At 40.7% G+C, this 67898-nt stretch overlaps 2 protein-coding genes, 1 long non-coding RNA gene and 3 other non-coding genes across 9 annotated transcripts; 5 read left to right on the top strand and 1 right to left on the bottom strand.

Annotated features, from left to right (window-relative positions):
* Positions 1-9964: 9964 nt before the first annotated feature.
* Positions 9965-25378, bottom strand: LOC103281379 (uncharacterized). Of its 2 annotated transcripts, XM_062964017.1 has the most exons (9): positions 25309-25378; positions 23361-23629; positions 20709-20867; positions 19011-19220; positions 17357-17569; positions 15461-15664; positions 12691-12897; positions 10719-10931; positions 9965-10232 (listed from the first exon to the last, which is right to left on the bottom strand). In XM_062964017.1, the coding sequence occupies exons 2-9, from the start codon at positions 23619-23621 to the stop codon at positions 10149-10151; spliced, it is 1551 nt and encodes a 516-aa protein (XP_062820087.1). In that variant the 5' UTR covers positions 23622-23629; positions 25309-25378; the 3' UTR covers positions 9965-10148. The 2 variants fall into 2 exon arrangements, with proteins under 2 accessions (XP_062820087.1, XP_062820088.1); XM_062964018.1 differs by lacking the exons at positions 9965-10232; positions 10719-10931 and adding an exon at positions 10969-11124.
* A 5835-nt stretch (positions 25379-31213) lies between these two features.
* On the top strand, positions 31214-44994 carry pabir2 (PABIR family member 2). 3 transcript variants are annotated; one of them, XM_008122832.2, is made up of 10 exons: positions 31214-31496; positions 33077-33155; positions 34362-34418; positions 36102-36145; positions 36225-36279; positions 36468-36569; positions 36785-36873; positions 37952-38016; positions 39741-39854; positions 43164-43303. In XM_008122832.2, exons 1-9 carry the CDS (start codon positions 31249-31251, stop codon positions 39839-39841), a joined length of 840 nt encoding a protein of 279 aa, XP_008121039.1. In that variant the 5' UTR covers positions 31214-31248; the 3' UTR covers positions 39842-39854; positions 43164-43303. The 3 variants fall into 3 exon arrangements, with proteins under 3 accessions (XP_008121039.1, XP_008121038.1, XP_003228987.2); XM_008122831.3 differs by having other exon boundaries at positions 31216-31496; positions 37955-38016; positions 39741-39837; positions 43164-44994; XM_003228939.4 differs by having other exon boundaries at positions 31234-31496; positions 39741-39837; positions 43164-44994.
* On the top strand, positions 33729-33863 carry LOC134294139 (small nucleolar RNA U109). The gene has a single exon (XR_010001110.1). It is a non-coding gene; the product is annotated as a small nucleolar RNA U109 (small nucleolar RNA).
* Positions 44995-49819: 4825 nt separating the features above from the next.
* On the top strand, positions 49820-66388 carry LOC103281380 (uncharacterized). Its single transcript, XR_010001079.1, has 4 exons — positions 49820-50400; positions 55087-55462; positions 57098-57154; positions 58133-66388. It is a non-coding gene; the product is annotated as an uncharacterized LOC103281380 (long non-coding RNA).
* Positions 60029-60109, top strand: mir15b (microRNA mir-15b). Its single transcript, NR_129874.1, has one exon. It is a non-coding gene; the product is annotated as a microRNA mir-15b (primary transcript).
* mir16b (microRNA mir-16b) lies at positions 61161-61255 on the top strand. Its single transcript, NR_129880.1, has one exon. It is a non-coding gene; the product is annotated as a microRNA mir-16b (primary transcript).
* Positions 66389-67898: the final 1510 nt, after the last annotated feature.

Here is a 67898-nt window from a genome sequence, read left to right as displayed (position 1 = left end):
AAACACCATTATGGATATCACCATTAGAGGCCTCCCAAAGAAGAAGAATTGGGTGGGAAAATTGGGTTAAATATAAAGATCTATTAATAATAAAAAAATGGGAATTGGGCACTAAAAACACAACAGGAAATGAATAAATCAGATAAAAATATTTCCTGGTTTCAATATTATAGCATAAGGAGAGGTAGATCATGATCAGGCTCGGGAGGGAGAGTCTTGCTATAAAGCAAGATTTGGGCCCATCTTGGCGTTAAAGTCTCCTCCCAAAATGACAGAAGCATTTGAATTCTGCATTATGAGATCACCAACATTTCCAAATTGGATCATTGGGCTCTGATTTGTGGTTTCCTCTTCAGTGGGGGCATATATACATTAACTAACAGTAGCGTGTGATGTTGGAATTGGGTCAACATTGCTGTTGCACTCTTTTTGGATGGAGGTAGGGGCCTCCATCCAAATTTACAAATTCAGAAAACTGTTTTACCAGTGGATCATGTCAGAAATATTAAAAATTAACTAGGTATTTTTAATTGCAATAATGTGAGTCAAGCACTGAAATGAATGCAGTGTCTCAGCAAAAGCTGTAGTTCAATATAAGCAGGTGTGTCTGTAGTTTGCAACCCCGACTTGATTGATGAGCTAGGTCCCACCTCGGCTCACCTGTCAGACCACTCTGCAAACTGCGAAAGTGGCACCGACCAAGAACGACAACTTCACTGATTTATAACTGCTGAAGCCAGCGGCACTGAAGCTTTATTTACATTATTTACAGTGCTAACTGACCAAAGCTATCTGGACACATATTGCATCCACACGATCAAACATGGAGCATGTCCCTCTCTCTCAAAGTCCGTTCTCTCTGTATAGTAGCGCCTCCTCTGCATTCCACAACTTGTGATGTATCTTCCTGTCACTTAGCACAAACGGGAGTCTTTGTCACGACCCAGGCTACAGGGCACCAATAACCATACGCAGAGGCCAGATTCTATCTAATATCTTTATTAAGGAAATATATAAAGTTAGTAAAAGCAAATGTAAAAGATAGTCCAGAAGCAGACCTTTCAGGAAAGGTCAAAATTAGTCCAAAGAAATAATGTCCAATATGAAATATTAAGGTCCAAAGTTGTAATCCAATAACCGAAACACTCACTTTGCCAAGCAAAGTGAGGGGAGACGACAAGGTCCTTTAGTCTATAAACTTGAGCAAGGCTAAGAAATAACTTGATACTTGAAGCAAGGCTTAAAACGTGGAACAAGGTAACTAGGAACAAGAACAAGGTCCGTGGAATAACTTGGTAAAATCCGTGGAACAAGGCAAGGATTGGTCCTGGGAAACAAGGCAAAGTCCGTAGATAAACAAAGGCTGGGAAGCAAGGCGAAGGCTGGATAGCAAGGCAAGGCTTGAGCAGGAGCGAGGCTTGAATCGGAGCGCGCTGTCCAGACACAAGTCGCTCCGTAGGCTGACGAATTGACTCCGCGAAGTTACTACGCGGGTAAAACATCTATATAGAGTCTAACTTTCCCACCGAAGCAGTTCTCTGGGAATCAGAAACGAAAGCTAAACTCTGAGACCAGATGTTAAACTCCTTAAAGATTCTCACGAGAAGCAGTCTTAATTGGCTACATTCTTAGCTGCAATCCTCGCACTCCTGCGCGAAGCTGAATCCAAACTTCTCTGTTGTTTACAAAACTCCCGGCGCAAGAACACGGGAGAAGTAGGCTCTGGGCTTGTTTGACATACTTCTGGGAGACAACTTTCTTGCAGGTGCAAGGTTCCCAGATCTGCCTGGGAAAGATCTGGCTGAGAGGAATCCAGTTCAGACTGGGAAGGTAAAAAACCCAAGTTCTCATCTTCATCAGGAATTACAATGTCCTGAGCAGGACTACAAGGCCCATGGATCATCACACTATCCCCCTCCTCAAGGCCCCTCCCAAACTGGGGCCCTCTCCCCGAGGCGCGAGGTCGCGGCTTGGCGGGATAGGTCTGATGAAAGCGACGGGTTAGATCAGGAGCGTGAACTGTGGAGGCGTCTTCCCAAGAGCGCTCCTCGGGGCCAAAACCTACCCAGTCAATGAGATATTGCAGGCGGCGGCGGTGAAAGCGAGAATCCAAAATGTCCTCAACCTCGAACTCCTCCTCCCCATTCATCAAAACAGGAGGGGGGGCCGGTTGGTCTGTATCAGGACGCACACCTTCCGCCGGAAGGAGCAGGGAACGGTGAAACACTGGGTGGATGCGCATTGAACGCGGAAGTTGGAGTTTGAAAGTCACGGGGTTTAATTGCGCCATCACTGGATAGGGGCCAATGAAACGGGCATCTAACTTCCGGCAAGGGCGGTGGGAGGGCAGAAAGCGAGTGGACAGGAAAACCCGATCTCCTACCTTGATTTCGGGGCCCGGCTGGCGATGTTTGTCAGCGTGGCGTTTATAGTCCTCCTTGGCTTGGTCCAGTTGCTGGAGCAAAAGTTGTTGTACCGCTGTGAGTTCCTGCAGCCAATCCTCTGCTGCGGGAACTTCTGAAGTTTCAATGACAGGGGGAAAGAAACGTGGGTGGAAGCCGTAGTTTGCAAAGAACGGCGTTTCTTTTGTAGAAGCTTGAACTCCATTGTTATAAGCAAACTCTGACAGTGGTAACAGAGAAGCCCAATTGTCCTGTTGGTAGTTTACATAACAGCGAAGATACTGCTCCAAAGTGGCATTGGTGCGCTCCGTTTGCCCATCTGTTTGGGGATGATGAGCTGAAGATAAACGAGAGTCTATGCCCAATAGTTTTTGTAGTGCCTTCCAAAAACGAGAGGTGAATTGAGAACCACGGTCTGTGACTAAACTCTTGGGCAATCCATGTAGTCTGAAAACATGTTGGAGGAATAGATCTGCAGTCTCTTTGGCCGTGGGAAGACCTTCACAGGGTATGAAATGGGCTAACTTGGTGAAAAGGTCCACCACCACTAGGATCGTGGTGAATCCACAGGAAGGTGGTAGGTCAGTGATGAAATCCGCAGAAATTATTTCCCATGGGCGAGATGGGGTAGGAAGGGGATGTAGAAGCCCTGAGGGTTTCTCCCTTCTTATCTTGGAGCGCTGGCATACTGGGCAGGTGTTGACATATTTTTCCACATCTTTGCGGATCTTGGGCCACCAAAAGTCCCTTAGGATCAGATGCATGGTTTTAAATAGTCCGAAATGCCCTGCTGGTTTGCAGTCATGACACAGACGAAGCGCTTTTTCCCTGCCCGGTCCGGGTGGGATATAAACATGATTTCTATAGCAAAGCAGTCCGTCTTTAAGCGAAAAGGGAAAATGCAGACCTTGACGAAGTTGGTCCTGCGCCCAGGCATCTGCTTGCTGACTAGCCCTGATTTCTTGAGCACAGATGGGTCCTGGAGTAGAAGAAGTTGAACCAATGGGAGTGGATTTGGTGTTCCCCACTGTGAGCGTGGCAAAGTTCTCGGGTTGTAGTAGTTGGGATTCAAAGGTCTCCTTGCGTCCTGCAGCGTATTCCGGTTTACGTGACAGGGCGTCCGCTTGCTTGGTTTGGGCTGGGGTCACATAATGGATCTGGAAGTTGAAACGTTCAAAGAATAAAGCCCAACGTTGCTGCCTCTGATTTAGTTTGCGGGCAGTTCTTAGATGTTCTAGATTACGATGATCAGTGTGGACTTCAATGGGAAATTTGGCCCCTTCTAGCCAATGTCTCCAAGTTTCAAAGGCTGCCTTTATGGCCAGTAGTTCTTTTTCCCAAATGGTGTAATTCCTCTCCGGTGTGGTTAGTTGACGAGAGTAAAAGGCACAGGGATGGAGGTGGTCTCCCACCGGTTGTAAGAGTACAGCCCCAATTGCCACATCAGAGGCGTCCGCTTGCACCACAAAAGGGGTTCCAGGATTTGGGTGCTGTAGAATTGGCTGGGAGGTGAATAGTTTCTTTAGTTGCTGGAACCCTTTCTCTGCTTGATCAGTCCAGCGGAAAGGCTGCTTTCCACGGATGCAGCTAGTGATGGGGTCGGACCAGCGGGCAAAATCTGGAATGAACTTGCGGTAATAGTTCGCGAACCCCAAGAAACGCTGCACCTCTTTCTTGTTAGTTGGCGCCCGCCATTCCAATACTGCTGAAACCTTGGCTGGATCCATGGAAAGCCCTAGAGGCGAGATGCGGTAACCAAGGAAATCTACCTCTTGTAGATCAAAGGCGCATTTTTCCAGCTTGGCATAAAGTCCATGATCCCGCAATCGTTGTAACACCATTTTGACGTGGTTCTCATGTTCTGATTGTGATCTAGAAAACACCAAAAAATCGTCCAGGTAGATTATCAAGAACCTGTCTAGATAGTCCTGAAAAATGTCATTGACAAAATGTTGGAACGTTGCGGGAGCTCCGCATAAACCGAAATTCATAACTCGGGACTCGAATAATCCGAACTTGGTCTGGAAGGCGGTCTTCCACTCGTCCCCTTCCCTGATGCGAACTAAGTTGTAAGCCCCCCGAAGATCCAGCTTGGTGTAAACCTTGGCTCCTCGAAGCCGGTCCAGTAGATCTGAGATTAAGGGCAGGGGATAGCTGTTCCGCTTGGTGATATTGTTCAATGCTCTGTAGTCCACCACCAAGCGTAGTTCCCCTGACTTCTTCTTCACAAACATCACTGGGGAGGCGGCTGGGGATTGAGAGGGTCTGATGAATCCCTTGCGAAGGTTTGTCTCTAGGAATTCCCTGAGAGCTTCTTGCTCTGGTTCAGTCAGGGAGTAGAGATGCCCTCGCGGGATCGGGGCCCCCTCCACCAAGTCAATGGCACAGTCATAAGGTCTATGTGGGGGTAATTTTTCGGCTTCTTTCTCATTGAATACATCCCAATACTCGGAGTACTTCTTTGGCAAGGTGATGATGGGCTCGGTGTCTGTGGCATGGCAGACCTTGGCTACGAGGCAATGGTTTTGGCAGTACGGTGAAGCAAACTGCAGTTCTCTGTTGGACCAGGAAATGTTAGGGTCGTGGAGAGTCAGCCATGGAATTCCCAAAATCACAGGGAAATGGGGGACCTCGGTAACAAAGAAGGAAATCTCTTCCATATGTTCCCTTATCCACATCCTGGTGGGTTCCGACCACTGACTTACGGGCCCCGTCTTGAGGGGGCGGCCGTCTATGGCTTGCACCACACGGGCATTCTTGAAATCATGATATTGTAATCCCAGAGAGTCAGCATACTCTCTATCAATGAAATTGTTGGTAGCTCCAGAGTCTATCATGGCGTGGATCATGACGGGTCCCCTTTTTGCTGACCATAATGTGACCACGAGAAGGAACAGGACCCCGGTTGGCGGCTCTTGAATGGATTTTTTGACCGGGTTGGCGAGCCTCTCTACACCCGGTCGTTGGCTTCCCCCGCCGGCTGTGTGCCAGTCGGCTCAGACACCTTCGTCTCCGTGGAGGACGCCGCCGCAAGACGGGCGGCAGGCTTCCCTTTGGCTGGGCACTCTCTGGTGAAGTGGCCCCCGTTCCCGCAGTACCAACAGAGGTTTAAGCGTTGACGACGGGCCTTCTCGGCGGCATCTAGTCTGGGACGCACATTGCCCAACTGCATCGGCACCTCCTCGCCTCCTCTGGGGTATGGGGTTGGCGGTGGGGGTCTCCACACTGGACGTGGCTGAACGCTGGCGGGAGCGGGGGGTTTTGCCCCGGCTCTACTGCCCTGGCCTCGAACCCACTGTTTCCTGTTGGCAATCATGACTTCAGCCCGTAAACATTGATCAATGAGTGCCTCGAGGGTCTGGGGAGGATCCACCTTGGAGATTTCTTCCAGCATTTCAATGTTGAGACCCTCCCGGAATTGTCCTCTGAGGGCTACATCGTTCCAGCCGGTGTTGTGGGCCAGTACTCGGAACTCGGCTATATACTGAGACATAGGTCTGTCTCCTTGGAAAAGGCGACGGAGTTTGTGACCGGCTGCCTCCAAATTGTCCTCGATTCCCCAAGTCTCCTTGAGGTGGTCCAAGAAGTGTTGCGCTGATCTTAGGTGTGGAGAGGCTTGGTCGAACAGTGCCGTCGCCCAGTTGGCCGCTGGCCCGTCTAGAAGACTGTAAACCCACGCCACTTTGATGTCTTCTTGGGGAAACTCGGCATCACGGGCCTCTAGATAAGCTTGACATTGGCGACGGAAAACATGAACCTTAGAAGCTTCTCCAGTAAACTTGGTAGGCAACGCCATGGCCGGGAGGCGGATTCCGCGCTCCCGCAAGCCCTTTATTTCTCCATCCTGGGCGTTGAGTCTGTCGCGGATGCGATCCACTTCGTCCTTGCTGATGGTGTAGCTCAGTGGCTGCCCACCGGGCACGGTTCCGGTAGACATTCTGGCCGAGGTTAATTGGTGCTTAGGGTGGCGGAGTCAAACTGTCACGACCCAGGCTACAGGGCACCAATAACCATACGCAGAGGCCAGATTCTATCTAATATCTTTATTAAGGAAATATATAAAGTTAGTAAAAGCAAATGTAAAAGATAGTCCAGAAGCAGACCTTTCAGGAAAGGTCAAAATTAGTCCAAAGAAATAATGTCCAATATGAAATATTAAGGTCCAAAGTTGTAATCCAATAACCGAAACACTCACTTTGCCAAGCAAAGTGAGGGGAGACGACAAGGTCCTTTAGTCTATAAACTTGAGCAAGGCTAAGAAATAACTTGATACTTGAAGCAAGGCTTAAAACGTGGAACAAGGTAACTAGGAACAAGAACAAGGTCCGTGGAATAACTTGGTAAAATCCGTGGAACAAGGCAAGGATTGGTCCTGGGAAACAAGGCAAAGTCCGTAGATAAACAAAGGCTGGGAAGCAAGGCGAAGGCTGGATAGCAAGGCAAGGCTTGAGCAGGAGCGAGGCTTGAATCGGAGCGCGCTGTCCAGACACAAGTCGCTCCGTAGGCTGACGAATTGACTCCGCGAAGTTACTACGCGGGTAAAACATCTATATAGAGTCTAACTTTCCCACCGAAGCAGTTCTCTGGGAATCAGAAACGAAAGCTAAACTCTGAGACCAGATGTTAAACTCCTTAAAGATTCTCACGAGAAGCAGTCTTAATTGGCTACATTCTTAGCTGCAATCCTCGCACTCCTGCGCGAAGCTGAATCCAAACTTCTCTGTTGTTTACAAAACTCCCGGCGCAAGAACACGGGAGAAGTAGGCTCTGGGCTTGTTTGACATACTTCTGGGAGACAACTTTCTTGCAGGTGCAAGGTTCCCAGATCTGCCTGGGAAAGATCTGGCTGAGAGGAATCCAGTTCAGACTGGGAAGGTAAAAAACCCAAGTTCTCATCTTCATCAGGAATTACAATGTCCTGAGCAGGACTACAAGGCCCATGGATCATCACAGTCTTTGTGTTTGCCCTTCCAGCAATCAATCAGGGCTCGCTACAAATTAACCTCTTGACTGCTGGAATGCTTGCTGGAACAAAACACACACAATTCAACAGCAACAATAGATAAACATTTCACTCTATATCGCAAAAACACTAACATAGTCAGCCTCGGAAAAGGCCCAGTGAGAGAAGGCCTCTGTCTGGCTCAGTGTGAGAAGTCCTGGTGTGAGAAGCTTTGGTGAGAGAAGCCCCAGGTTAAAGGCCTCATGTGTAAAGCTGCTGTGTGTTAAGCTCCTGTGTACGTTCTGTGTGAGAGGAGGCTCTGTGAGAGTGAAGCTGTTTACCTGCATGAGAAAGAAGCCCAGTGTGGAAGCAAAGAAGGAAGTACAAGGATTATCCAGAAAGTAGATTACGTTTTGGAATTAAAAATGAACAAAGTATAAGAGAGAACATTTACCATATGCAGTTGAAAGCCACACCCAAATACCACTTCTCAACACAGTCGCCATTTAAATCTAGGCACTTATCATAGAGAGGAATGAGCTTGGAAACTACTTCCCCACCAAACTCTGCCGCTTGCGTCCTCAACCAGCTGGTCACCCCTTCCACAGCTGCGCGTCGTCGCCAAAACGCTGTGTTGAGGACGGAGCTGTATTTCCTTTAAGCCGCTATGTATCTGGACAGGCCAGATGCACCTGAAGGGTATTATTCCATCCTCCCCACCAAACAAGTGTCAAACTTCCAATACAATCCCCATCATAGTCTTACTTGTAATCCGTTAGAAATGAATGGTGATAATGGTCACCACTGGGAATGGGTGGTTCGAAGTGTCCTAAAGGCACTGGATCTCATTTGATCTTGGAGGCTGAGCAGGTTAAGACTTGGATGAGAGACCGACAACGAACCCTGGGTCTGTTTCCGAGGAAGGAAAGCCACCTCTGAGGATGCCTGACCTGAGAAAACCCTATGCCAGTGATGGCCAACCTACGACACGTGTGTCAGCACTGACACGCCTAGCCATTGTTGCTGACACGCTGCCGCATGCAGATTGATTGGATGACTGTCTTTTGTGGCCAAATTTGGTGTGATTTGGTCCAGTGGTTTTGTTGTTTACTCCATGGGAATTATGCACACTCCATATATATATACTAGATGTGCCCGGCCACGCGTTGCTGTGGCGAAGTATGGTGGTATGGGAAATAAAGTATTGAGGAATTGGTGGTAGTTAAGGTAAAGTCCATTATAAATGGGTTATATAGCTGTGTGGAAGGGCCTTGAGTCTACAATGCCATATAATCCAGTTAAAATCAGATAATCTGTATTTTATAGGCAGTGTGGAAGAGGCCTAAGTGAGGCCTAACTCTGCCTGTCCCCTGGGCTCAGTGGGTTGCTAGGAGACCAAGTGGGTGGAGCTTAGTCTTCTAACTGGCAGCAATTGGATAAAAACAATTATTCCTCTCCCTCTAATTAGGACTTTATTTTTCTTTTCTTTTTGTTGTATGAACGTAGAGGCATGGATGAGGGGTTGTACTGGCAAGTTTAGGGTTTCTGGGATGTGTAGTTTTGTTGTTTTGTCCTAGGCCGAAATTTCATTACCCTTTTATATATATAGATAATCATTCTATTATTATTCTATTATTATTGTAGTATATTATTATATTATTACTATTATGTTATTATTATATTATTTATTATTCATGACTACATTGAAACTAGAATAGAGAGAAATCAGCATGGAAACTGCAAGAGGTACCACAGATTGTTGTACATGGAAATGATGGTAGTAAATAGTTTTTGATTTATTAAATACAGTTATATATTACAATTATACATTTTTGTTATTTAAACTATATATATTGTGAAATTATGGGGTTTTTTCTCGAAGTGACACACCACCCAAGTCATGCTAGGTTTTTTGGTGAATTTTGACACACCAAGCGCAAAAGGTTGCCCCTCATTGCCCTATGCAATCCGCATTTTGACAAGCAGTTTGCACACACACAAAATAATGTCAACTTAAAAAGGTGAACTTTGAAGGAACTATCCAGGGTGCTGGGCCTATTTGAGTGTTGGGTAATAGTATTGCAAACATCCACCCAGCCACCTTTCCTATTGTGATGTTAGATCCAGCTTCAACTTCTCAACGTTGTAAGGCTGCATTTAAGAGGGAGGCAAAGGATTGGTTCAAGCCAAGCAGGAAAAACTGGATGCCGGGAAAAAAACCCACATAGCAACATAGTGTTTGTTATTGTGTGCTGCATCAAGTCGTTTCCGACTTATGCAGACCTAAGGAGAATGGGGTTTCCTTGCAAGGCTTGCACAGGAGGGAGCTGCCGTTGCCTCCCTTTGAGGCTGAGAGAGTGTGACTTGCCCAAGGTCACCCAAATGGGGATCCGAACTACACACGGCTCTTGGAGACTAAACAGCGGATGTTTTACGGCATCCAGAAACAACCTTAATCTCAAAGGCGGATATGTCCCTCCTTACGTTTTATTAACTTACATTTCGCAACTCTTTGGGTGCATTTACGCAGTGGATTTAATCCAGTTTGACACCATTTTAATTGCCACAGCTCAATGCTACGGAATCATGGGAGGCGTCAAGTACTAAATCCAGATTTTACTCCACCAAGGAAGAGCCATTCAAGACAGCGATGGTGCTTTGCTTTCCGCATATGTATCGTAACGTTTATTAGAAAACCCAGGTGCATTAAAACATATATATATATATAGCAATATGTTGGTCTCCTTGAAGGATAATCGGCTCCCAGTCACCTCCCATTTGTTTCGTTTTGAAAAAGCTGCCTCTTAGGATTCACTGCTGTTGGCATCCTGAGCTGGGAGCTTTTCCATTTCTTCTTTTTCCAGTTCGGCTGCTGCATCTAACTGGGCCTAGTTTGGGAAGCAAAGAAGAGGGAACAGTGTAGACCAGGCATGGGCAAACCTGGGCCCTCCGGGTGTTTTGGACTTCAATTCCCACCATTCCCAACAGCCTCAGGCCCTTCCTTTTCTCCCTCAGATGCTTAAGCTAGGACGTGGTGGAACAATGACTTCAAACTATAAGAAATCAGATTCCACCTGAACATGAGGAAGAACTTCCTAACCGGGAGAGCTGTTCAACAATGGAATTCTCTCTCTGCCCCGAAATGTGGTGGAGGCTTTGAAACAGGCTGGATGGCCATCTGTCGGGGTGCTTTGAATGCAATTTTCCTAATTCTTGGCAAAATGCGGTTGGACTGGATGGCCTACAAGGTCTCATCCAACTCTAGGATTCTATGATTAAATGGACAAGCTGGCCAGGGCTTCTGAGAGTTGGAGTCCCAGACGCCTGGAGAACTTAAAAGGTTGGGCAGCAACGCTTTCGGCCAAGACTCCTACCGTCATATCTTGCTCCACTGAGCTCAAGTTGTGCTCCAGCCTTTGGGCTTCTTCAAGCTCTCGGGCGTCTGCTGCTCCCGCCTCGTCCAGCAGCTCCTCGGCCTCTTGATGCTCCGGAAGGGACTTCTTCCTGCAGGACACAATGACCGCCTCGGCCTCCCAGCAGACGCAGGCGTGTTTGGTGACCACCTCCGATCGCACCTTGGTGAGTGCCTGCAACGTCCGACAACGGGATTCCCAAACACCAGGAAAGGAAAGAATCCGAAGAACTCTCCCCATGTTCAGTGTGTTGTCGAAGGCTTTCATGGCCGGGATCACAGGGTTGTTGTATGTTTTCTAGGCTGAATGGCTATGTTCCGGAAGAATTCTCTCCTGACGTTTCGCCCACATCTATGGCACTAAGAAACTAAGCAAGGAAGGTGTAATGAAGTACGAATTTTTGGTTTACAGATGTTATGTTTAATTGTGTGTTTGTGTTTTAAAAGGGTAAGTATTACAGTTACTGCATCTCAGCACTCGGAGGCTGGTTGCCATGGAGAAGTAGGCGGAGCCAACTGCCGTTTAGTTGAAGAAGTGCAGAGTTTTAAAAAGAGAGTCAGTCTGTGCTCTGATGAGGCACAGGGAAGATTGATCCTAGGTTGAGGGGATCAAGGAGACTCAATTGTTCATTTTGAGTCGGTTTAAAGTAAGTTTGGAGACTTATTTAATATAGTCTGTGTCCTTTGTTCAGAGTCGCTAACTGCCTCTGGTTGATTCATGTCTGGAACTCCTTTGCTTTCAGAGTGTTGTTCCATGAAAATGAACAAAATCTGGCTACCAGTATTAAAAAAAACTCAAAAATCAGAACAGTAAATAAGAAGCAACACTCTGAAAGCAGAGGAGTTCCAGACATGAATCCACCAGGGGCAGCTAACGACTCTGAACAAAGGATGCCCCCAGGCAGGATGAAGCCAGGAGATGAAGCTATTCAATGCTAATCAAGGTGATTAACTGCAACATTCACACTGGCCTCCAACTGACAAGAGTTCTTCTCTCACTCTGGACTTTCCACTGATATATATAAACCTTCCTTGCTTAGTTTCCTCATACCTCACAACCTCTGAGGATGCCTGCCATAGATGTGGGCGAAATGTCAGGAGAGAAAACTTCTGGAACATGGCCATACAGCCCGGAAAACATACAACAACCCTGTGATCCCAGCCATGAAATATTATTATTATTATTATTATTATTATTATTATTATTATTATTATTATAGTAGAGTCTCACTTATCCAAGACTCACTTATCCAAGATTTATTATTCAAGATTATCCAATGCATTTTTGTAGTCAATGTTTTCAATATATCATGATATTTTGGTGCTAAATTCGTAAATACAGTAATTACTACATAACATAACCGCGTATTGAACTATTTTTTCTGTCAAATTTGTTGTATAACATGATGTTTTGGTGCTTAATTTGTAAAATCAAACCTAATTTGATGTTTAATAGGCTTCTCCTTAATCCCTCCTTATTATCCAAGATATTCGCTTATCCAAGGTTCTGCCGGCCCGTTTAGCTTGGATAAGTGAGACTCTACTGTATTATTATTATTATTATTATTATTATGACACAGCAAACAAGATAGACATGCTGGATTTCATATCACAAAATCACAAGTCTAACACTTCCCAAGTGTCTAGGACTGTGTGATGTATTATTATTATTATTATTATTATTATTATTATTATTATTATTATTATTATTTTATGACACAGCAAACAAGATAGACATGCTGGATTTTGTATTATTATTATTATTATTATTATTATTATTATTATTATTATTATTATTATTAACTGGGAAGGGCCAGATCGGCCCTTCTCCTCCTCTCCCTCCTGTTGAACGCATTGAGACCAAACTTTACTTGTATTTACGCGAGTAGATTACTTCAAGCTCAGTTTGCAGCAACCCACATGCACCCACTCACTTGAGACTTGGATTTCAGGACTCCCAACAAAGCCTGCAGGTTCTTGGTGTCGCGCCGAATGCCCTTTGCGAAGTCCGGCAGGCAGAAGACGGCGCTGCACTTGGCCACGTATTGCCTCTGTTCACGCCGACCACTTTCCATCTCCTGCACCTTGGCTTCGATATCGTGAAGCTCTTGCTCCAGGCGGGACGCATCCTGCAAAATGTTCTGGGACGGGAGGCACACGTTTGGAGCATCAGACACTCGGAGACTGGTTCAAAAGACAATTGTGCCTACAGTCTAGGCCTCTGTATATCCTAGCATGGCAAAAGTGTACCCTCCACTCGCCGTTACCAAAAGGCATGGGACTACAACACCCATTGTCCCCAATGAGCATGCCCATGTATCGGGGATGGCGGGAGCAGAAGGTGTTTATGCAGTATCATCTTCTGGAAAAAGCACAAAAACACAGTGTAATGAAGTACGAATTTTTGGTTTACAGATGTTATGTTTAATTGTGTGTTTGTGTTTTAAAAGGGTAAGTATTATAGTTATTGCATCTCAGCACTCAGAGGCTGGTTGCCATGGAGAAATAGGCAGAGCCAACTGCCGTTTAGTTGAAGAAGTGCAGAGTTCAAAAAAGAGGGTCAGTCTGTGCTCTGATGAGGCACAGGGAAGATTGATCCTAGGTTGATGGAATCAAGGAGACTCAATTGTTCATTTTGAGTTGGTTTAAAATAAGTTTGGTGACTTATTTGATGTAGTCTGTGTCCTGGTAAGGAACAGAGAATCTGTGATCGTATATCACAGGGATGACTGTGGTTTAAAAGTAGCAGAGAAAGAAGTTCTAACTACTTCAAGTAAAAGAAGTGACACTTTAGAGAGTTTGACTCACTTCATTCTAGGATTGTAACTGTTAATAAAAATACCTCTAAGTGAGAAACAATATTGTAACCACTAAGCTCTGTGCCTGAATAAACTTGTTATTGTTCTTCCAACATCTAAGCCTCTGTCGCATATATTATAAACCATACGCTACCATCTAAAGTGAATAAGAAGAAGAAAGAAAGAAAGTAAAAGGTCTCCTCTCTGAGTCTTTGGTGGTTGTATCTTCACAAATTGGTGGCAGCCGTTATTAGATCTTCGCACACCGTCTTGCTCTTTATTTCCAGAATTGCATGCTTTCTCTATCTGGCTTCAAGCAATAACATTTGAAGTCTTTCATGGCCGGAATCACTGGGTTGCTGTGAGTTTTCCAGGCTGTCTGGCCATGTTCCAGAAGCATTCTCTTCTGACGTTTCACCCACATCTATGGCAGGCATCCTCGGAGGTCGTGAGGTCTGTTGAAAGCTAGACAACAGGAATTTTTTTTATCTCGAAAGTCCGGAATTGAATATCCCCTCAGGAGAAGGTTAAATTGCCTCTGCGTCTGTCTCTGTCTCTGTTCTATGTGTATATGGGCATTGAATGTTTGCCTTACATGTGCACAATGTGATCTGCCCTGAGTTTCCTTCGGGGTGAGAAGGGCGGAATATAAATACTGTAAATAAATAAATAAATAAATAAATAAATACCAGTGCGGTGGGAAGATAACGTTCCATGCTAGCATGTCAGCCACATGACCTTGGAGGTGTCTTTGGACAATCTCATCTCCATTTCTAAGCCAAAGAGCCAGCGTTGTCCATATTTATTTATTTATTTGCAGTATTTATATTCCGCCCTTCTCACCCCGAAGGGGACTCAGGGCGGATTACAATGAACACATATATGGCAAACATTCAATGCCAACAGACAAACAATATATATAGACAGACACAGAGGCATTTAACATTTTTTTCCAGCTTCACGATTCCGGCCACAGGGGGAGCTGTTGCTTCACTGTCCACTAGTGGCTGTATTTCCTCATTCCTTTCCTCGTGTTTTGCTGGCAGTTTTATGATGTTGTAAAAAATTAGTTAAATTAGCCTCCCGCATAAAGCGTACCTAAATTTCCCTAATTGACAGATGTAACTGTCTTTCGGGGCTGCATAGGTCAACAGCAAGCCAGGCTATTTATATAATAATAATAATAATAATAATAATAATAATAATAATAATAATAATTTATTCTTGTACCCCGCCCCATCTCCCCGAAGGGACTCGGGGCGGCTCACATGGGGCCTTGCCCAACCTCACAATATAAAATCAAAACAAAAACACAAATTTACAACAATAAATCAACAATATCGGTAAAACAATCAAAAAGGACAATCTTACAAGATAAAATGTTAAAACAGGTATATCAAACAAGTCTGGGCCAAAAGGTGAATGTGTCAAATCGGGAGGAGATAGTTACATAATTGACATAGTCAATGAAGTACTGTAAGTACTATTTAATGGTCGGGGGCTTAACCTGACCCGGGCTTCGAACTCAACACCTCTCGGTCAGTAGTGATTTATTGCAGCTGGTTACTAGCCAGCTGCGCCACAGCCCGGCCCATAGATACCTTGAAGGTTATGTGGTCAGCATGACTGCATGGAACACCGTTACCTACCTGCCGGAGCAATATCTATTGATCTACTCACATTTGCATGTTTTCGAACTGCTAGGTTGGCAGAAGCTGGGGCTAACAGCGGGAGCTCACCCTGCTCCCCGAATTCGAATTGCTGACCTTCTGGTCAGCAAGTTGAGCTGCTCAGCAGTTTAACCTACTGCGCCACCAGGGGCTCTGCAGTATAGCTGAGCCCATTGCCAAATCAGTGGGGAGAGGTCCGCTATGTTGCAAACCCAATGGTGGAGGAGCCTGTCTACCTCCAAGAATTCGTCCAGCTTGGCCCTCAGAGCGGGGATCCGGCTGAGCCTGAACTTCTGGCACCATTCGTCCGCCTTCTCAAGGGTCTGGGTCTCCATTAGCAGCCTCAGTTGTTGGACGTTCTCCTGCAGCAAGTCGGCGGAGCAAGTGGAGATGTTCAGGTAGTAGTCGCCGCTGTCCTTCAACCAGACGGGGAAGTAGTACTGTCGGAGGCGGAAAGAGGAGTCCTTGAACCAGCTCACAGAAAACACTAGGGATTTCTAAGCAGCATGTCAGGAGTTCCAAACAATGTATAATTAATGCCTTTAACTTCTGGAGCATAGAGTCTCACTTATGCAAGCTAAAGGGGCCGGCAGAAGCTTGGATAAGCAAATACCGTGTTTCCCTGAAAATAAGACAGTGTCTTATATTATTTTTTACTCCCAAAGATGTGCTAGGTCTTATTTTCAGGGGATGTCTTATTTTTCTATGAAGAAGAATTCACATTTATTGTTGAACAAAAAAAAATGAACATTTATTATATACAGTACAGTAGTTATCATCACAAACCAACATAACCAAACCAGACAAACTGTGACTTCTGTCAATAATTTCTTGTTACTACCATTATTTCCATATACAACTGGTATGTACATTTACCGATCCTGCATGCTCTGGTGTTCTGTTTGTTGGGCCTGCTTCCAAACAAAAACTGTGCTAGGTCTTACTTTCGGGGGAGGCCTTATCGTTAGCAATTCAGCAAAACCTCTACTAGGTCTTATTTTTTGGGGATGTCTTATTTTAGGGGAAACAGGGTATCATGTATAATAAGGAAGGATTAAGGAAAAGCCTATTAAAAGTCAAATTAGGTTATGATGTTACAAATTAAGCACCAAAACATCAAGTTTTACAACAAATTTGTTATGTTGTAATTACTGTATTTACGAATTTAGCACCAAAATATCATGATATACAGGGGTTTTGTTTTTCGTGTCAGGAGCAACCGGAGTTGCTTCTGGAGTGAGAGAATTGGCCGTCTGCAAGGACGTTGCCCAGGGGACGCCCGGATGTTTTGATGTTTTACCATCCTTGTGGGAAGCTTCTCTCATGTCCCCGCATGGAGCTGGAGCTGACAGAGGGAGCTCATCCACGCTCTCCCTGGGTGGGATTCAAACGTGGCAGCTTTCAGGTCAGCAACCCAACCTTCAAGTCATGAGGCTTTTATCCCCTAGGCCACTGGAGGCTCCACGATATACAGTAAGGTAAAGGAAAATAATACAAGTAATAATAGGTTAAAGGTAAAGGTTTCCCCTGACATCAAGTCCAGTCATGTCTGACTCTGGGGGTTGGTGCTCATCTCCATTTCTAAGTTGAAGAGCCGGCGTTGTCCATAGACACCTCCAGGTCATGTGGCCGGCATAACTGCATGGCGCACTGTTACCTTCCCGCCGGAGCAGTATCTATTGATCTACTCACATTGGCATATTTTCGAACTGCTAGGTTGGCAGTGTTCCCTCGCTAATTCGCGGTTCACTTTTTGTGGTTTTTCAATAAACTCTAAAAGAGTATTATAAATAATAAAAAATACGATTTTCAGCCTGAGGAAGGGAGGAAGGAGAAGCAAAAGGAAGAGAAAAGGAGCCCAAGCGGCAACGGGAGGAGAAGGAGGTGATTTATCAGCACACAATTGGTTGATAAAGACTTAAAATAGTGTATAATTACAAAAATAATGTATAAATATTAAAATAAATATAGTGCCCCTGCTTTGCGGGTTTTCACTTATTGCGGGTGGTCCTGGAACCTAACCCCTGCGATAAGTGAGGGAATACTGTATTGAAAACATTGACTACAAAAATGCCTTGGATAATCCAGAACCTTGGATAAGCGAGTCTTGGATAAGTGAGACTCTACTGTACCTTCACTTCATCCAAGAGGCTGCAGACCCTGCTGGTGGTTTGTTCATAGGCTTCTTGGAGCCTCCGGACGCGAGACGCATTGACCGGCAAGAGCCGTGGGATCCGTTCCTCCGTCAGGGCTTTCAACCGGTCCGCTTCCTCCTTGAGGTTCAGAGCAACTCTTTCAACGTATTCCTTCTTCTCTTCCATTTTTGGCAATTTGGCCGCAATCTCCTGAAACGAGGGAAGAGGTTTGGGTTGAGTAAATAAATAGCCGTAACATTATTGCATTGATGTCCAGTCTCCAGGGCTATTGGCTAGCTCAGGCATCTGCATACCTTGGCCCTCCAGGTGTTTTGGACTTCACCTCCCACCATTCCTAACAGCCTCAGACTCTTTTCTTTTCCCCCTCTGCCATGTACATTAGTTAAATTAGCCTCCCTGCATAAGGTCACCACAACATCTATTATAGAACTCCAATATGCTGATGACAACGTAGTCTGTGCGCATTCAGAAGAAGACCTACAAGCCACTCTAAACACCTTCGCAGAAGCATATGAGAAGCTCGGCCTCTCACTGAATATCAAGAAAACCAAAGTGCTCTCCTAACAGGCACCAGCTAATCCCTCTGCAATGCCAGGAATACAACTTAATGGTGTAACATTAGAAAACGTTGACCATTTCCGCTCCTTTGGCAGCCATCTCTCCACAAAAGTCAACATCAACACTGAAATACAACACCGCCTGAGCTCTGCAAGTGCAGCATTTTTCCGTATGAAGCAGACAGTATTTGATGATTGGGACATCCGTAGAGATAACAAGGTGCTTGTTTACAAAGCCACTGTCCTCCCAACCCTGCTCTACGCCTGCGAAACGTGGACGGTCTACAGACGTCACACTCAACTCCTGGAGTGTTTCCATCAGCGTTGCCTCAGGAAAATCCTGCAAATCTCTTGGGAAGACAGGCAGACGAATGTCAGCGTGCTGGAAGAAGCAAAGACCACCAGCACTGAAGCGATGCTCCTACGCCATCAACTCCGCTGGACTGGCCACGTTGTCCGAATGCCCAAAGATCACCGTCTCCCAAAGCAGCTCCTCTACTCCAAACTCAAGAACGGGAAATGTAATGTTGGTGGGCAGGAAAAGATATTTAAATATGGACTTAAAGCCAACCTTAAAAACTGTGGCAGAGACACTGAGAACTGGGAAGCCCTGGCCCTTGAGCGCTCTAATTGGAGGTCAGCTGTGGCCAGCAGTGCTGCGGAGTTTGAAGAGGCACGAACGGAGGGCTTAAGGGAGAAACGTGCCAAGAAGAAAGAGCGTCAAGCCAACCCTGACCGGGACCGCCTTCCACCTGGAAACTGACGTCCTCACTGCGAGAGAACATGCTGATCAAGAATAGGTCTCTTCAGCCACCTAAGAACCCACCCTCAAGACCCCACAGATGGAAGACCATCATCCTCAAACTAAGTAAGTTATAAGCAGTCCCTAAATTTTCCTACTTGACAGATGCAGCTGTCTTTCTGGTTGTTTAGTTAAACAACGAGCTAGGCTATTTAAAGGTCAAGCACTCAACCCGACCTGGGCTTCAAACTCATGACTGCTCGATCAGTCGTGATTTATTGCATCTGGCTACTAACCAGCTCCACCACGGCCTGGTTGTATGACTTCATACCTTCTCGACAAATACGATCAGCCGGCTCCGAAGGTTGTCGTTTTCCGCTTTCAGGCTTGTGACCGTTTCCCACAAGACGGCCATGACTTTCTTCAAGTAGGCATTATCCATCACCACTTGTTGCAGGTTCTCTTTCCTCCACTCGTTTTCGCTCGACAGGTCTTTATTCTCACTGATCTGCAAGTTGAGCTCCACACTCAACTGCTCCAGCTGGAAAGAAATGGGGGTGATGGCATTACGTTGATCCAGAACCGACCCACTGAAATCAATGGCCCTGCCTGGCTTGACAGGAGGACATGAGAAAAAGATCTTGGAGTCCTCGTGGGGAACAAGCTAAACATCAGCCAACAATGCGGTGCAGCGGCAAAAAAGCCAATGGGATTTTGTCATGCATAAATAGGAGTCAAGTAGGAAATTTAGGTACCACTTATATGTGGGGAGGCTAATTTATGACACCATAAAAATCACACAGCCACCGTTGGAATGAGGAAGTTGCCAACGCAGTGGATGATGAAGCAGCTGCTCCCCCTGTGGCCGGAATCAAGCATACCCTCAGGAAGCTGGAAGCTGGAGAAGGTTTAAATTGCCTCTACGTCTGTCTCTGTTCTATGTTATATGGCATTGAATGTTTGCCTTGTATGTGTACAATGTGATCCACCCTGAGTCCCCTTTGGAGTGAGAAGGGCAGAATATTAATACTGTAAAATAAATAAATAACTAAATAAACTCTCTGCCCCGGAGTGTGTTGGAGGTTCCTTCTTTGGAGGCTTTTAAACAGAGGCTGGATGGCCATCTGTCGGGACTATTTGAATGCAATTTTCCTGGTTCTTGTTAGAATGGGGTTGGACTGGATAGTCCCCAAGGTCTCTTCCAATTCTAGGATTCTATTATTCTATTACAGTAGAGTCTCGCTTATCCAACGTTCTGGATTATCCAACGCATTTTTGTAGTCAATGTTTTCAATACATCGTGATATTTTGGTGCTAAATTCGTAAATACAGTCATTACTACATAGCATTACTGCGTATTGAACTACTTGTTCTGTCAGATTTGTTGTATAACATATTTTGATGCTTAATTTGTAAAATCATAACCTAATTGGATGTTTAATAGGCTTTTCCTTCATCCCTCCTTATTATCCAACATATTCGCTTATCCAATGTTCTGCCAGCCTGTTTATGTTGGATAAGTGAGACTCTACTGTATTTGTTTGGACTGCAGTTTCCCAGATCTGTGGTCCTATTCAGAATCTAAACAAATGGACTTTTTCCAAGCTCTCATTAAGTTCCCATCAAGATTTCATTTAAACAACACAACAGCAATTCAGTGTTTTTGCAAACAAAAAGATCAAGAAGGTAGAAGAAAATCCAGAAGGAAGTTTTTATGTCCAAGGGCAGGTAAGTTAGAGCTTTCCTCCTACATTACACGAGACAGGCATCTTTTTAGAGCAGGCATGGGCAAACTTGGGCCCTCCAGGTGTTTTGGACTTCAACTCCCACAATTCCTAACAGCCTACCGGCTGTTAGGAATTGTGGGAGTTGAAGTCCAAAACACCTGGAGGGCCCAAGTTTGCCCATGCCTGTTTTAGAGACACTTCTTTCAATAGGAATCGCACCATCTTTAAACCACTCTGGAAGCAGAAGGATCATCCGCAGGCACTGAAATGTCACAAAGTAATTGCACACATCCACCACTTACTTTTTGGTTCAACTCTTCAATTGTTGGCTTTGGTTTTTCTTCATCGTCGGGAACCTGAGTCGCCTTCTCAGAAAACATGGCCCTCGCTTCCTTTAGGATCTCGTGGCATCCTTTCGTAAACCCAGTAGTCGCCCTGAGTTGACGTTGCAATTCCATGTTCTTTTTTTTAAAAAAAAAACAAGAGAAAAAGGAATTACCGTATATAGTCGAGTATAAGCCGACCCGAATATAAGCCGAGGCACCTAATTTTACCACAAAAAAAACTGGGAAAACATTGACTCCAGTATAAGCCGAGAGTTGTAAATTTCAGAAATAAAAATAGATACCAATAAAATTACATTAATTGAGGCATCAGTAGGTTCAATGTTTTTGAATATTTACATAAAGCTCAGATTTAAGATAAGACTGTCCAACTCTGATCAAATCATTATTTTCATCTTCTTCAATGTAAATGTGCTTATGTATCCTTTTAATAATAATAGAGTAAAGTAATCCATGTAATAATAATAATAATAAATACAGGAAAATAATCCATGTAATAATAAATAGAGTAAAATAATAAATGCAATAATAATAATATCAGAGTGAAATAATAAATATATTATTAATAATAAAAATAGAGTAAAATAAATGTAATAGTAGCAACAATAATAGAGAAAAATAATAAATGTACCATATATTCTTGAGTATAAGCTGACCCAAATATAAGCCAACCAGGACCCTCCCCCGAGTATAAGCCAAGGGGGGCTTTTTCAGTCTTAAAAAAAGGGCTGAAAAACTAGGCTTATACTCGAGTATATACAGTAATTAAGGGTTTGGGATGTCAAAATAAGCTTAAGGTAACCTGGCTTCATGAAGGGTGCTAATGAGTCCCTAAAAGCTTAGATAGGAAAATTCCTCAGTTAATGGGACCCCTAAAAGCCAAGATAAGGATTCCTTAGATAAGGCTTAATGGAAGGGTCAGAGGTCTTGAAAGTAGCCTATGTTTTAGAAAAATGCAAAAGTAGCTTTTAGTAAAGTGCAAAAGTAAGATTTTTTTGACACCAATTGATGATGGATAATGCCTATATGACGTATGTAGATGGGTGCAAAATGGTATAAAAAGCCCTGTGATTCTTTATTCGGTACCCTTGCTTTCCCTTTTTTTTTCCAATGGCAGGTTTTTTTGTTTTGTTTTTTTAATGAAGTTTTAGCTTATAAAATAGAGTAAATTAACATAAAAAGAGTGAGAACATTTGATTGTATAGAAAGTAGGAAAACTGCGATTAAAAAAGGATCAAAAAGGGGGAGAGAAAAAAACCAAAAAACCAAAACAAAGCTAAAGTGTCTATATACAGTAGAGTCTTACTTATCCAACACTCGCTTATCCAACGTTCTGAATTATCCAACGCATTTTTGTAGTCAATGTTTTCAATACATCATGATATTTTGGTGCTAAATTCGTAAATACTGTAATTACTAGATAGCATTACTGTGTATTGAGCTACTTTTTCTGTCAAATTTGTTGTATAACATGATGTTTTGGCGCTTAATTTGTAAAATCATAACCTAATTTGATGTTTAATAGGCTTTTCCTTAATCTCTCCTTATTATCCAACATATTCACTTATCCAATGTTCTGCCGGCCCGTTTACTTTGGATAAGCGAGACTCTACTGTGTATATATATGTATGTGTGTGTATATATATATATATATATATATATATATCTGAATAAATGGCGATATAAAAATGCAAAAATACTTGGCAAAGAAACACACCAAAAAGCAAAAGCAAAAAAGCATTAGCACTGAAATTAAATACTTCGAGTCAAATCGCTAGGTTAGAAGCAGCTGACATTGGTAACGTTCTAACAAAGAACTGCCAAAAACTGTTAAAGTTAAACTTAACAATAATTGTTGTTCCAGTACAACAGTTGGAAAATATAATAATAATAATAATAATAATAATAATAATAATAATAATAATAATAGTCAGGATTTCCAAGCAGTATGTCATCATTTGGTTAACAGAGAGATATAGAAGAATAATATAATGTGCATTTATGATAAGTCTATATTTCATTATGACTAGTAATAAATCATGTTCTTACTCCTAGAATAGTATATTTTTGCTTTTTAGTACAGCAGAGTCTCACTTATCCAAGCCTCGCTTATCCAAGCTTCTGGATTATCCAAGCCATTTTTGTAGTCAATGTTTTCAATATATCATGATATTTTGGTGCTAAATTCGTAAATACAGTAATTACAACATAGCATTACTGCGTATTGAACTACTTTTTCTGCCAAATTTATTGTATAACATGATGTTTTGGTGCTTTATTTGTAAAATCATAACTTATTTTGATGTTTAATAGGCTTTCCCTTAATCCCTCCTTATTATCCAAGATATTCGCTTATCCAAGCTTCTGCCAGCCCGTTTAGTTTGGATAAGTGAGACTCTACTGTACATTAAAAATACTTTTTAATGTATTTCCTAAGATGCTTTCCTGATTACAGGAAAGGGTCCTTCCTATGCTTATTCTCTGTTGCCACTGAGAGTAAATGTCATTTTTCTGCAGCACTCGGAACTCTCTTTGTCTCATTGCCTCAAACCTTTGTCTGCCGTTTCAGCTCAACCTCTGAAGGCCCCAATCCTCTGCGAAGATACTCACCGCGGCCACGGTCTTCTCTATAGTCTTCGAAAGGCGGAGCATGTTGCGGTTCAGGACCTCTCTCTCAGACTGAAAGTCCTCGACCACGATTTTCAGCTCGTTTTTCACCTGGACGGCAGAGCGCAAGCTCTCCTCGGCCCCTTGGATCCTCTGGAGCAGCTGCGTTTTCTCCTTCTGCAAGGCGTTGATGGTGGCCTCCAGTTGCTTGGTCTTGGCCAGCTCCTCCATGGTCAACTCAACGAGACCAGTTGGTTGTTGCATCTGTTTCCCTTGAAAAGGAGAGATCTAAACCTTTCAGAAGACCAAACAAGTCATAGTCCAACAATCGAGCTAATATTATGTTGGCCACAAAGTCATGCTGGAAGACCTAGAAATTCCTAGTGACATGTCTTGGAAGATATAGTATATACAGTAGAGTCTCACTTATCCAACATTTGCTTATCCAACATTCTGGATTATCCAACCCATTTTTGTAGTCAAATGTTTTCAATACATTGTGATATTTTAGTGCTAAATTCATAAATACAGTAATTACTACATAACATTACTGCCTATTGAACTACGTTTTCTGTCAAATTTGCTGTATAACATGATGTTTTGGTGCTTAATTTGTAAAATCATAACCTAATTTGATGTTTAATAGGCTTTTCCTTGATCCCTCATTATCCAACATATTCACTTATCCAACATTCTGCTGGCCCGTTTATGTTGGATAAGTGAAACTCTATTGTATATGTATGTGTATACATATGTGTGTGTGTGTGTGTGTGTATATATATATATATATAAAAGGGTAATGAAATTTCGGCCTAGGACAAAACAACAAAACTACAAATCCCAGAAACACTAAACTTGGCAGCAGAACCCCTCATCCATGCCTCTACGTTCATACAACAAAAAGCTCCAGCTACTCCAGAAAACGGCCAGGCTTTGAGACTGCAAGGCTATTCACTGCTATTCCACCTGGCCAACAAAGGATTCCCATAAGCCACAGCAACGCGTGGACGGGCAAAGCTAGTGTGTGTGTATATATATATATATATATATATATACACATACACACACACACACACATATATATATACAGTAATGCTATGTAGTAATGACTGTATTCATTAATTTAGCACTAAAATATCACAATGTATTGAAAACATTGACTACAAAAATGCATTGGATAATCCAGAACGTTGGATAAGCGAATGTTGGATAAGTGAGACTCTACTGTATATACAGTAGAGTCTCACTTATCCAACATAAACGGGTCGTCAGAATGTTGGATAAGCAAATATGTTGGATAATCCAGAACGTTGGATAAGCGAATGTTGGATAAGTGAGACTTATCCAACATAAACGGGTCGTCAGAATGTTGGATAAGCGAATATGTTGGATAATCCAGAACGTTGGATAAGCGAGTGTTGGATAAGTGAGACTCTAGTGTACTATAGAATTAATGCAATTTTGATCCTACTTGAACTCAATGCTATAGCATGATGAGAGCTGTAATTTTGCAGATCTTCCACCTTCTCTGCGAGTTGTGATACTTAAAGTGGTGCCAAATTGCATTAATTCTCCAGCGTAGATGCATCTTTGGACAGACGTAGCAGAGAGGCATAATAATAATAGCACTATAAAGGCATTTTCCACTACAAACAAGATTTTTGATTCCCATTTAAATTTCCCTCCAGTCCCCAGATTTCTGAGTCTTGCAAAAAGCAAAAGGTCAGAATGAATGCATGCCTTTTAATTGCTGTTTCAATTGGTCATTTTGCCTGCCCCTTTTCTTTGGATGACTCACCTCTCTTGTCTAAACTTTCAAACCAAGTCTAGCATGATTCTAAAACTAGAAATGTGTAAGCAAATATAATAGAGGAACAGAATACTGATTTAGAGGAGTAGTGTCTTTGCTTATAGTCTCACAGAGGGAGGAAAAAAGCCCTTTTCAGCATACCTGTACTGAGAAAACACCTTCAACTTGCTCCCTTCCTTTAAGATAGCAAAGCAAAACTGAGGGGCAATTTATACCTCCATCCAAACCAGGTGGGAAAACTTTTAAGTCTTTAAGGAAATTAAGGTGTGAACCTTACCAGAAAGAAGGAGGTTGTTAATATTCTAAAGGGAAAGTTATGAGAAGCTGCAAGGAGTTGTTAAGGGTTTGCATTCAGGTCTATCACTTCCTCACCTGCAGACAGGTGTAGTCCACCCCAGAATGAGATCTGAACCATTTAATTCACCTAGATGGCTGGATTTCTCCTAAAGCATAAAGGCTTTTGCCCCAATTGTCACTAATTCTGATTTTTTTTTTTCGTGTCAGGAGCAACCTGAGTTGCTTCTGGGGTGAGAGAATTGGCCGTCTGCAAGGACGTTGCCCAGGGGACGCCCGGATGTTTTGATGTTTTTACCATCCTTGTGGGAGGCTTCTCTCATGTCCCCGCAACTGATTCTGATAACGTCTGGGGGAAAGAAAAGAGTCGTAACGCCTGCTTTAGACATAAAGAATATACAGTAGAGTCTCACTTATCCAACATTCGCTTATCCAATGTTCTGGATTATCCAGTGTATTTTTGTAGTCAATGTTTTCAATACATTGTGATATTTTGGTGCTAAATTCGTAAATACAGTAATTCCTACGTAGAATTATTGCATATTGAACTACTTTTTCTGTCAAATTTGTTGTATAACATGAGGTTTTGGTGCTTAATTTGTAAAATCGTAACCTAATTTGATGTTTAATAGGCTTCTCCTTAGAGCCCCGGTGGCGAAGTGTGTTAAAGCGCTGAGCTGCGGAACTTGAAGACCGAAAGGTCCCAGGTTCAAATCCCAGGAGCGGAATGAGCACCCTCTGTTAGTTAGCTCCAGCTCCTGCCAACCTAGCAGTTTGAACACATGCCAATGTGAGTAGATCAATAGGTACCGCTCCAGCGGGAAGGCAACGGCGCTCCATACAGTCATGCCGGCCACATGACCTTGGAGGTGTCTACGGACAATGCCGGCTCTTCGGCTTAGAAATGGAGATAAGCACCAACCCCCAGAGTCAGACATGACTGGACTTAACGTCAGGGGAAACCTTTACCTTTACCTAGGCTTCTCCTTTATTTCTCCTTATTATCCAAAATATTAGCTTATCCAATGTTCCGCCAGCCCATTTATGTTGGATAAGTGAGACTCTACTGTATATATGTGTGTGTGTGTGTGTGTGTGTGTGTGTGTGTGTGTGTGTGAAATATCTGGAGGTGCATCTATACCAGAAATGGTCAAACTTGGGGCCTCCCTCCCACAATTCCTAACAGCCTCAGGCCCTTTCCTTCCCCCCTCCGTAGTGCATGTGGCAGGGCTCAGGATGCATTGTAATAAGTGGTCTGTGGTTTGCTCTTCTCCACACTCGCGTGTTGTGGATTCCACTTTGCGGCCCCGTTTCTTAAAGTTGGCCCTGCATCTCGTGGTGCCAGAGCACAGTCTGTTCAGCGCCTTCTAAGTTGCCCCGTCTTCTCTGTGCCCAAGAGGGAGTTTCTCATCCGGCATCAGGTTCTGAGTGTTGGCCTGCCACTTTTGGACTCTCGCTTGCTGAAGTGTTCTATTTCTTGATTTAAGGCGTTGGCATGCTCACTGAAATCCGAACAGAGGATGAGCTGGAAATGTCAATGGTTGGTCCTTTCCTTGTTGACTGCTCCTTTGCGATTGATGTCAGGTGGTGCAACATTGACTAATCCAGTGGTTCTTATCCTGGGGTCCCCAGATGTTTTTGGCCTTCAACTCCCAGAAATCCTAACTGCTGGTAAACTGGCTGGGATTGCTGGGAGACATCTGAGGACCTAAGGTTGAGAACCACTGGATTAAACAGTATAATTTCTCCAGTGGTGTAGGGTATGCTATGCTAATTATATATGTGTGTGTGTATGTGTGTGTGTGTGTATGTATATGTACACATACATATATACATATGTACCAATACACATATATATAATACTAGCTGTGCCTGGCCACGCGTTGCTGTGGCGAAGTCTGGTGGTCTGGGAAATAAAGTATTGAGGAATTGGTGGTAGTTAAGGTCAAGGGTAAAGGTTTTCCCCTGACATTAAGTCCAGTCGTGTCTGACTCTGGAGGTTGGTGCTCATCTCCATTTCTAAGCCGAAGAGCCGGCATTGTCCGTAGACTCCTCCAAGGTCATGTGGGATGACTGCATGGAGCGGCGTTACCTTCCCGCCCGAGCAGTACCTATTGATGCACTTACATTTGCATGTTTTCGAACTTCTGGGTTGGCAGAAGCTGGGGCTAACAGTGGGGGCTCTCTCTGCTCCCCCAATTCAAACCTGTGGCCTTTCGGTCCAGAAGTTCAGCAGCTCAGCGCTTTAACACGCTGCGCCATCAGGGGATATTATTTCCTAAAGGTTGTGAATATACAATATTTCTGATTGGGTTTTTTTGTTTGTTGGAGGCAAGTATGAATGCTGCAATTAGGAAAAATGATTAGGATGTAATGGCCTTGCAGCTTTAAAGCCTGGCTGTTTCCTCCCTGAGTGAATTTTTTGTTGGGAGGTGTTAGCTGGCCCTGATTGTTTCCTGTCTGGAATTCCCTTGTTTTCAGAGTGGTGTTGTTTGCGATATTTTATGTGCTTCTACTGTCTGTGGCCCTGAGAAAACAGGATTTGCCAGACTTTGATGATGGGAATACTTTGTTGGGAGGTGTTAGCTGGCCCCGATTGTTTCCTGTTTGGAATTCCCCTGTTTATTTACTGTCCTGGTTTTAGAGATTATATTGTTTTGCATTATTCTATCCCAGTAATTATTTCATATTAAAGAAGAATCTCACTTATCCAACATTCGCTTATACAATGTTCTGGATTATCCAACGCAGTCTGCCTTTTCATAATCAATGTTTTTGTAGTCAGTGTTTTAAATTCATTGTGATATTTTAGTGGTAAATTTGTAAATACAGTACAGTAGAGTCTCACTTATCCAACATAAACGGGCCGGCAGAACGTTGGATAAGAGAATATGTTGGATAATGAGGAATTAAGGATAACCCTATTAAACATCAAATTAAGTTATGATTTTACAAATTAAGCACCAAAACATCATGTTAGACAACACATTTGGCAGAAAAAGTAGTTCAGTACACAGTAATGCTATATAGTAATTACTGTATTTATGAATTTAGCACCAAAATATCACGATATATTGAAAGCATTGACTACAAAAATGCGTTGGATAATCCAGAACGTTGGATAAGTGAGACTCTACTGTAAATACTACATAGCATTACTGCGCATGGAACTACTTTTTCTGTCAAATTTGTTGTATAATATGATGTTTTGGTGCTTAATTTGTATAACGATTACCTAATTTGATGTTTAATTGGCTTTTCCTGAATCCCTTCTTATTATCCAACATATTCACTTATCCTGCCGGCCTGTTTATGTTGGATAAGTGAGACTCTACTGTATATTGATAATCTTAAATTATCTGCTTAGAACTGGATTATATGAGGCCCCTTCTTCACAGCTGTATAAAATGCACACTGAAGTGGATTATATGGCAGTGTGGAGTCAAGATAATCCAGTGCAAAGCAGATAATATAAGATTCTAAATGGGTTATATAGCTGTGTGGAAGGGCCTTGAGTCTACACTGCCATATAATCCAGTGCAAATTAGATAATCTGTGGAAGAAGTCTAAGTGAGGCCTAAATCTGCCTGTCCCCTAACTGAAACCTGGCTGTCCCTTGGTTGCTAGGCAACCAAGTGGGCAGAGATTAGCCCTCTAAACTGGCAGCAATTGGATAAAAAAAATTATTGCTCTCCCTCTAATTAGGACTTTATTTTTCTTTTCTTTTTGTTGTATCAACCTTGAGACGTGGATGATGGGTTGTGTTGTCAAATTTTGAGGTTGGGGGGCCTGTACTTTTGTTGTTTTGTGAATTGCCGTGATGCCATCACTCTTTTATATATATATAGATAATTTACAATAATATATAATTTTATAATATATTGTATATGCATATAATATTACAGTAGAGTCTCACTTATCCAACGTTCTAGATTATCCAACGCATTTCTGTAGTCAATGTTTTCAATATATCATGATATTTTGGTGCTAAATTCATGAATACAGTAATTAATACATAGCATTAATGTGTAATGAACTACCTTTTCTGTCAAATTTGTTGTATAACATGATGTTTTGGTGCTTAATTTGTAAAATCATAACCTATTTTGATGTTTAATAGGCTTTTTCTTAATCCATCCTTATTATCCAACATATTCACTTATCCAACATTCTGCCAGCCCGTTTATGTTGGATAAGTGAGACTCTACTGTAATAATATTATTTTGTAATACAATATAATACAATATAATAATGTTAATTATATATTATATTACATGTAATATTAATAATAATACAATATATTGATATAGTAAGTATAGTAATTTATTGCCAGTATTGTGCTATTCTAATAATATAAAATTGTATGTAAATTTAATTTGTAAGCCACTCTTAGTCCCCTTCGGGGTGAGAAGGGCGGGATATAAATGTATTAAATAAATAAATAATAATAAATAGGGTATAGACATCCAGTGATAATGCAGCATGTCTCATTAAAAGGCACACCCACTTTTTTAATGTTTATTTATTTTAATTCATTCAAATAACATACATTGCAAGTGTTTGTTGCATACAGTGCAATACTTTCATCTATTAGTCTTTCATAATCATTTCTCAGACAATATATTTTCAATATGGGGTCACAGTCTTCTATTTGAATAGTACATATACAAATATTATAAGTTTATATATTGTAATAGTATTAATAATATTACAGTAGAGTCTCACTTATCCAACATAAACGGGCTGGCAGAACGTTGGATAAGCGAATATGTTGGATAATAAGGAGAGATTAAGGAAAAGACTATTAAACATCAAATTAGGTTATGATTTTACAAATTGAGCACCAAAACATCATGTTATACAACAAATTTGACAGAAAAAGTAGTTCAATACACAGTAATGCTATGTAGTAATTACTGTATTTACGAATTTAGCACCAAAATATCATGGTATATTGGAAACATTGACCACAAAAATGCGTTGGATAATCCAGAATGTTGGATAAGTGAGACTCTACTGTAATTAATATTATTATATTGTATTATTAGTATTATATAGTATTGCAAAATATTATTAATATTATATGTATATACAATATATTATATTATATATTATTTTAAATTAATATTATATGCATATACAATATATTATAATAATGTTATAATGTTGGATCTTTGATAACACAGGCTCTATTCCGACATCCTTTCAAACCTAGAAGAAATAAACCTCTGTTCCTTTTGCTTTCAAACAGGGTGTATGCCCTAATTATGTTGTTGGGAAATCGACCCCCTTCCCCAAAAAGAATGAATTAAGAACAATGTGTATTTATTTATATATAAATATATACACACAAAGCGGGACTCGAACTCGCGACCTCCAGGACAAAACTCCACCATTTATTTTTGATTCTTTTTCCTTTTCAAACGCAGAGCGCTAATTGGTCCTTTTTAAACCGTTGGCGTCAGAGCCTGGCAACCAATCACGAATGGACCTTAACGCGGTGTTCGAAAGGGGCGGGGCGCCGAGAGAAAAAGAGAGAGAGTGTGTGAAATGAAACAAGGCCAGGGTTGTGACGACACAGAGGAGGGCGGGCCTTGCTGTTGGCGCCTGCGCAGAACAGAGAATGAGAGAGCAAACAAGGCTACTGTGACGCCTGCGCAGAACCGAGGCCAAGAGAGAGAGAGGGAGAGGGAGAAAACAAGGCCACTGTGACGACACACAGCCTTGCTGTTGGCGCCTGCGCAGAACCAAGGCCGGCTAAAGGTTGGAGAAGGCAACGATCTGCGCATGCGCGTTGGGGTCTGGTCTTGCCCCGCGGCCGCCTTTTCCGGTTTCCGCTTCCGTTCCGGCGCATGCGCGGGACCGGTGCGGCCTGTGGAGGCGGCCGCCGCCTCCTCCTCCGCCTCCTCCATGGCTCAGGCCGAGAAGATGGAGCTGGACCTGGAGCTGCTGCCGCCGGCCGGGAGCAACAGCGGCGGCGTCGACGGGGGAGGCCTGAGGCGCTCCAACAGCGCCCCCCTCATCCACGGCCTCAGGTGACTGCAACTCCCATTGCCCCCTGCAGAAACAGGCCTGGCCTAGTGGGAGTGCTGTGAGCCCAAAGCCTGGCTGGATTGCTTTCCCAGTTGGATCCCTCTCCAGGGGTGAGACCTCAGCCTCACCTCCGATGCGTCGGACTACAATCCCCATCACCCCCATCGCTGGCCTGCGTGGCTTGTGTGTGGCTCGCCTTCCATAGAATCATAGAATAGTAGAGTTGGAAGAGACCTCCTGGGCCATCCAGTCCAACCCCCTGGCAAGAAGCAGGAAATCGCATTCAAAGCACCCCCGACAGATGGCCATCCAGTCTCTGCTTAAAAGCCTCCAAAGAAGGAGCCTTCCTTCCCAGGATGAGCTAGGCTTCTGTTCCACTGCCATGGAGGGCCTTTCAGCCTCCCTGCAAACATACCACACTACGATTCCCATCACCCCTTTCCTCATTGGGTGCCTCACCTGTAGCCAGAGGCATTTTAGCCTTTCACATGGTGTATTGTAATGCACCTCCCTTCATCCCCAGAGCTAGCCATGCCGATAGGAGTATTGAACTATTAGATATTTTTTTTTCGTGTCAGGAGCAACCGAAGTTGCTTCTGGAGTGAGAGAATTGGCCATCTGCAAGGACGTTGCCCAGGGGACGCCCGAATGTTTTGATGTTTACTATCCTTGTGGGAGGCTTCTCTCATGTCCCCGCATGGAGCTGGAGCTGATAGAGGGAGCTCATCCGCGCTCTTCCCAGGTGGGATTCGAACCTGGCAGTCTTCAGGTCAGCAACCCAACCTTCAAGTCACAAGGCTTTTATCCCCTAGGCCACCGGAGGCTCCTTATTAGATTATGACCTATTAGGATCACGATGTATTGGGTAGCAGGGCTTCAGAAGTGTTCCTTTAATTTTTTAGGTAATGAGAGATCACTGGGTACATAAATACCTTGTTTCTATGATTCTATTAAATGCTCTCAACAGACAAAGATTCAAGTAGGCTTCTTTTAAAATAATAATAAAACTTTATTTATACCCCTCCACCATCTCGCTGCGGGGACTCAGGGTGGCTTACACAGAGCCCTGGTGGCGAAGTGTGTTAAAGCACTGAGCTGCTGAACTTGCGGACCAAAAGGTCCCAGGTTCAAATCCCAGGAGTGGAGTGAGCGCCCGCTGTTAGCTCCAGCTTCTGCCAACCTAGCAGTTCGAAAAAATGCAAATGTGAGTAGATTAATAGGTACCGCTCCAGTGGGAAGGTAACGGCGCTCCATGCAGTCATGCCGGCCACATGACCTTTGAGTTGTCTACGGACAACGCCGGCTCTTCGGCTTAAAAATGGAGATGAGCACCAACCCCCAGAGTCAGACATGACTGGACTTAACGTCAGGGGAAACCTTTACCTTTACATGGGGCAGAGGCCCAAACAACATAAGGACAAAATATAAGCAACCTAATACAAATCACAATATAAAAAGATAAAACCGTAATACAATATATCAATTAGAACAACAATACAAGGATAAAAAATTGCCATTAAAATTGCAAGAAATATTGTCCAACAGTATAACGCTCATTAACTGTTCCTTTTTTCCCTTTCAGTGACAATTCACAGGTGTTTCAGCCTTATGTCTTGCGGACCCGCAGGAACAGCACAACCGTTATGAACCGGCACAGCATGGTAAATATTCGTAAAGAAGCAACTTTCAAAGTTTAAGTAGATAAGTCACCCTATAATAATAATATAATAATAATCACATCAAGTGGAGGCTGTGAGGTCTCCAATTGTGGCTTCAGCTGTTACATAAAAGAAGATGAAGCTCAAAGTGGAAATTCATTAGATGAAATGCATCTTCTATATTATGAAATATTTCTGTGGAGTCAGTGTTGCAAAAATTTGCACAAAATGCTACAAAATGGACATTATTTTGAAGGCAAAGCTAATGCCACTTTGTTGTCTTGGATAATTGATACAGCTCTGTAATTACGTAGTAATTCACAGAAACTTGTAGTTTCCAGCCTTGCATATTATATATACAAACGCATACATAGTTTCATTGGTATGTTTTTCCTCTCATGTCTTGAATTAGTTGTGTGAACATCTGTAGAAACAAAAATGTTACTTCTTTAATGTTTTGGCAAAGCAAATTATGTTGCACAGATATGAAGAATTGTTTAGTTAGATTTTACAGTGATTACAGACCCACTCACATCTTCCTTTGTCACATATTTAGATGGTGGCATTCAGTTGCTTCTGCATGATGGAAACTTGTCATTCTTCTTTCTTCTGGGAGAATGAATATTCCTTCAATGCTATAAAAATCAAGGAGTTTTCAGGGCCACCTGCCTTGGAGTAGAGGCTGAGTGGTAGTATATTTCTCCTACATTAAAATAAGAGAGCTCATTGGGTTGCTGTGAATTTTCCGGGCTGTATGGCCATGTTCCAGAAGTATTCTCACCTGATGTTTTGCCCACATCTGTGGCAGGCATCCTCAGAGGTTGTGAGGTTTGTTGGAAACTAGGCAAGTGAGGTTTATGTATCTGTGGAAAGTCCAGGGTGGGAGAAAGAACTCTTGTCTGTTGGAGGCAAGTGTGAATGTTGCAGTTGGCCACCTTGATTAGAATTGAATGGCCTCATATATGTAGAATAATGCACATATATGTAGAATAATGCACAATTTGCAGGGAGCTGAAGCTGTGAAGGTTGTCAGTTTATCTTCCTGTAGAACGAAGGATTTATTTAGTAATTACAAGAATGAGTTTCAAGTGCTAAAGGTAGCTGTTCAAATTATCCTTTTTAACTAATATAGTGCAAGATCTGGGGGTAAGTTTTAAACAAAAGAAAAGTTTGTTGTAATTTGTAAAAAGTATGTATATTTTTTCCCAGTTGATCTCATCATCTCCGATTCGTATCCCTAGCAGCCGGCTCCATCAAATCAGAAGGGTGAGTTGCTTTACATTTCTTCTATTTATGTATCAATATGGCACACTCTTTTCCGATTTCTTAACTGCTTCAGCATATGTTTGATAAAATGACAGTCTCAGTGGTTTAAATACCAGTTCTGCGTTCCCATAAATTCCAGCTTACAGAGGCACAAATATTATATTTATGAAGGTTAACTTTTGCAAATATAACACTTTGTAATAAAATTAAAAAATATATATGTTCCTGGTTTGTAAGTGTTATTTTCTGTTTAATTGTGCAGTCTTTACTTTGAAATTAGTTGGTCTACTCCAGAAACTTTGTTTTTGTGGCTGCCACAAACTAAGCTGAATTAGTTGAGACTCAATGAGATATTCATTAAAAAAACTAGAGCAAAATGTACTGCAGCATGTCTCACAGAAACAAAGTTTTTGTGATTTAATAAACTTTTTCCATGTTTTTATGATAGAAGCAATTAGGAAATGACATTTATAACCCAGGATCAAAAATCGTATTACATATTATAATGGGTGCCAACTGTGAAGTCCCTCTTTGCAAATGTGCAGAATGGAGGTGGCACAGTGTAGCTCTAACCCTTGCTATCTGACATGTTTGTTTGCTAATTACATAATTGAAATATTGCCATCCTGCCCTGGGTCTGAAAAGTCATAAAAGAAGTGTTATACTGTTCAATAAAATCAAAGTGTTGGAGCTCCAAGAGACTTGAAACCCAGCCATGATCACCATAGTAAACATAGGTGAGCAACCAGGTTTTGTGTTGAAAGGAAGCCAAGATCGGGCATCTTTGATCAGGCAACGATAGGGAGGATTTTCTACAATAAACCAGCAGGACTACATTCACAATAAAACTTAGTAGAACGGATTTGATCCACTGCAGAGATTGGATGTTGCAGGTTTGAATGCTTTCTCTTAAAAAATAAAATAACACCCTAACCAAGCTTTCTCAAAACTGTGTTGTCGAAGGCTTTCATGGCTGGAATCGCTGGGTTGCTGTGAGTTTTCTGGGCTGTATGGCCATGTTCCAGAAGCATTCTCTCCTGACGTTTTGCCCACATCTATAGCAAGCATCTTCAGAAGTTGTGAGATATATTGGAAACTAGGCCAGGGACATTTATATATCTGTGGAATGTCCAGGGTGAGAGAAAGAACTTTTGTCTGTTGGAAGTAAGTGTGGATGTTGCAATTAATCACCTTGATTAGGGTTGAAAAGCCTTGCAGCTTCAAGGCCTGGCTGCTTTCTGCCTGGACGAATTCTTTGTTGGGAGGTGTTAGCTGTCCCTGATTATTTCATGTTTCTCCCACCCTGGACCTTCCACAGATATATAAACCTTCCTTGCCTAGTCTCTAATATATCTCATAACTTCTGAAAACCCCTGCCATAGATGTAGGCGAAACAGCAGGAGAGAATGCTCCTGGAAACATGGCCATGCAGCCCGGAAAACTCACAGCAACCCACTATCTCAAAACACTCTCGCTGACGCATCCACAATTGGTTTGTAGGCATTTATATAGGAAACATAAACATGCAACTCCCCATCTTCAGAGATGGTGCCATCCACCTGCACTTGGTACTTCTGCTGGTCAGGCAAGTTAGTTTTAATTCCGGTTGATATGACAACTGATATGCTGCTGCTCCGCCAGAAGTCATGAAGAGCTAAGACGTGCCTTCTTATACTTCCCTAGGAGGAAGGAGTGGATTTGATGAATAGAGAAACAGCACACGAGAGGTGGGTATGACTAAAGTGCCATGACGCTGTGCTCACTCCTGTCCTGTTGCAGCCACTAATGGGCCTTTTTGTATTTTAGGGAAGTGCAAACAGCAATGCAGATAAGCCAGTCATGGGAGGAAAGCTTGAGCCTGGTAATCTCTTTACGGATGTTTTAATGCCACCCCGTCGCTTAATCAGTCGACCTAAAAGTGAAAGAGTGGAATGACCTGCAGTTGGGGATCCTGTGGGCTCCACTCTCTTTCTGCCAGAACTTGTGAGGCTGAGCGCCTCAAGTTGCTCTCTCCTGTGAGGCTATAAACCTGGTGCTTTGTGTTCTCAGAGTGACAACGACTTGGACAAATCAGACAAATCTTCATCTCCAAAGAGGATAGACTTCATTCCCGTTTCTCCGGCACCTTCTCCTACAAGAGGTATAGGAAAGGTATGTCTCAAAAGGAAGCACAGAAAGCCAGATTTTTATGTTCCAAAGAAGTGTCTTGGTGTGACTTAATTGCTTTGTGGCTGATTTGGGAGGTGTCCTTAATGTTATTCTTTAAAACTGTGTTTACAAATATCCAAAATCAAGAATGTTCTGTTGTTACCGTGATCTACCCAAAACTATTTAAATGACTTTAAATCCATGTTTGTGTCCCTTAGCAATGCTTCTCGCCATCTCTGCAAATGTTTGTGAGCAGTAATGGACTGCCTCCGAGTCCCATTCCCAGCCCCACCAGGAGGTTTTCAAAGTGAGTTGATAAGCCATACAAATAATAAAATCTCTGTAATAATAAGATTTTTCACTGGGAATGTCTTGAGCAAAAGGAGACCCACTAAGATTTATTCCATGTGGCTCTTTGCTTCAGCAAAGCTTGGGTGGGTTTTTCTTTTCTTTTTATTGATACGAGAGTGGGCCAAAAAGTTTTTATTAATACAAGAGTGGGTCAAAAATGTTATGAATGAACATACAACCGTAGAAGTTGCTACAGATCATAGCTTGAACTATCCTATACACGAAACTACAGTCCAGCATAGTCACCATCAATTTGTACACATTTGCGCCTTCGTTTAACCCAGGCATCAAAGCCATTTTGGAAAATTCAGGGTCTTGCTTCGTGACCCATGATGTTTAAAGCTGTAACAACTTCTGCTGTTATATGTTCATTCATAATGTTTTTATGACACAAGAGACAAAACTTTTTGACACGCTCATACATTTCATTCAGATGTGTTGGTGTTTCTGATCATTGTATCCATGATTCCAGTATTAAACACAACCGCATCCAAGGCAGTTTTCTTTATAGAGACCTTTAGCTGAGATTCATGTCTCCCTTTAAGAATTGAGAATTTAAGTATTCATTTTCTCATCCTGATAGGGAAAGCATTCCCCCCTTTATTAAATTGAAAGTCAAATATGGAGTGCTGTAAAGACCCCAGCAATGGAAATAGGATAATTTTCGATGCAAGACTTTGCACAGTAGATTTTTCAAATTATTATTGTTATTATTCTTAAATTATTATATAATAATAAAACAGAACATGTAAGTATTGCATTTTTAAGCCTCTCTGACTCAAATTCAAACTTGGCTGTGAAATAGCCTAAGAATGGAAGAAATCTTTGACAGGACTTCTCATTTGGTAAATAGTAATTGTTTCATTCTGGAGTTTCAACTCTACTGAAGGTTATAATGCTTATTCTTTGTTTTGGGAATTGGCTATATGGGAATGTAATCTTTCACAGATGAGCTTTAAAGAAGTTTGAGCATGTGTTAATGCTGAACTTTAATGTTGCAGCTGAATTCGGGTCTTTCTATGTATAATTTTTAGCAGGAGAAGCCAGAGTCCCATCAACTGCATCAGGCCCAGTGTTCTTGGTCCCATTAAAAGGAAAGGTATGTGGTGCCTCCAGAATATCTGTGAATAGAGGAGTCTTTTTTGTGTAATATATGTTAGATTAGGAGCAATGGAATCAACTTTCCTTAAAGATGGTAATCGCATCACCTCTTGGTATTTTCCATTCTAAACATACCCTGCTTTGGGTTGCTGTGGGTTTTCCAGGCTGTATGGCCATGTTCCAGAAGCATTATCTCCTGATGTTTCATCCATATCTATGGCAGGCATCCTCAGAGGTTGTGAGGTATATTGGAAACAAGGGAGGTTTATATATCTGTGGAAGGTCCAGGGAGGGAGAAAGAACTCTTGTTTGTTGGAGGCGGGTGTGAATGTTGCAATTAGTCACCTTGATTAGCATTGAAAACCCTTGCAGCTTCAAGGCCTGGCTAATTCCTGCCTGGGGGAATCCTTTGTTTGGAAGTGTTAGCTAGCCCTGATAGTTTCCTATATGAAATTCCCCTGTCTTCTCAGTGTTGTTCTTTATTTACTGCCCTGATTTTAGAGGGTTTTTTTAAATACTGGTAGCCAGATTTTGTCAATTTCACAGTTTCCTCCTTTCTGTTGAAATTGTCCACATGCTTGTGGATTTCAGTGGCTCTTCTGTGTGGTCTGACATGGTGGTGGTTAGAGTGCTTTCTCAACCACTCTTCATATAGGTCTTGTTTATTGGGCTTTTTTCACTTTTGGATTGTCTGTCATAGCAGCTGATAACCCTCTGTAACAAAATTTAAAAAATGTTCTGTTACTGGTTTGAAAGTGTTATTTTCCTTACTTTGAAAGTAGCCGTTGTCCTGCAAGAACTTTGTTTCTGTGTCTGTCACAAAGTATGCTGAATTAATTGAGATATTCCTTGGAAAACTATAGTAAAATGTGCTGCAGGATGTCCCTCCCACAAAACTTCAATAAACCTGTTTCCATGTTTTTGTGATAGAACCAATAATGAAATTAGATTTATAACCCAGGAACAAAAACGGTGATACATAGTGTAATTTTCCTGCATGAGAAAAGTTCATTGTTCTTGAATGGTAGTATATTTCTCGGACAAAAAATCTCATCAATCATTAATCTTCACTTGAAATTTTTTTAATTAGATGTAGTGATGACACTGGTATGTCTAGAAAAACATGCTGCCTGTGAAGCATATTTTCAGTTCCCGTCCTGATAAAATTTGGAAACCTTAGATTCCTAGAGTTGGAAGAGACCCCATGGGCCATCCAGTCCAACCCCATTCTGCCAAGGAGCAGAAAAATCGCATGCAAAGCACCCCACACAGATCCAGCCTCTGTTTCAAAGCCTCCAAAGAAGGAGCCTCCACCACACACCAGGGCAGAGAGTTCCACTGCTGAACAGCTCTCACCGTGAGGAAGTTCTTCCTAATGTTCAGGTGGAATCTCCTTTCCAGTAGTTTGAAGCCATTGTTCCACATCCTAGTCTCCAAGGCAGCAGAAAGGATGCTTGCTCTCTCCTCCCTATGACTTCCCCTCACATCGTGATCCATGGCCCTCATTATGTCTCTCAGGCTAAACATGCCTAGCTCTTTAAGCCGCTCCTCATAGGGCTTGTTCTCCAGACCCTTGATCATTTTAGTTGTTCTCTTCTTGACACATTCCAGCTTGTCAACATCTCCCTTAAATTGTGATGCCCAAACCTATCTTGGTCTTCTGAGTCAAGCTAGAATATTTCTTTCCTCCTCTCTGATAACCTTGGTTTTCCTTTACCATAGGTGAAATGGAGACCGAAAGCCAGCCAAAGAGACTATTCCAAGGAACCACGAACATGCTTTCTCCGGATGTGACGCAACTGACAGACCTCAGTTCCTGGTAAAAGTGACCTTAAGGTGGCCATTGCAGTTCAGTGAAAGAAACATTGATCCTTTCACCACCTTGTTTGTTATTTTACTTTATTATATGACCCAATAGTTTCTGCATTGAGTTAGGATGTTTTGTCATTAAATGTACCTCCAGTGTAGACTACATTGATCTACATGGACCATAAGGTCCTGGTGTAAGACAACTTCATACAGTAGAGTCTCACTTATCCAAACTAAACGGGCTGGCAGAACCTTGGATAATCGAATATCTTGGATAATAAGGAGATATTAAAGAAAAGCCTATTAAACATCAAATTAGGTTATGATTTTACAAATTAAGCACCAAAACATCATGTTATACAACAAATTTGACAGAAAAAAGTAGTTCAATATGCAGGAATGTTATCTTGTAATTACTGTATTTACAAATTTAGCACCAAAATATCACTATATATTGAAAACAATGACTACAAAATGGCTTGGATAATCCAGAAGCTTGGATAAGTGAGGCTTGGATAAGTGAGACTCTACTGTATTTCCTTTCATTTAAGAACCTTGTAGTGAAGCTACAATTGGCTGAGCTGCCATGATACCAGTTGTTTTTTGGTTCCTTAAATTGTAAACAGCTAAGATGACCTACAACTGAACATTTAGATATACTAAAATGGTGATGAGGCATGATATAATGCAGAGCTTTCCAAACTTTCCAACTGTCTGTTGGGAGGGCTTTTGTCATGAATAACTTTGCAATAACTTTAAAGCGTTGGTTCTTTTTATTGCAATTTCCAGTGTGAGAGGGTATATCAGAACTTTTACAGAACAACAAAGAACAACATTAGAAATACAGGCATACAGATTCTATGCAGTTACATTGGATTCACAAACTTCCCTACAGCTACATTGGCTAAGCAACAAACAAAGGAGGGTTACGTTTTTACCCTGCCTATTACCATATCTTTTTCTCCCTCCTTGGAGAAGCACCTGCTTAGGCCAGGCCCTGCTTTTCTTGCAGCCTGTCAACACATAATTCCAAAACTTCAAAACGCCAAAATGCATCCTTTTCCTAAGAACAATGCCAAGGATCTGTGTTTTGACTCCATACAATGTAAAATGGCCCCAAAAAGCACTCCTCCTTCCCTTGAGAAAAGGAGCCCAAAGTGACCAGATTGTGTTCCATTGCAGATCTGATCTTCCATACACCATCTCCACAGATCATGGTGGGGAACAGCTTGCTGCCTGTCACACTTTTTGAAATACGGTCACTTATATAGCAATATTTCGCTTATGTCCCAAACTGGTAAATTAATGAGAGACGTCTTCCATCCTGGCGCCATCTCAGTTTCCAGACAGATGTTGACTCTTCTTGATTGGTGTTAGCCTTGTGTTGATTCCTTCTTAACATTATAAACATTTCCTTAACTTAAAAGAGCCATTGTCTCTGATTAATGTAAGCACGTTGTTTCCCCCCAAAACTTCAAGTCAGCAATGTCAACAGTTAATCATTGTCACAGTTCTCATCAGCAATTTTTAATTAAAGGTAAAGGTAAAGGTTTCCCCCTGATGTTTAGTCCAGTCGTGTATGATTCTAGGGGTTGGTGCTCATCTCCATTTCTAAACCGAAGAGCCGGCGTTGTCCATAGACACCTCCAAGGTCATGTGGCTCCAAGGTCAATCCAGTGAGGCCCCATTCATACACCTTTCATTCATCAATTCCATTCAAACCATACATAATGTTAAATCCACATTTATCAAATTTGATAAATGTGCACATCATATTTTATCCTGACACTTTGGCTGTGTCTTCCTACCAGGCAGCCTGTGCTTGTGGGGAGCATTTGTCATGCAACACATGGAAAGACGGAGGCCCCGGTGGCGTAGTGGATTACAGCCTTGTGACTTGAAGGTTGGGTTGCTGATCTGAAAGCTGCCAGGTTCGAATCCCACCCAGGGAGAGCGCGGATGAGCTCCCTCTCTCAGCTCCAGCTCCATGTGGGGACATGAGAGAAGCCTCCCACAAGGATGATAAAAACATCAAAACATCCGGGCGTCCCCTGGGCAACGTCCTTGCAGACGGCCAATTCTCTCACACCAGAAGCGACTTGCAGTTTCTCAAGTCGCTACTGACATGAAAAAAAAAGTTTGGAAAGCTCTGGTATAATGCTTGGAACAGGGGTCCCTAAACTAAGGCCCAGGGGCCAGATGCGGCCCTCCGATGTCATTTACCTGGCCCCCGCCCTCAGTTTTATAATATAATATATTGTATATACATATAATATTGATGATATTATTATAATGTAATACAATATAACACTAATAATAATAATACCATATAATAATATTAATTATATATTCTATATTACATATAATATTACAGTATAGTGGTATAGTTCAATATAGTAATATATAATGCTAATATTGTGCTATGCTAATAATATAATATATTGTACAGTAGAGTCTCATTTATCCAACATTTACTTATCCAATGTTCTGGATTATCCAACGCATTTTTGTAGTCAATGTTTTCAATACATCATGATATTTTGGTGCTAAATTCGTAAATACAGTAATTACTACATAGCATTACTGTGTATTGAACTACTTTTTCTGTCAAATTTGTTGTATAACGTGATGTTTTGGTGCTTAATTTGTAAAAGCATAACCTAATTTGATGTTTAATAGACTTTTCCTTGATCCCTCCTTATTATCCAACATATTCGCTTATCCAACATTCTGCCGGCCCGTTTATGTTGGATAAGTGAGACTCTACTGCATGTACATATGATTTGTAAGCCACTCTGAGTCCCCTTTGGGGTGAGAAGGGCGGGAAATAAATGTAGTAAATAAATGCAGTAAATAAATAAATAATAAATAGACTTAGGCTCACCCAAAGTCTGAAACGACTTGAAGGCACACAACAACAACAACAACAACAATCCTAATTAACTTGACTATCTCATTGGCCAGAAGCAGGACCACACTTCCCATTGAAATCCTGATAAATTGTTTTTATTTTTAAATATTGTATTGTTCTTTCATTGGTCTTGTTGTTGCTGTTGTTGTTTTTGCACTACAAATAAGACATGTGCAGTGTGCATCGGAATTTGTTTGTATTTATTTTTTTTTTCAAATGATAATCCGGCCCCTCAACAGTCTGAAGGATTGTGGACCGGCCGTCGGCTTAAAAAGTTTGAGGACCCCTGGCATGGAAGGTTGGACTGGGGTTCTGGGATCTTTTCTCCACCATGTAAACCTAACGGCCTGCAGTCTGTGATCCCCTGGTTGCCTTTAGCCTCCCGCTAACCCCATGGCTTCCCTCCTTTGTCTCTCTCCCTCTAGCTTGTCTTCGGACCTCCTTGACGGGAGCAGCAGCAGCATGGGCTCTTCCTCCGACTCCTTGGCCAAAGGCGGCGGCGTGGCTGCTGCGGAGTCTCCCATCGCCTGCCCAGACTCCTGCTCCTCCTTCCTCTTGATGGAGGACCTTTCGCCCAAGTGACTTTGCCGGGCCCTCCACCAGCCTCCGCCTGCGTCTACGCCATTCCCTCGCTGTACGTTGGTACAGAGAAAGAAGCCCGCCGAGCTGAATCCTCTAGGATGCCAGGGTTTGAACCCAGAGTGGAAATATTAACATTAACTTCTTTTTTTCGGCAACATCTCCAAGTGGTTTCGATCCTCCTTTATATATGGGCCGTGTGGATATCCCGTTTGGTGATTCATTTTCTCAAACGAGATTCTTTTACCTGCTTCCGCTCAGAGCACACAAACCTCCGAGAAAAACTAGATACCCTTTTTAAAAAATCCCTCATTTGTATTAGCAGATGGAAAAAACCTGTTGCTATTACAGAACTTTTTAGTTTGAGATCCTCCTGGATTAGATGAGCCTCAATACTTGGCTCAGGAAAAGGTTTTATTTTTCCCGCTGGCATATTTGGAGCCCCAAATCCCCAACCCAGAATGCACTTAATAGGAAATTATTTTCCCCCTTTTCGTTTCCCAAAGATTTCCAGCGGATACTTCCGTGGGCAATGGCTGCTGGGAGCCAAAAAGATGTCTCTGGGAGCAGGGGTTTTATGGATACTGCTGCTTGTAGGCTCAGTTATGGAGGACCCTAAGTTGTGTCTTTGGAGTTTGGATCCGTGGCTATGATTTGCAAAGGTTTATGGCAGTGGCCGGTGTCCCTGAGACATATTGTGCCTTTGTGGGACGTAGCCGCAAAAGGGAGGAATGTAAAAGCAGAGGGGTTTGGGGGTGGCTTCGAAGAGGCCATTTGGTTGCAAATTTCCTCAATCCACTTTGGAGAGTAAGGTGCATACGGATTGTGGGATATATCCTCCCATTAGGCCCTCTTGGAAAGAGCAGGCCAATAACATAGCATCAGTTGTTATAAAGGCTTTACTGTTTGTCTAGACTAGACATGGGGAAACTTGGGTCTTCCAGGTGTTTTGGACTTCAACTCCCAGCATTCCTAACAGCCTCAGGCCCCTTCCTTTTCCCCCTCCGCCACTTAAGCGGCGGAGGGGGAAAAGGAAGGGGCCTGAGGCTGTTAGGAATGATGGGAGTTGAAGTCCAAAACACCTGGAAAGTCAAACTTTGTTCATGCCTGGTCTAGACGTGAACACAGGATGCGTTACTTATAAAAGAGAGAGAGAGAGAGAGAGAGAGATCCATTTGTAATCTACTGTGTTATGCTATTTATTATTTATAACTGTAAAAAGAAATAGTCTGGTGACGAATTATAGTATTTTTTTATGATTGAGAAAAACCCTCTTTTTATGTTCCGTGAGTCCTAGCTGGGCTGGATTTAAAGAGGCGCAGCTACTTCTTGCCAGGAAAAAAAAAGGAAATAAACATATGCTTCCAGTCCCCACCTTGAATGTTTGTTCAGTCATTCCCAGGCTCTTGTTGTCCAAAGCTACAACTCTTTTGGTAAGAGAATAGCACTGAAATGGATGTGAGATTGTGCTCCACTGAGTCTGCCTCTGACCACCCTTGCCCTTTGGACGTTTGGGAAGAGAGCATTTGGTTTTCCCATATTTTTGCATTCAAAAAACATTGGTTTGGAATTGTAATAAGTACTGGATTTGGGCCAAACGTGCCTCTGTTAAGTGTATTTTGCCTGTGGAGAGTTAGTTTCCCCACTTCCAATAAATGTGCATATTGTAAAAATAAATATTATCCAGGGGTATCATTTCTTCTCTTCCTTTTTTACAAGAAGACTGTGTTTGCGTTGCATTCGTATCTAAATACAGTGCTATCGGTTGCCACTTGTATGACAATATTGATCATTGGTGCTATTATTGTAGTGTCAAAGGCTTTCATGGCCAGAATCACTGGGTTGATGGGAGTTTTCCGGGCTGACTGGCCATGTTCCAGAAGCATTCTCTCCTGATGTTTTGCCCACATCTAGGGCAGGCATCCTCGGAGGTTGCGAGGTCTGTTGGAGATTAAATACAATTTAAGAACTAAAACTGTACAAACATTCAAACGAAATTAAACATGAGGGTTGAGGCTTGGAGGCATCATCTTGCGTTTCTTTAACGGCTTCACAAGGTTTCTGGAGTACAACAACTACAGTAGAGTCTCAGTTATCCAACACTCGCTTATCCAACATTCTGGATTATCCAATGCATTTTTGTAGTCAATGTTTACAATACATCGTGATATTTTGGTGCTAAATTCGTAAATACAGTAATTGCTATATAGCATTACTATGTATTGAACTACTTTTTCTGTCAAACCTGTTGTATAACATGATGTTTTGGTGCTTAATTTGTAAAATCATAACCTAATTTGATGTTTAAAAGACTTTTCCTTAATCTCTCCTTATTATCCAACATATTCGCTTATCCAATGTTCTGCCGTTGGATAAGCGAGACTCTACTGTACATAATATAATTTATAAATATATAATGTATTGTATAATCATATAATATTGATAATAATATAATGGAATACAATATTATACTACTAATAATACAATATAATAATATTAATTATATAGTATATATTAAATGTAATATTACTAATAATATTACCATATAATGATACTAGCTTTGCCCGGCCACGCGTTGCTGTGGCTTATGGGAATCCTTTGTTGGCCAGGTGGAATACCAGTGAATAGCCTTGCAGTCTCAAAGCCTGGCCGTTTTCTGGAGTAGCTGGAGCTTTTTGTTGTATGAACGTAAAGGCATGGATAAGGGGTTGTGCTGCCAAGTTTATAGTGTTTCTGGGATGTGTAGTTTTGTTGTTTTGTCCTAGGCCAAAATTTCATTACCCTTTTATATATATAGATAGTACAATATAGTAATTTAATGCTTTTATTGTGCTATGCTAATTATATATTATATATTATTATTATATTATTATATATATTATCCAATGTTTTGCCGGCCCGTTTATGTTGGATAAGCGAGACTCTACTGTACTTTCAAAGTAAGGGCCGTACAATTGAATAGGAATTATCACTTTCAAACCAGAACAGAAAATGTTTCAAATGTTGTTATAGTGTTGTAGATATAGGAGGCCTGAAGAGGGAGGGAAGTGCTGTAAAGTCTTCCTTTTGTGTCCCTTTTGTGGGTTGCGAAAGCAGTCGCTCGCCACAAACTAAAGATAGCCCCAAGCGAACTGAGCGTCACGAGACGCAGAAGGGTTGGTTTGAGGCTTTCCTCGATTCCGGAAAGCAAAAAAACACAACAACTGGGTTGAAATGATGGGACATTCAGACAACACCCTCCGGACTTAGAAGTTGATGCCGTTCTCCGGATCGAGTTGGAAAAACCCTACAAGTGTCGGAAAGGTAAAAGATGCAATAGATCAGGCATGGGCAAACTTCGCTCCTCCGGGTGTTTTGGACTACAACTCCCACAATTCCTAACAGCCGGTAGGCTGTTAGGAATTGTGGGAGTTGAAGTCCAAAACACCTGGAGGGCAGAAGTTTGCCCATGCCCGCAATAGATTCTGCTTTGGGCTCGATTTTAAGATTAGTTCTGGTGCTTATTTTGTTAGGCTTCAGTAGACCCATTCAATCAAACTTGGATGTGATTTCAATAGATAGGTACAGTAGAGTCTCACTTATCCAACACTCACTTATTCAACATTTTGGATTATCCAACTCATTTTTGTAGTCAGTGTTCTCAATATATCGTGATATTTTGGTGCTAAATTTGTAAATACAGTAATTACTACATAGCATTACTGCGTATTGAACTACTTTTTCTGTCAAATTTGTTTCATAACATGATGTTTTGGTGCTTAATTTGTAAAATCATAACCTAATTTGATGTTTAACAGGCTTTTCCTTAATCTCTCCTTATTATCCAACGTATTTGCTTATCCAACGTTCTGCCGGCCCGTTTTTCGTTGGATAAGCGAGACTCTACTATAAACCCATGTATTAAATTGTTCTGTACTAGCCCCAATTCTTCTGGGCTTTAAGAAAACCCTAAAGACACGGTTATGTGTGCAAGCATTTAATGAGTAAGTACAATGATTTGACATGGTCTGAACTAAGATTTACGCATGAGTTTCTTGGATGAATGGATCGAAATATACATTTTGTATAATGTGTTTTGAGCCTCCGATGGCTCAGTGCGTTTAAGCGCTGAGCTGCTGAACTTGCGGACTGAAAGGTCCCAGGTTCAAATCCGGGGAGCGGAGTGAGCGCCCGCTGTTAGCCCCAGCTTCTGCCAACCTAGCAGTTCGAAAACATGGCAATGTGAGTAGATCAATAGGTACCGCTCCGGCGGGAAGGTAACGGCGTTCAATGCAGTCATGCCAGCCACATGACCGTGGAGGTGTCTACGGACAATGCCGGCTCTTCGGCTTAGAAATGGAGATGAGCACCAACCCCCCAGAGTCAGACATGACTGGACTTAACGTCAGGGGAAAACCTTTACCTTTACCTTACAATAATTTGACATGGTCTGAACTAAGATTTACGCATGAGGTTCTTGGATGAATGGATCTAAATATACATATGTTTTTAAATTTTGCATAATGTGTTTTTATTCTGTATTATTTGATTTGTATGTGCTGTTGATTTTAGTGAACTGTTTTGTGCATTGAATTTTGCCAATTTTGTGCATTGCCTCGGGTGAGAAAAATTTTGCCAAATGTTTGAGTCCCCTCAGGTGAGAAAGGCGGGGTAAAAATGCTGTAAATAAATAAATAACAATACAGTAGTCTCTCACTTATCCAAGACTCGCTTATCCAAGGTTCTGGATTATCCAACGCATTTTTGTAGTCAATTTTTTCAATACATCATGATATTTTGGTACTAAATTCGTAAATACAGTAATTACTACATAGCATTACTGCATACTGAACTAATTTTTCTTTCAAATTTGTTGTATAACATGATGTTTTGATGCTTAATTTGATGTTTAATAGGCTTTTCCTTAATCCTTCCTTATTATCCAACATATTCGCTTATCCAACATTCTGCCGGCCCGTTTATGTTGGATAAGTGAGACTCTACTGTAGTTGAGATTGATAGGAGAAACCAAAGGGAAATTTGGATGAACTATTTGCCTGCCATGGGCTTCATCTTTTGCAGTACATTGCGGCACAAACCCATTAATGCAGATAAGTCCAAAGTTAGCTCAATGCAGTTTGACACCCCTTTAACTGCCTACAGTTCCAGGACTTGTAGTTTGCACTCTTAGGCAAAAAAAAGCCTTCTAAAACGACAGTCCCTAGGATTTCTAGCACTGAACCATGGGAAAGGGGTCCAACTGCAACAACAGCCAAAGCGAGGCCACGGGGGCCACTTCCTTTTCTACGGGAAAAGAGTTGTGTTCAACTTGACGCTTCTAAAACCAGAGAAATACATGCATGGCTTTCAGTTCCTGTAATTTTAAATACAGTTTAGAATTAGATTTAGACCCCAGGGAGAGGGCTTCAAGTAGAATGTGTGTGATTTTTCAGGTGTGTCCAGCAGGTGCAAGTGCCCACTTTCACACACAATAAATATACACACACACACAAAAACTATACACCAACCCCATATATACCCCATATATACGCATATGCACACACAAATATATACACATATTCATAAAAACAAAACCATACATCAGCCCATCTTGTCTCCTGTGCCATAGCAACATGCTATGCTAATTTTATACAGTCTCACTTATCCAACACTCGCTTATCCAATATTCTGGATTATCCAGCGCATTTTTGTAGTCAATGTTTTCAATATATCGTGATATTTTGGTGCTAAATTCGTAAATACAGTAATTACTACATAGCATTATTGCGTATTGAACTACTTTTTCTGTCAAATTAGTTGTATAACATGTTTTGGTGCTTAATTTGTAAAATCATAACCTAATTTGATGTTTAATAGGCTTTTGCTTAATCTCTCCTTATTATCCAAGATATTCGCTTATCCAAGCTTCTGCCGGCCTGTTTATGTTGGATAAGTGAGACTCTACTGTATAATTACTACTGATAATATGTAGTGATATACTGTTTTATTATTGTATATTTGTATTTTTTTGACTGTGCAAAATATATATATATTTATATTTTATATACTTATAAATTTATATATTTATATATTTAAAATATATAATTTATATTTATATTTTTATTATAATTTAAATTTATAAATTTATATATTTAGATTTTTAGGTAGTAATATTTTCGAATGTGAGTCGCGTTGAGTCTCAGTATGGACAGATAAAGCGGGATATAAATAAATAAGAAAGAGGGCAGGATTCGGCAGAGTCCTTCCGTGGGGTCCTAGCGCCGAAACGCTTCATCCTCCCTGGGCATTGCTTTCAATACAAAAGGAAGGGGGCGGGGTTTACTCCCAAAAGAGGGCGTGGCTATGGCTGGAACTCCTTCAGAGTCAGGGAGGAAAGCAACAGCGGTGGAGGAGAGGATTGCCTAGTGTTCTTCCGCTTGGATCCTAGCGCCGAATGTTTTCGTGTTTTCAATGCACAAAAAAGGGCAGAAAGTGGGCGGGGCGGACTTCTAACAGAGGGGGCGTGGCTTTGGGAAAGAACCCTGAGAGGGAAGGAAAGGGGGCGGGACCGACTGTCAACAAAGGGGGCGTGGTTATGAAAAACCCTGACAAGGCGGGAAAGGGAGCGCGACTGACTCTCAACAGAGGGGCGTGGCCTTGAAAAAGAACCTTAAGTTAGAACCGACTATCAACGAAGGGGGCGTGGCTTTGTGTCAGAACCTTGAAGAGAAGCTAAGAAAGGGGGTGTGGCCGGCGGGAGGGAAAAGAGGCGTGGCTACGGATAAGAGGAAAGAGGCAATCAGAAAGGGGCGTGGCGAACTCTAAAGAGAAGGCGTGGCTTTGGAGAAGAACGCCGAGGAGAAGGCTAGGCAAGGGGGCGTGGCCGGTGAGGCAGAAAGCGGCGTGGCCGGCGAAGCAGAAAGGGGCGTGGCCTGCGAGGGAGAAAGAGGCGTGGCCGGTGTGGCAGAAAGGGGCGTGGCCTCTCTTCCTCCTCGCCCCCTCCTCCCCCTCCCCCGCGCGCCCTTCCCAGCATTCCCCGCGCGCGCGACAATGAAATTTGCAAAGTTTTTTCGGTTTCGGCGCCATTTTCGAGTGGAGTCGGAGGTAGGGCGGGGGAGAGGGGGCCGCCCCGAGGGCTGGGGCGGGGAGGGGCCCCCCGAAAAATACCCCAAAAAATCCGTAAAAATCCCCTCAAGGCCTGTAGGGGCTCGGGAGGGCGGGGGACCTCGAGTGGGCCCCAAAAGGCCCCGAAAAGCGGAAGGCGCCTCAGGGAGGGGGAGGGGCTCTCTGAGGGGAAAGGCCGCTCGGGATGGCTGTTGCCTTTTTTGAAGGGAGGGAGGTGGGGGTCTGTAATTGGAAGGAAGTTAGGGTGGGGGGCTTTTTTTCAAAAAAAAATATATTTTATTAAATAATTATTTGACTTCACTTTATTTTATTAATCAAATTAAATAAATAAATTATTTTACTTTTCACTTTTTTACTTCATCCATTATTATTGGTTTCGTTGGCTTCAATCGTTTTACTTATTTTACTTTACTTTTAAAAAATTACTTTCTTTTCTTAAATCGTATTTTTTAATTTTTACTTCATATCTTTTTACTTTATTGTTCGCTTATTTATCTTTTTTTCATTTATTTTGCTTTATTTGGTTGAATTATTTATTTATTTTGGTTTGTATTTTTTATTTTACTTCACTTTATTTTATTAATCAAATTAAATAAATAATCATTATTTTACTTTTCACTTTTTTACTTCATTTATTATTATTGATTATGGTTTTGTTTGCTTCAATCGTTTACTTATTTTACTTTACATTTTTCACTTTTTAAATTTTACTTTCTTTTCTTAAATCACATTTTTTTATTTTACTTCATATTTTTTACTTTATTATTAGCTTATTTATCTTTTTTCATTTATTTTGCTTGATTTGGTTAATTTATTTATTTATTTTGGTTTGTATTTTTTATTTTACTTCATCCTTTTTTAACTTCATTTATTATTATGTATTATGGTTTGTTTGCTTCAGTTGTTTACTTATTTTACTTTACATTTTCACTTTTTAAATTTTACTTTCTTTTCTTAAATCATTTTTTACTTTATTATTTGCTTATTTACCTTTTTAATTTATTTTGCTTTATTTGGTTAAATTGTTTATTTATTTTACTTTGTATTTTTTACTTTATTTGCTTTATATTAATTTAATTTTATATTTTATTTTTACTTTATATTTTGTCTTGTCCTATTCAATTTTTCCTTATTTATTTGCTACATTTATATGCCGCCCTTCTCACCCCGAAGGGGACTCAGAGCGGCTTACAAATTAAATTTACATACAATATTATGTTATTAGCATAGTACAATACTGGCAGTAAATTACTATATTACTGTTTTATTTGGTTAAACTGTTTATTTATTTTACTTTATATATTTTTACTTTACTTGATTATATTTTTACATTATTTCATTGTGTTTTTGTTTTATTTGTTTTGCTTTATATCTATACTTTATTTTATTGAGTTTATTTATTTATTTTACACTATTTTTACTTTATTTTATTTTATATATTTTTATTTTATTTTATTATTGTTTTATTGATTTTATTTTATATTTTTACATTATTTTCATTTTATATTTGTCATTTCTTATTTTATTTTTTTTGTTTTAATTTTTTACTTTTTTCTGTTTTGTTTTATTTTATATTGATATTACTTTCTTTAATTTAATTATTTTATTTTATAAGTGAGTCCCCTCAGGGAGCTAGAGCGGAATATAAAGTATATTCTTATTATTATATTTATTTATTTATTATTTCTCATTTTACTTTATTTTTTATTTTTTACTTTATATTTTGTCTTGTCACCTTATATATATTTTTTACTTTTTCTACTTCAGCTAATTTTATTTCATCTTAGTATTACTGTACTTTTATTTATTTTTACTTTACTCTGTATTTTATTTTACTTCATATTTTATCTTATTTTACTTTATTATTATTATACCATAGTTTATCCTGTTTTATTTTATTTTGCTGGAGGCTCCCTCTTTGGAGGTTTTTAAACAGGCTGGATGGCCATCTGCCAGGGCTGTTTGAATACGATTTTCCTGCTTCTTGGCAGAACGGGGTTGGATTGGATGGCCCATGAGGTCTCTTCCAACTCTAGGATTTTATGATTCTATGACATATCACTTTTTTTTTACTTTATATTATATCATATTTTACTTTATTTTATTTTGCTTTGTATTTTATTCTATTTTACTGTATTTTATTATTATTTATTTGATTTTACTTTCCAAAGGAGGCAATTGGAGTTTGGGAAATAGATCCATCTATATCTATATATTTTTCTATCTAAATACATATAAAACTCTTTATCTCTAACCCCTCCTTACATATAAAAGTCACAAAGGCATTTGAAGTTTTGATAACTTTGAGGGGAGGTTAATGTAGTTTTATTTCCTGTTCATGCTGCATATGATGTATTTTTGCATTTTATTTTTTATTATCCCCTCCCTCGCCCTTATTTAGCTGAATATAGAATGAAAGTGCAAAAATGTGTAAGACGTAGGGGAGGAAAAGGAGGAAAAAAAGTCTTATTTCAGGCCAAAAAATGCAAGAAAATGGCAACTCTGCCCAATAAGTTGCTGAAGTTTGATTTTTATATATATATTTAAAAGGAAATTAACACACACCCTCCCCCCTTTTTGGCTTTGAGGGGTATTCTCATACTTCTTAAAGGCAATTGAGGCTGCCAACTGAGGAGGAAAGTTATGCAGTCTCTGTAAATTGGATCCCACTAAAGGTCTATTTAAAAAAATAAGTTATAAAAGTGAGGGATATGGGGGGGGGGGGGAGTCTCAAAGAGCCCCTATGCTTTTTTGCATTTCTACCCCAAAGAAAATCAAAGGTTAAAAACCGTTATAACACCATTCAGACATGCAAGGGTTAAAAATATGCCTGCTTACATTGTTTCCCTTGAGAAATGCAATTGCAGGAATATATAAAATTTAACCCTTGTATGCAATTGCAGAATATATCTGTATATGTATAATTTAACCCTTTAAGCTTTGCATAGCTTGCAGACATTTTTGTGTGTGATATACTGCAACTCCATGAAATTTATATAACAGAGACCGAGAGAGTACACTGTATATATCTCTGGGTGTGTATATACAGTATGTATGTATAATGTGTGTATAGATAGATAGATAGGTGTGTGTGTGTGAATATATATATATATATATATATATATATATATATATGCACAAACCCTTTAGCCTTTGCATGGAATCTCAGAAAATTATATATGCATAAACACATATTTTAATTTTAATAATTCTATTAAAATATAATTTTGCTGCTATTCCATTATATTCCATTATATGTACAGGGCATAAAGTTGCGAGGCTTAAAAGGTGTGTGTGTGTGTCGTACAATTTTTTGCAATTCCATTATATATATATATATATACAGGGCACGAAGTTGCAAGGCTTTAAAGGGTTAAGATACATAGATAAATGAAATTAAAATTTTATAATTTTCTACAATGCCAATTAGATACAGTTTTAAACCCCACTTTTTAGAGAAAAAAGCAACAAACCCCAAAACTCCAAAGTGAATTGCTATGCAAAGCGTTGAACCAAAGACACTTGTCAGATTAAATGCTGCGTCATTTGGGGAGTGAAAGGGGGGGAATGTAGTTTAATGTGATTCCCTGTTTTTAAAGAAATATTTTAGGTAATTGGATTAATACGAATCCTTTCTATTGCCCTGTATTTAAGAATGTAGCCATCTGTTAATTTGATTACAGAGAAAACAGTTTTATTTTGAATGTTTTTGCTCAATAGAAAAGCAGGAAACTTTGCAGAAATGTTCACTGTCATCCTATTTTTAACATTAACCATTTTTACTTTTTACTCATTGACAACACATTACATATTCATTTTACAAGAAATAATTTCATCCTATTTTTAACATTAAATACTCATCTTTTTTAACCAAAAACATTTCCTCCCATCAAAATAAATATGATAGGTTGTCAGTGTTTAAAAATGGCAATTTTCAACAGTATCTATTTCCACTATATTTTGAATTCCAGAAAAATTGATTTAGCCTTTTTAGTATTAAAGTTCATTACTGATCTTATGTAAAAACACAACTCTACATTTCATACACTTATAGTAATAGTTCTTATATTTGTACTCCTGCCCCCACTATACACATAATAATTAGTATTATTTTAACATAAATTAAATGTTGCTTTGGTTTGCTATGGCTTTATAATATTTTGGGGGGTGGGAGAAAATGCCATAAAATTAAAAGTAATTTTGTATCATTGAAAAAATTGAATTAATTTCTGTAACAACCTGTTTGTTTTTATAAATAAATAGACTGCAACATGAAAATTCAGCAAAATCTATAACTTGATAAAACTTTCTAGACTTTGAGAGGGAAATTATTATTCTGATTATTATTGCTATTAACGAATTATTATGGATTTATATGTGTAGTTATTTTCCTGCATTTTTATTGACCTCTTTTGCATTGGAAAGAATAATGATTATAAATGTATGCACCAAGAAATAATGTGGGTTTTTGTTACGGTACTCTCTTTCCTCTTTTTCCGAGGCTTAGAAAAAGCTATTAAATGCACTATTTTATTTGACATCTGTTTTGGTGGTGGAAAAAAAGGGTTAAATTCACCGGGGGAGCGGGGGGGGGGGGGGGAGAGAGACAAGAGAAATCCCCAACATTGGAAAACATTTTTGCAAAGAGACATTTTTTTGTTGCAGGGCTTTCTTCATTAAATGCAACCAGCAAGGAATAAATGCCGGCAATTCCCTCGTTCCTTGCAAATCTGTGACGTTTTTGTGAAAATATATTGAAGAAAAGAAATGCGGGTTGAAGATTTGCTTTTTTTTCTGATGCAGAAAGCTCTCCCCATTCTCTTCTTTGTCAGCACTTTTTATTGTTCTTTTTTCTAATGGACCTAAAGCCTTTTTGTTGTTCCTTCTATATCTTTTTTAAAAAAGAAAACTTTTCCCTCCGTCTTGAACCTTTGATACATGTTAATCTGCGTTGGCTTTTGCGTTCACTTTCCTGCCTCTTTTTGTCATTCTTTGTTGTGATTTAAGACGGAAAACAATTGCCAGTTCATCTATCAAATAGGTATGTTCCTTATAGTAAAGGGGTGTATATGTGTGTGTATACACATACATACATACACAGATAATCTTCTAGTGTTGTCTTTCCATTTGTTGTGAAAAAATACATTTTTAATCATGTCTTTATTTTGTCTTATTTGGAAATTATACTATTTTTAAGATTAGATTTAGCCTCATCAAATAGAAATATATTAAATCCATGTATTTTCAAACTAAATATTGATGACAGTTTTGACAGATACTTTGTATGTGTTCTTTTCCTTTAAATGGTGGGTTTTGAAACTTTTAATAAAAGTAATCATGCTTTAATGAAGCGTTACAACCAACCTGCAAAAATATTCTAGGAGTAACTAAGAATTTTATCAGTTACATCAAATGGCTAATTCTACACTACAAATTTTATGAATTTTACATTACTCATTTTATGAGTAACTAATTATGTAAATAATTACTTTCTGTTGATAATTACATTAGCAGCACCATTGTGTTACTCATATTTCTTAGACTTTGGGATTTAAAAAATACTGCAACTCCCAGAATCCCCTAAGTACCATAGCAGCTTCCGGTCCTGGTTTATGAGAGTTGTAGTTCTCCCCACCCCCCACCCCCCAAAAAGTAACTTTCCAAAATTTGATTAACATGTATACTCTGTATTTAAATTTTGATTTCCATGTTGCATATCAACACTGTCAAGTTAATTCAGTTTGATACTGCTTTAACTGCTAATGGCTCAGTGCTATGGAGCCCTGGGAGTTGTAGTTTGCACCAGCTCTGTTTTGGCAAAGGCCTTGGAAAATTACAAGGCCCAGGTTTCCAAACCACTGAGCACATTAGCAGTTAAAGCAGTATCAAACTGAATTAACTCTACATTGTAGATGCTCCCATGGTAGCAGCCATATGTCAAAAGGGCTTTAAGACCCACGTTTGCTAACTTCTAATATGTATTGCATAGCATTTCTGTGTTCACAAACAGCGCAGTGCCACAAAATGCAAGGTTATAGAAACACAGGAGAGGGGCAATGGGTTTAATGTAAATCTAATTACAAGTGCGCATTGATTTCCTTTTTTAAAGAATGACTTATTATTATTATTATTATTATTATTACTATTCCTTTTTAATAAACATCAGTGCATAATTGTAATTCAAATACAGGTTCTTGTGCAAAGGAGACAAAGCCAAAAGAGGCCATAAAGAAGTTGCCTTTTGTTTGTGATTTTTGGATCCTGGGATCTGTAGTTTGGGGAGGCACTAGAGATAGCTTTCTGAAACTGCAGCTCCCATGAATTGCAAACGCATTGAGCCAGGAAAAAGTGGGGGTTAAACTGCAATAATCATTCGGACAGCATCACTTAACCCAAAACCAACACTCTTTTGCAGAGAAGACCTTGTAAAACTACAAATGCCACGATCCCATTGCATTGAGCTGTGCCTCTTCGCAAGCGGTGCCAAACTGCATTAATTCTACAATGTGGATGCACTCCCAGGAAGCGTAGCACATAGGCTCCTCCGTTGCAATAAAAAGCAAGAAATATCACACCAAATTTTACAACATTACAAAATGTCACCATTTATCTATTTGAGTTGTAATTGAATGCAATGCATCTTTTTATTTCTTGTTTTTTTTTCTCCTCTTGGCAGGTTGGTTCATCCATTTGTCTGCCTCTTGATGAGACGAATTGCCTCTGACTTCCAAAGGTAGAACTATTAATATTATTCCATGTTTTTCTCACATATATTTGGGAACCTAAGTAAAATACTTCCTCTCTTTTAAAAAATAGATTATGGGAGCTAAGGTGCATTTATACTGCAAAATTAATGCAGTTTGGCACCACTTGAACTGCCATGGCTTAGTGCGATGTGAGATGTAGCTTTTCAAGGTCTCTTGTGTAGACAAGACTCAAAGCTTGGGAAACTACAACTCTTAGGAATCCTATAACATTGAGCCTTGGGAATTTCAAATTGTGACAAACTGCATTAATTGTGTAGTGTAGATGCAGCCTGGATGAGGATTCGTCAGAACTCGAATTTGCACATCTGCAGGATTGCTGCTTTCAAAAGAGAGAAAGCCGCTACTGCTAATAATAATGATAACAGTAGTAATAGTAATAATATAAAAGAATAACAATTGTAATAATATAAAATAATATAATAACGAGTACTAAGATCAGTAATAATAATTATTATTATATAATAACAAATGCAGTTATATAAAATAGTACAACAATAACAATTAGTAATAATAACAGTAACAATAATAACAGTAATAATATATTATACAATAATATATAATAATAGTTGTATAGAATATATAATAATAATAATAATAGTACTAATAATAATGTAATAATAATGATGTGGGCATAATGTATAATAACTTCCTTGTTAGAGGGGTGCAAAAAGTTGTATTTTTGTGTATGGGTTTTAATACCTTTTATTAAAAGGTTGAGCCAACAGGGAGGTGCCTCCATCTCTTTTATGTATTTTGCTTTTCTAGGGGAGGCTGGGTTTTCCCCATTTTGAGGAAAGGTTAGTAGGTTCCACTTTCTCCATCCACCTTTGTTTGTTTGTAATGTAAATGGTCTTAGAAAATAAAAACAAGACATAGGGGCACACCTTGGGTAGGTTTCATCTCACGTATAATAATCTCAAATATAGTGTCTTCTCTCTTTTCAGTTCCTGTGGCAGCCGAAGATCCAGTGGCTTTTGCTTTGTATTCATTCTTTACAGGTAAGTTTGTTTCAAAGGTGAGGATCACTGCGGAAATGAATGCAGTTTGTCAGCACTTTAACTGCTCAATGCTATGGGGGTCCTGGGAGTTGTAGTTTGGCAGGGAAGGCCTAGTGAAACTACATCTCCCAATGTTGAGTTAAATCACATTAGTTCTACCATGTAGATTCTCTTTGAACCCAAAACAAAGTTGGAATATATTAATATATTTGCTTGTCATGATAGAAAGACTTAGACTTTGATGCTCAAAATACATCTTTCAAAAATTAGTGCCTAAATTGCATCAGTTTCTAAGACAGTTCTTAGCCCTTTCCATCCAAGATAGGATTAAAATACAACGTTGTTCTGACTGTATTATCTGGAGATGATGGGACAACCTTTGGAGTACCGTTCCACCTTTAGGTTTTTACATTGGCTCAGTTGTGTTTTGGACTGCAGTTCCCATCATCCCCCAAGAAGGTGGACCCTAAGTCTTTTATAGCAGGCACAAATATCTACTTGCCAAACCTATAAACAAATATCCCCTTAATTACATTATCTGCGCTGAAATATCTTGTTATTATATGTTTAAACATAAAATAGTAATAATAATATAGACTAAATATGCTTAGATTTAATTGCAAATGTTTTTAGGATTCAAATCCCAGTTCTTATTCTATCCTGCCTTTAGAACCAAAACCGGTAAAATATAAAGCAAAAGCAGAAATATCGAAGCTGGGAGGCCAAGGGTTAATAATTTCACTGAACAAATTTGTAAATTTATGGAAATGGATGTAAGTGTCCAAATGTCAAGAAAAGTGCATTCGTACTGAATGGAGGTCATTGTCAAAGCAGAAGTCTGTTCTGAGCCCATTGTTTACCAGGAGGCAGAGCTGAATAGTATGTCGCCTTTTGGCATCATAAATGTTGAAATTCTGGCCAAATTGGGGCTCTTTGGGTGGTGTTGGACTATCAAACCCATCAGCAAAACATATGCGAAAACTAAATTACCCAGAGGTTTTGTGCATGAGTTACTTTTAAGATTACTTTTGGTCCATCAGCATCTCATGGGGTGGGTGAATCCACATTGTAGAATTAATGTAGTTTCATACCACTTTTAATTGCAGTGGCTTAATGCTATAGGAACTTGGGATTTAGTTTGGTGAAGCACCAGGTTTCTTTGACAAAGAATGCTAAAGACCTTTGGAAAACTACAGATCCCATAGCATTGAGACATTGCCGTTAAAGTGGTGCCAAACTGCATTAACTATACAGTGTAGATAACCCTCTTTTTCTGTCTTTTGTTTAAATCTATCTTTATTGTTTCTATATATGTCTTTATATATCTCTATATCTTTATTGTTATTTGTCTATCCATCTGTCTGACTGTCTTTATTGCTTTATATATATCTATCTGTCTTTATTGCTATCTGTCTTGTTATCTACCTATCTATAGAACAAGATACTATGTTATTATGAATATTAGATCAGGGGTGCATCTACACTGTAGAATTAATGCAGTTTGATCGCACTTTAACTGGCATGGCTCAACTCTATGGAATCCTGAGAGTTGCAGTTTTATAAAATCTTCAGCCTTCTTTGCCTCAGAAAACTACAACTCCCAGTATTCAATAGCAAGGAGCAAGTGTTGCTAAACCGCATTCATTCTACCATGTAGATGCACCCTCACTTCACGGAGCCGTAGTATTCACTTTTCTTGCCTTTCCTCTTGCGACGAATGCCTCCCGGTTCCAGTTTCACTCTTTTTTCTTCTACAATGGAGGGGGAAACTTTCCAAATCATTCTGGACTTTTTGGGGGCTTCAGTTTGCCAGGAGTCCTCAGTCTTGGATTGTCCTTTGGGCCCGGAGGTGATGTAGCAGCACAACATGGTTTGTAGGGACACAGAAGATACAGACCGTTCTGGGCTGCCTCATTACCTTTTGGGATTAAGACACGAAAAGGGATCTTCTTCCGTTGCCAGGACCATCAGGTAGGTTCTTGGGCACTTTATGGCTTGAAACGGCACCATTCCCCCTCATTTTGAAAGAACAAATACAAGAAAACAAAGCAGGGGAAAATATCACGGTTGGTTTTCCTTCCTGTCAAATTAATGCCCCGGAGTTGCAGTTTGGCAAGTTAGTTGCAGCTCATTACAAAACGGTAAACTCTCATAAACCCATTGAGCTCAAGGGATGCCGAACTGCATCTTTTCTACAATGTAGATTCACCCTGAATTTGGAATATCATCCCATTGAACTCAATAGGATTCCAAATGCAACTGCACTTTTGTACCCCCCCCCCCCTCTGAGACGAAGAGAAAAATGTTATGCTTCCTCTGAAAAGGTAGATTGAGATCATGAAAGCTGGGTCTACACTGCCATATAATTGAATTGCATTATATGGTCAGTGTAGACCCGTGTAATGCAGTCCAAACGGTCTTCATTAGCCCTATAATGCTGTTTGAACTGCATTATATGGCAGTGTAGACCCAACCGAAAGCACTATAAGATCCCTTTGCATTATAAAAGGGTCTTGGTATCTGTTGGGGTTTTATTTTATTTTGCTTTATATTTGATCTTACTTTATTTTATCTTATTTTAATTTACTTGACTTTATTTTGTTACTATTTTATTTTATCTAATTTTAATTTGCTTGACTTTTTTATTTTTTTATTTTAATTTGAGAGGTTTGGAAGCTGACTCCAAAAAGGAGAGAGAGAGAGAGGTTCAAAAACTCATTTTGTTTTTTTAGAATTTAAGGGGGGAAAAGGAGACCCCTTTGAAAGTTTAGGGGGTTGGAATATTACCCTCCAAATATTATTAAAACATATTCTTGTTATCTTAAGGAAAGGGACAAAAAGATTACCTGAGCAAAATTGATTTCTGGATTTTGGAGTTTAGGAAGCAAGGAAACCCCTTGTTTAATCCCTTATCACTCTGATACCTATATTAAAAAATTAAAAAATATTAACGCTTCCCAGAAAGGGATGCGTCTGTCCGCCCGGCTCTAGCAGCACGTAAATACTGGAGTCTAGGATGATACATTTGCCCTCCAGTATTGCTTTGCTGCTTTAATCGGGTTTGATGTTGGCACCAGCCCGGCAAAACATGGAAAAGGTTTGTTTGTGGCGGCCTGTTTGTTGATTGGGGAGAAATAGCTCCATTGAGATCCTCAGCTTCATCGTCTTGTCCATCCTTCACATCTTGGTTTATTGCTTTATTGTGGGTTGATGGCCCCTTTAAATCCCCCTCTGACTCATGTTCTTTGGGACAATATGGTGTAACATTACACTAATGCCATCCCACCACAGATTAAAGGAACAATATATACATATACACATGCATATATCGACATACAAATTACGGGGAAGTTAAACCTTTTCAAGGTCTTAAGCTAACTCAAAGCCAGTCTAAATGTATTATTATTATTATTAATGTGGCTGTTTAAAAGGATAAGTCTTTGTCTGAAGCCACTTTGTTTCTCTATCAATAATAATAATAGTTTGAGAAGGTCTCAGAGTTTGCACTCAGATATGGAAATCCATTGGGTGACTTTGGGCAAGTCACACTCTTGGCGTCAAAAGAAGGCAATGGCAAGTGCTTTCTGACCACACATTGCCTTTTAAAAAGCCAATGTGTGAGAGCAAAGCTGGAATTCAGACACTGAACTGTTTTCAACCTCAGGAGAAGGCAATGGCAAGCCTTTGAAGCTGGCGGCCATCAATCAGAATCAAAGGTACATCACAACAAAGGGATCCTAATAGCCCATTACAGCAATACGGATCCAAGTGTTAGCAGATAGAGGAGTAAAGAGGTAATTAAACCAAAGGTTTAAAAAGTCTGCATAAAAAAGGTAAGATTAACCAACACAAATATCTATAACTGCATAATACAATAAGATCAAAAACATCAACTTGGAATGGGTTTAAGGGTTGTTAAATCCTGGATCCAGACATTACAGAACTCTGCAGTGTTAATTCCCATAGACGTCAATTCACTTGTGAAAATGTAACGGCATTCTGTCCCCATCTAAAAATATGTTTGCGGCTTTTTATAAAAACATATTTTAATTGTAGGCTAAAGAATGGAAATTGTTGGTTTTGGGTTACGTTCTCCTGGGTTTGCGATGGTTCCACATTTTGTCAATGGAAGGAAGTCCTCCCAAATTGAGAAAGTCCTGAAAACTCAGAGGTTGCTCCATGGTTGGGGTTTTTTTTTTTCTTTGCCGCAGAGAAGCACCGCATGATGGACTGTTTGTAATTTGGTGTATTTTATCTTGAAACCCCATTAAAACTCAAACGAAAACTCTGTCCATATTGAGAGTTTGCAGAATTACAAGAGAGATTTGCCTAAAACACCATACAAAGTCTAGTTCTTTCATGCGAAACTGGAGGAAGAATAGAAAGGCAGGATATACACATCCAAAGAATTAACAGTTTGGCCTTTTCTACCACAAGTCTGTTGATATCTTTGCATATCTCCAGTTTGGGAAGCTAGGGTATTGTCTTGTGTATGACTCTTGGTGAAACCTTTCAAATAACTCCTGGAAAACTTACAGCAGTTTGGGAAACTCCCAATTTAGGAGGACATAATACCGATCTGTGGGAAGATCCTTATGTTGTCGAAGGCTTTCATGGCCGGAATCACTGGATTGCTGTGAGTTTATGGGCTGTACAGCCATGTTGCAGAAGCATTCTCTCCTGATGTTTCACCCACATCTATGGCAGGCATCCTCAGAGGCTGTAATGTCTGTTGGGGACAAGGCATGTGGGGTTTATATATCTGTGGAATAATGTCCAGGGCGAGAGAGAGAAAACTGTTGGAGGCAAGTGTGAATGTTGCAGTTAATCACCTTCATTAGCATTGAATGGCCTTATAGCTTCAAAATCTGGCTGCTTCCTACCTGGGAATCCTTTGTTGGGAGGTGTTCGCTTGATTGTTTCATGTCTGGAATTCCCGTGTTTTCTGAGTACTGTATTGTTCTTTACTGTCCTGATCTTAAGAGTTTTTTAATATTAGTAGCCAAACTTCGATCATTTTGATGTCTGAAAATCAGGACAGTAAATAAAGAACAATACTCCGAAAACGGGAGAATTCCAGACATGAAACAATCAAGGCCAGCTAACACCTCCCAACAAAGGATTCCCCCAGGCAGGAAATAGCCAGGCTTTGAAGCTGCAAGGCTTTTCAATGCTAATCAAGGTGATTAATTGCAACATTCACACTTGCCTCCAACAGACAAGAGTTCTTTCTCCCACCCTGGACATTCCACGCATGCATAAACCTCCCTTGCTTAGTTTCCAAAATACCTCACAACCTCTGAGGATGCCTGCCATAGATGTGGGTGAAACGTCAGGAGAGAATGCTTCTGGAAGATGGCCATGCAGCCTGGAAAACTCACAGCAACCCAGTGATTATGACCACGAAAGCCTTCTGCAACATGTTGGGAAAATCTTTGAAATAAGTCCTGGAAACCTTGCATCAAGTTTGGAAACGCCCAATTTAGGAGGGCATCATAATATGGATTTGTGGGAAGATCCTTCCTTGCTTGAGGAGGGCGGTGTTCCTTTAATGCAAAGGATTGGTATTAAATATCTCTTGGAAAGCAAGGGCAATTCATACAACTGGAAGGGATCCCCAAAGGCCATCCAGCCCAGCCCTCTTTTCTACGGGGAAAGGAGAGACAAGACAAGCCATCCAGCTTTTGATTAAAGACACTCCAGAGAAGACATTCCACTTCTCAACATCTGCAGCTGTCAAAAAAAGCCTTGAAAAGTAGCAAAAGTCTCCTACGTTTAACCCCAAAGACAAATATAAATGCTTAGCAGCAGCCCCTTTCCCTTATTCCTGGGTGATTCCATGGGACCCAAACTTGGCACCTGTTTCCCTTCCCATTTGCGCCCCGACGCGCTCCAGGAATAGGAGCTTTTCCCGGCTTTTCCTTTTGTGGCGACTTTATACTAAATGTGGGCGACAATCCTATTGGCATGGGCTCTAGTTCCCCCTTGGAACCCTCCTCCGGGTTTTAGTTCTGTGGGAAAGAGCTTTCCAAGTCTCCATCCTGGGGAGATAAGTTGCAAAATGCCAGCTGGTTCTAATGCGCGAATAAGAAAAGCACTCAAACCTTTCTCCCTCTTTCCCTGGAAAGTGAGGCTTGGAGCGGCTTTGCTTTCCTTGGCGGAAGGGCTGGGTTAGTAAGCTGTCGCTTGGAGCGTGATGATCCCGAAAGAGCTTAGCATTGGGAAATGAAAGGAGAGAGATGCGTAAAGCGCGCAAAAGCCGCCTCCGCTTTCTGTCCGCTATGTCTCCGAATTTTGCGTCGGAGGGAGAGGAGGATACGTTTGGATGAAGCTCTGCATCCTCATCTTGGATGGCGAAAGAACACCCCCAACTCCCTCCCCGAAATCCTTGCTCTCCTGAAGTCGGAAGATGAGAGGAGATGGTGCCAAGGAGGGGCATTTGTGCGCCTTTGGGGGTCCTCTTCTGTCCCGAAGCTGAGCCTTACCCACTTGCTACTTTTATGGGGTTAGAAAGAGAAGGAATGGGCTGCTGTGGGTATTCTGGGCTTTCTGGCCATGTTCCAGAAGCATACTCTCCTGACGTTTTGCCCACATTTATGGCACGCATCCTCAGAGGTTGTGAAGTCTGTTGGAAACTGGGCAAATGGTTTATACATCTGTGGGAGAAAGAACTTGTGTTGTCAAAGGCTTTCATGGCCGGGATCACAGGGTTGTTGTATGTTTTCCGGGCTGTATGGCCATGTTCCAGAAGTCTTCTCTCCTGACGTTTCGCCCACATCTATGGCAGGCAGCCTCACAACCTCTGAGGATGCCTGCCATAGATGTGGGCGAAACGTCAGGAGAGAATACTTCTGTAACATGGCCATACAGCCCGGAAAACATACTATTTATTTGTTTATTTATTTCTAGAATTTATATCCCGCTCTTCTCACCCGGGGGGACTCAGGGCAGCTTACACAGTTGGCAACATTTAATGCCAAGAACATAATAAAACAAAAACAGTACATATAATCAATTAAAACTATAAAAATACATTATAAAAATTAAAACATATGTAAATTAGATCCATTTGTCTAAAAACCTCATGCTTCAGCCTTCAATCGGACCATGTCGACGTTATAATATTACTCGTTAAAAGCTTGTGCACACAGCCATGTTTTCACAGCCTTTCTGAAACCCAGAAGAGTTGGGGCTTGTCGGATATTTGTGGGGAGGGTGTTCCACAGCCGGGGAGCCACCACCGAGAAGGCCTTGTCCCTCGTTCCCACAACCCAAAGAACTCTTTGTTTCATGCGGATATGAATGTTGCAGTTGGCCCGCTAGATTAGCATTGAATAGCCTTGCAGCTTCAAAGCCTGGCTGCTTCCTGCCTGGGGGAATCCTTTGTTGGGAGGTGTTAGCTGGCCCTGATTGTTTCCTGTCTGGCATTCCCGATTTCTGAGTGTTGCTCTTTCTTTACTGTGCCAAATTAGAGGTTTTTAAAATACAATAGAGTCTCACTTATCCAAGCTAAACAGGCCGTGAGAAGCTTGGATAAGCGAATATCTTGGATAACAAGGAGGGATTAAGGAAAAGCCTACTAAACATCAAATTAGGTTATGATTTTATAAATTAAGCACCAAAATATGTTATACAACAAATTTGACAGAAAAAGTAGTTCAATATGCAGTAATGTTATATTGTAATTACTGTATTTACGAATTTAGCTCCGAAATGTCATGATATATTGAAAACATTGGCTTCAAAAATGGCTTGGATAAGTGAGAGACTACTGTACTGGTAGCCAGACTGTTCATTATCATTGTTTCCTCCTTTCTGTTGAAATTGTCCACATGCTTGTGGACTTCAATAGCTTCTCTCTGTAGCCTGACATCGTGGCTGTTGGGAGTGGTACAGCAGTATTATATTCTCAAATAATATGTTGTGTTCACGCCATGAAAGCCTTCGACAACACATAGGTTGAATTGGTTGAGACCCTATGAGATATTCATTGAAAACCCGGAACAAAATGTGCTAATGATGTCCCACAAAAACAAGTTTTTGCAGTTTAATAAAGTTTCCACATTTGTATGATAGAACCAATTCAGAAATGACATTTATAACCCAGGAACAACAATCGTGTTACATAGTGTAATGTTTTTCTTCATTTGAGTCCCCTGGGATTGAGAGGGGGGAATACAAATAAAGTCATTATTATTATTATTATTGTGTGAGTGTGTGTAACCTTTATCTGTATCTGGTGAAACCTGGGCAGCCACCTTGAGTCTTCAGGGCTCAAAATTGGAAGGTAAATGTACATAATATCGCTGTGCATCTCTCCCTAGAGATTCCGGAAAAAGCCAAGCTGCCTTTGGGTTTAAAGGGAGGACCACCGCAGATGGGTTTCAGCCCTTTACTTTCTGGGGATGATGCCGAGTGACAGGGACTAATTTGGTTTTGTTTCCAAAGTAATCTGTGCTACTTTACCCAGAAAAAGTGGAAACGAAGGCTGCTTTCCCTTTGCTTACTCCACTTCCCTACGCAGGTCTTGCAAACTTAGGGCTTTCTTGGAAAGCGGTCTTTTCCTTCTTAAGCATCATTTTCTCTAGTGAGACATCTTATAAGTCCAAAGCATGGTAACCTCAATATAGTTGTCTTTCAGACCTGATTCGCTCCAGATCCACTTCTTGGCTATAGTTAAGACCATAGTACTCACAGAACTCTCTTCCAAATCCATTTCAAAGGAGTCACATTTCTTCCTATCTGCTCGCTTCACTGCCCAGCTTTCAAAAGCCTGATATAGGAATATGATGGTGTAGACAGATGGTGTAGATCTTGATATTCAGGACCTTTTGTTGTTTCAGGCTCTGTCTTCTGATTTCCTGACCAATCTCTATTCTGATCAATAGGAACCCGTTTCAACGTCTTCCAATGATGTCAATCGCTTGTGGCCATTGTTTCCTTATTGCAAACCTGCCTTTGTGCTTTCTGCTTTCTTTAGTAAGAATTCCAAGTTTTTACAGGTTCATAAGAAAAGCCTTATGGGGCATGGAAGCCTTATCTCTGGTCCTCAGCTGTGCTTCGTGCCTCATGTGTATCTTCTTTCCAGTTCCTCTTTTGCCACTTTTGGTAATCGGTTGCCTTCTTTTCCCGTGTGGCTATGACTCCCCACTTGATCTATTTTTATGTATTTTCCTTTATTTCCAGAAGTGAAAGGAGTCTATTGGTAGCTGCAGGTAAACCTAGTGGAAAACATCCCTGAAAGGACTCTTGGGAAGGCTACAGGTTAAATTCCCTAAACACCAACAAAGCAGCAAACTAATACTGTCAGAGAAAGTAGTGTCCTTCTTAGAGATGTGAGGACAGTTATGTTTGGTGTGTTACCTCATGCATTGAAGTAAAGCCTTTACACTTTAGTAGTCAAGACAACTAAACCAAGGCTGGCCATACTTTGCTCATATCATTCACCAGTAAAGGCAATAATGCCTGGTAAAGTAGCCAAAATTAAGCAGAGAAAGGGTGAAGTCTGAAATTTTGAAGAAGGCAGTATAGTGGTTTGAGCTGTTGAGATTGCCGGAGATCAGGGTGCAAGACCTTACTCCGTTATGGAAACCCACTGGGCAAGTCATACTCTCTTGCCTCAAAAGAGAAAGGCAATAGGAGCAAATCTCTGAATAAATTTGGGTAGATTTGTCATAAATTAGTCTTGACTTGAAAGAGTATTGCAGTGAGA

Source organism: Anolis carolinensis, unplaced genomic scaffold (assembly GCF_035594765.1).
Source record: "Anolis carolinensis isolate JA03-04 unplaced genomic scaffold, rAnoCar3.1.pri scaffold_12, whole genome shotgun sequence".
In the NCBI taxonomy this organism is placed as follows: domain Eukaryota; kingdom Metazoa; phylum Chordata; class Lepidosauria; order Squamata; family Dactyloidae; genus Anolis; species Anolis carolinensis.
The sequence above is the reverse complement of the archived record's forward strand: the minus strand, read 5'-3'. Positions and strand labels throughout refer to the sequence as shown.

Bases quoted from the DNA above. Each gene is read 5' to 3' on its own strand.
- pabir2 (XM_003228939.4), top strand. From the start codon at position 31,249: ATGCGCGTTGGGGTCTGGTCTTGCCCCGCGGCCGCCTTTTCCGGTTTC. The intron at 34,419-36,101 runs GTGAGTTGCTTT...ATACTTCCCTAG, and splicing joins GGCTCCATCAAATCAGAAGG to GAGGAAGGAGTGGATTTGAT. The intron at 39,838-43,163 runs GTAAAAGTGACC...CTCTCCCTCTAG, and splicing joins CTGACAGACCTCAGTTCCTG to CTTGTCTTCGGACCTCCTTG.
- LOC103281379 (XM_062964017.1), bottom strand. From the start codon at position 23,621: ATGCAACAACCAACTGGTCTCGTTGAGTTGACCATGGAGGAGCTGGCC. The intron at 19,221-20,708 runs GTAAGTGGTGGA...ATTTCTTTCCAG, and splicing joins TTGAAGAGTTGAACCAAAAA to CTGGAGCAGTTGAGTGTGGA. The intron at 17,570-19,010 runs GTATGAAGTCAT...CCCTCGTTTCAG, and splicing joins TGATCGTATTTGTCGAGAAG to GAGATTGCGGCCAAATTGCC.